The sequence below is a fragment of the Azolla caroliniana genome, unplaced genomic scaffold, assembly GCF_043228905.1.
Source record: "Azolla caroliniana isolate FFs.n. ecotype wild unplaced genomic scaffold, voAzoCaro1.0.p SCAF_15, whole genome shotgun sequence".
Lineage (NCBI taxonomy): Eukaryota > Viridiplantae > Streptophyta > Polypodiopsida > Salviniales > Salviniaceae > Azolla > Azolla caroliniana.
The window spans coordinates 17,593,172-17,665,089 of record NW_028230450.1 but is presented as its reverse complement, the minus strand read 5'-3'; the positions used below and the strand labels follow the sequence as shown (position 1 = coordinate 17,665,089).

Here is a 71,918-nt window from a genome sequence, read left to right as displayed (position 1 = left end):
CACAGGTCCGAACGTAGTCGTCGACAAAACGACGCATGTGGGGCCACCAAAAAGATCACTGCACTAGCTCCAACGTCTTAGTACTACCGAAATGTCCCGCCGTATGGGTGTCGTGACAATGTTGGACGATTTGAAGGCGACAGGAGCAATCGGGGACATATACGCGCTTTTTAAAGAATAACAAACCATCATGATATTCGAATTGTCGGTAGTCAATACTTGGTTGTTGAGACTGAGAACAGGATGCCCGAGAAGTATCAATGTGCGCTAGGATGTCTTGAGCAAAACTATCCGTCTTCAAGGTTGTACGTATGTCATCGGTAATCCGTGAATCCATCGGGGTGTGAAAAATCCGCGTCGTGTGCAATCGTGTTGGTCCCAAGATTACTTGCTTTTGATTATCAAATGTTGCGTCACCAAGACGAGGTGCAAGATATGAACGCCCTGATAGTGCATCTGCTTTTCCTTGCTGCTTCCCCGATCGATATGTGATTTTGAAGTCGAAACGCGTGAGGAATTGCGCCCACCGAGCTTGCCGTCGATTTAGTACGCGAGCGTTCTGAAAATAAGCAAGATTTTTATGATCGCTAAAGTCAATGACCTGATGTGGAGAGCCCTCTAAGAAATGCCGCCATTGTACAAATGAATCCACGATGGCTAATAACTCCTTGTCATGTATTTCGTAGTTGATTTCTGTGACATCGAATTTGTGCGAATGGAAAGCCACTGGATGCAACTCTTCTTTATCGCCTTGTTGAGAAAGGATGCTACCGAGGGCGAAATCTGATGCGTCGGCCTCCATGATGAATGGTTTGCTTGTATCCACATGAGCTAGAATCAGTGCTGATGTAAAGGCTTTCTTAAGATGCCGAAAAGTCATATCTGCTTCTATGGACCAAAGAAATGCTTGGCCCTTCTTCGTAAGTTGTGTGAGAGGTAAAATAATCTTCGAGTAATCCTGTATAAACTTACGGTAGAAGTTAGCAAAACCTAGAAAACATTGTACATCTCGTACCGACCGTGGAATTTGCCACTCTAGTACAGTTTGGATTTTAGCTGGATCCATGGCGATGCCCTTTGAGGAGATGATGTAGCCTAGAAATTCCACTTGCTTGTAGTCAAAGCTACATTTTTCTAGCTTGGCATAAAGACCATTCTCGAGGAGTCGCTTTAGTACTAATAGTACATGAGAATCGTGCTCTTCCTGGGTCTTCGAATAAATCAATAGATCATCCAGATAAATGATCAAACAGATATCCAAGAGGTCTCTGAATATATCATTTGCCATGTGTTGGAAGATTGCAGGTGCATTGGTTAGGCCAAACGGCATAACAGTATACTCGAAATGCCCATACCGCGTGCGAAAGACGGTCTTCCACTCATCTCCCGGTCGGATCCGCACGAGGTTATACGCTCCTCGTAGGTCGATTTTAGTTAAAAACTTGGCACCATTAACTCACTCTAAAAGACTTGATATAAGAGGAAGTGCATACCTATTCCGGATGGTGACTTTATTCAATCCGCGGTAATCAACGACAAGACGAAGTGAGCCATCTTTCTTCTTGACAAAGAAGATGGGTGCACCGGCCGGAGATTTCGAATGGCGGATGAACCCGCTTGCCAAGTTCTCCTCTATGTAGGCTCGAAGGACTTCTAACTCGGTGGGTGACAAGTTGTAAATTGGTCCCCATGGTGGCTCGGTTCCTGGTTGTAAATCGATGGGACAGTCATAGGGACGGTGATGAGGAAGGGTACCGGCTTTTACCTTGTCAAATACATCGGCATAAGGATGATATTTTGCTGGAAGTTGTACTGAGGAGTCCTTCTTAATAGTGCTGGAAGGATGTACTGATATTGCAAATAGGAACATTGCCTCCTTGGGTCCTTCTTCGCGTAGTTGATGGAGTGAAATGGTCGAAACTTGGTGAGTTGATTCTTGGGGTGGTCGATATCGGACTTCTCTTGTTCTCCAATCTATGGCTGGATTATGTAATTCAAACCAAGGTAATCCTAGGACAATGGGATGCTCTGGACTACTAATTATATTAAATGATATTACACACACAAAACTACCTAGGACAACTTGAATGGGTTCTGATTCTTCTACAATATTCTCGGAAGCAATGGGATGACCATCAATGACTACTACAGATGCGGGACAAGGAAGTTTTCTTAAGGATATCTGAGAAGCTTGGGCAAAATTTCGATCCATGAAACAAGAATTAGCTCCGGAATCTAAAAGTGCTAGGACGGGTACTGGGGGAGTACTTTTAGTACTAACAATGACTTGGGCTAGGAACACATTGCTAACTAGCTTGGAGGGAATGGAACCACTAATGGGCTGTACAGATCTAGGGTTGTCCAACCAAACGACTCCTATTTTGGCTGGACTCAATCGTTTAACTCTTCATCTAATTGACTAAGGATTTCAAATTTATTTGAGATACTTGGGCTATTAGTACTATGAATACTCTCAAACACTCTATTAGTACTATTAATACTATCAGACACTCCTAAGGGAAGAATTGACTCGGGTTTAGTATAGGCTACAATTTGATTTACCTGTCTTCTTGGCCTATGGGGACAATTGATTGCGATATGCCCTGGTCCATCGCAATAAAGACATAATCGATTTGCACGTCGTCGTTGCTTTTCTTCTTTCGATAACGGGCCGCGTCGACGCATGGTATTGATCTCCATCGGTGTCGAAGTATTTGCTTGAGGTATGTCTCGTGCAAACGGTCTAGCCGCGACTGCGGCGTAAGTGGGCTCCGGCCTAGCGCGTGATATCTGTAATTAACGTTCTGAACGCCGTTCGAAGAGGCAGTTGTCACATCGGACCGCTCGACTGATTGCCTCCGTAAGAGACTTTGGTTCTTCGGGGAAGGTTAGAAGTAGATCTTTGACATCATTTCGCAGGCCATAGCGAAACTGCTCCATTAGTGCTTGATCATCCCAGGGTATGTCGGAAGCGAGTAGGCGGAAATCCGCCGCGTAGGCAGAGGCTGGACGATCGCCTTGACGCAATCGCCAAATCTTGTTGATCGCCGTCCTGATGCTGTCGGTGTCTCCAAAGCAGGCTTTGAACTCACTAATAAAATCTTCAAAGTTATTAAGCAAGGGTGATTGTTTTTCTAGAAGCGGAGTGAACCATGCTAAGGCTGAGCCGCTAAGCAACGTGCCTATTAAGCCGACTCGGGATGCATCAGTGGGGTATCGGGAAGGATGCATTTGGAGGACTAATCGTACCTGATTAAGGAATCCCCTGAATTGCGATCACGTTCCATCAAATTAAGCCGCTAAGCAACGTGCCTATTAAGCCGACTCGGGATGCATCAGTGGGGTATCGGGAAGGATGCATTTGGAGGACTAATCGTACCTGATTAAGGAATCCCCTGAATTGCGATCACGTTCCATCAAATTAAGCCGCTAAGCAACGTGCCTATTAAGCCGACTCGGGATGCATCAATGGGGTATCGGGAAGGATGCATTTGGAGGACTACTTGATTAAGGAATCCCCTGAATTGTGATCGCGTTCCATCAAATTTCACAGGAAGTCCAATCTTCGGCTCTTTATGAAATCCTTGGGGACTTGATCCTTGTTGTTGCAATGCCGCTTCGAGTTGTTGCACCCGTAACGCTAACTCCCCATGCTATTGCTGAGTTTGTTGCTTTTCTAGAGCGATTTGTTGCAGATCCCCTATCAGCCGTCGGTTTTCTTGTTCCAGGGCAACAAACTTTTCTTTTAGGCACTGTAACTCGGAGAAAACGGATTGATATTCTTGGGCGCTAACAGTAGCCATAGTAGAGGGAAAAGGGTAGGAGGATGAGGGAGAACGACAAGTAGGCTGGAGGAAAGAGGAAATTTGGTTCAAACTGTCAGGAATAGTACTAAAGCAGAGATGGAATTAGTACTAAGAAGAGTAGTACTATTAGTACTAAGAGGACGGGACTACGTAAGATTCCCGAGAGAGAGGAAGTGAGAAGAGGAGAGAGAGAGATAGGATGATAACAACAACTCTTATATTATATGAAAGATAAGTACAAATCGGCTAAGAGGCTTAAGACTGGTGTTGAACCAATTTGGTTCAAAACAATGCCTTGTGCCTCCTTTTATAGTGTTTTTAGGAATAATCCTTAAGCTTCTAGAATGTTCCAGAGAGATCTAGAATATACATCAATTTTCTATGATAAAGCATAAATGAAAATAATATCCTATAAATTACAATTCATAGTCTAATGGTAAGAGCTCGACCCATGTAGCATAAGGTCATGTGTTCGAGTCTTGCCATATCATGACAGCAAAAATGTCTCATTTACAGAGGAATCTAGTGACGCATCATGAAGCAAGTGTCTTGTATCCCATCTACCAAACCATTTTTCTAAATCTTGCATCCAACCGAAACACAAAATTTTGCTTTTATGTGTCTTTTGGATCTTTTTGCTTGCTTCCCATGCAATTCTAGGAAGTCGATCTAAGGGGATTTTTTGAACCTTAAGCATGTATTCAACAACGCTTTCCATGGCCATGATCTCAATGGGAAGCAATCCCGTCTCAAGGAGGAGGAGGGTGTAGGGCGTTTGTTTCTTAACTTGTAGAAACTTTGTAAGAACATGTTTTTGGACATTTTCAAACTCTTTCCACATAGATTTAGGGATGCTACCGCCCTATAGTTCCACCCCATAGTGAAGAACCGGGGTCACCAAAGTGTCAAAAAGATATTTCTTGAGGACCCAACACTTAATATCTCCAAGATTGCATGTGTTCTCAAATGCATAATATGCTCGCTTACCCGCCTCTAAGCGGTGTGTAGCACATTCATTCCATTTATGATTTGAAGGAACTTCAAGGCCAAGATATTTGAAGCTTTCCAGACATTCATGTGGCTCATTATTGTACATAATGAATGGTTTATCTCTTTTTTGACTCTTCACAAGCATAATCTTTGTTTTAGAGCTATTGACACTTAATCTAGTATGCATGCAAAGTTTTTCCAATGCCGTCATAAGCTTTTGTGCATCTCCTGAAGTATTTGCAAAAAGCACTACATCATCCGCATATAACAAAAGCATAATCACACCATTCCCAATGGCAACATCTTCAACACATTCTTCCTTTACAAACTTGGTAACCATTTCTTCTAATTCATCAATGCATAGACCAAATAATGTTGGTGAGAGTGGGCACCATTGCTTAACATCAATAGTGCTATTGAAAAAACCTGAAAGTCTATCTCGCATACGCACACAACATATAACCTTCTCATATATTCGGGAAATTGTAAGCATATATTCACTTGGCACCTCAAGTTCTTCCATCCGCCTCCAAAGATGCTCACGAGGTACCATATCAAAAGCTTTCTTGAAGTCTACAAAGCAACAATATAAACCTTTACCTCTAAGGCGACTTTCCTCCATTAATACTCGAAGAGTGACAAGATGATCAATGGTGCTACGGTGTTTTCGAAAACCAATTTGTCCATAAGCTCTCTTACCATTTTCTTCTGCCCATACACTTATCTTTGATTCCATTATACATCCAAATAGTTTTGCCATTAATGAGCCAACCATGATAGTTTGATAATTGTTTACATTATTTACATCTCCGCCTTTAAGTAAAGGTTTGATCCAATTTGTAGGCCAATCATATGGCATACCATGTTGCAATGCATCATTAAACATATCGCATATCCATATATGTGATTCCTTTCCCGTCCATTTGAGCATTTTAACTTTTATATATTGAAGATTGCTTGCCTTTCAAGAGGCCAATTTCTTAAGTCTTATGCATATATCTTCAATTGTAAAGAAGAGAGAGAGAGAGAGAGAGAGAGAGAGAGAGAGAGAGAGAGAGAGAGAGATTAGAACAAGAAGTTATATTTGTGAAAAATAAATTACATCCAACAGTAATTAAGTTACAAAAGGTTGGTTTAAATACCAACTAGTCTAGGGTAGCTGCCCTTTCTGTTATTTACAAAACTAGCCTAGTGTGTCCGCTGCTAGTGTGAAAGCACTTCATTGGGGAAGTTGGGTTTGATTCTCAACAACTTGTTATTTGCAGCTTTAAGTTGATTTGTTATTTAGAGTTTGGAGATAGAAGTTTGTGTGATTTTTAAGTTTTAAGTTTTAAGTTTTAGGTTTTGAGCAATTGGAAGTTTAGGTTTTTTTTGAGTAATTTTATGCATCATTTTTATGGCAAATATTTGTTGTACACTTACAATTTTTTGGAGTTTTTTATGTTTGTTTCTATGTCGGGCTCCTAGTGATAGAGGTTGTCAGACAGTGGGGCTCCTTTTGACAAAGTCGGGCTCCTGATGACAGAGGCTGTTAGAAAACGAGGCTCCTTTCGACAAAGTCGGGCTCCTGGTGACAGAGGTTGTCAAACAAGGGGGTCTCCTTTCGATGGAGTCAGGCTCATGGTGACAGAGGCAATCAAACAGGGGGCCTCCTTTTGACAGAGTCAGGCTCCTGGTGACAAAGGCAGTCAAACAGGGGGCCTCCTTTTGACAGAGTCAAGCTCCTGGTGACAAAGGCAGTCAAACAGGGGGCCTCCTTTTGACATAGTCAGGCTCCTGGTGACAGAGGCTGTCAAACAATGGGGCTCCTTTTGACATAGTCGGGCTCCTGGTGACAGAGGCTGTCAGATAGCGGGGTTCCTTGTGACAGAGTCGGGCTCCTGGAGACAGAGGCTGTCAGCGTTTTATCCACATCTGACGGTGGAGATCGCACGCGCCATCAACTGTGCAACCTTCACCGTTTGTGCCCGCGATTCCCTACTTGCCCTTTTTAAGTTTTGGTGGTAGTTAGATACAATCACATACATATATGCATACATACATACATGCATGCATACATACATACATATACCGTATACGTATGTATATATGCATGTTTTTTTTTCCTAACATCTTTTATCCTTTTGCAGGGAAACAGAAACAGAGAGCTTTGAATCCATGGATGATGATAATGGTGATGAAGAAGAGTGGGTATGGTTGCATCATCTTCATCACCAAGAGAGGATGAGCTCCCTTGCAGGCTATGGCGATCACCCATCATCTTCTCCACCAAGGTATGAGTGTTATTCATCTTAGATTAGATTCCTTATTTCAAAGGTCATGCTTTGTTTTATTAGGTTTTCAGCAAAGGTCACATGCTTCTCGGGTTTGTTCTCTTCACTCAACATGAACTAGGTCACGTGCTTTCCAAAATCAGGTCATCGAGATCACGTGCTTCTTGATTTCTCCCAAAAACAGCAGATCGTTAATGTTACATGGTTTTAAGGTTATTTTATTCCTCTATTGAAAAGCATGCCATGAGGACCACCTGCTTTTAGGGCTTCAAAAACTAGGTCATAAGGACGAACTATGTTTTTATGGTTTTAAAGGCAAGTCATCAATTCATGACGAATATGTATACTTTTAAGGTTTCAATAGTAGGTTTTATATAATGTTGTGCGCTTTTAGCATTCAAGAAGCAGGTCAACAGGATATGGGGATTTACGTTTTGTGGTCCTGTAGAGTATCAAAAAGAGGGCCATCCAAGAATGGGAACATATGCTTTTAGGGTTTCAGAAAGTGGGTTTGAAGAAGCATGTTGATCTTTGCTTTTAGGTTTTCAATAGACAGGTCATCGGGACATGATGGAATATGGTTTTAATGTTTCTAAACCCAGGTCATTAGCACATGGTTGTATTATTATTTTTAAAGCTTGAAAAACATGTTGTGAGGACATGGCAAAGTATGATTCTAGGGTTTCAAAAACAATCAAGCCATCAATGTGTGCACAGTGATTTTAGGGCATACGTGTGCTTTAAAAGTTCCCTTCTTTTACTTTTTATGTTTAATTTTGCCTTCTTTTATCTTGAGTTTTTTGTTTAAACATGAGTTTCTGGAGAAACAATAGATATGTTCATTTTTTCTACATATAGAGGAGTCAAGGTTGGATTGGACACCACAACCCATATGGATAGCTCATGTTCTTCTACTTCATCTTCTCCGGTTCATGGCAAAATAAGGAAATGCTTTGCAACAGTGATGGCTGAAAAGCAAGGTTTAGCATTCGAGCATCACTCGGCCATGGAGTGGATTGAACCGCAAATCCTCTTTCTCGAACGAACCATGGCCAAAGTTCAGGACTTTGATGACGTGCACAATGCTATCAGATTGTTTGCGACTTCATCAAAGACCACGGTCTTGTTCTCATCACTTTTGATAATATAGTTATATGAGTTAGCTAGAATATGGCTTAGTGTATGAGAAATATGCTTGTTTATTTGCAAAAATTGCCTACATGTATGCTTTGTCAGAGTTGAGGGCCCTAATCTCACGAACAATTAAGGATGAAACACATTAGGAGCATTATCGTTGATCTAGCATGTATAGTTCAAAGCGGAATAAGCAATCATACTTTGTGAATTTTGCATACATGTAAGCATATTTAGGTTATTGTTTTACATGTAAGCATATAAGGTTGTTGCACATGTATATCTTATGTATCGTATGTTTGCAAGTGCAATATATATGTATGTGTTCAGGTGATTTTTACTGATTGACAGGATGCCCTGATCTTGGACCCAGCCATTTGGAATGCTGTAATGAATAACAAGAGCATGCAAGAACTTGCACATTCCCCCTGTATGTGTCATCTTTCTACTTTTTATCTTCATTTCGTGATTCGTCATCATTGGTTGTGTAAGAAATAGGAAATTCAAGAACTTGCTAAGTATTTATTGGTTCATCAAATATTACATCGTATGAAACCCTGATGAAAATATAGGAATAACATAAGCATGCATGAACTTGCATTTCAGTGGTTTAGTGTTCATTTTAATTTGTTTTCTTTGTGACTTATCATCACGGAAAAAGCAAAAAGGAACACAAAGTACTGCCTTTTAGTGAATTTCTCGCTTATAAAAGGCTAAAATTATGGAAGTACTGGACCGATCTTCAAATTTCCTTACCCCATTTAGTTTATTTTTGGTTAACATAACTAGTACATAGTCTTTTCTATAAATGTTTACTAAACAATAGCAAAAGTGTTCACAAACATCAAGAAATAACTATATGGCAAATGCTAGCCCAATTATTTTCCCTTGGATTCATGTGAATCAGTTGGTAATTTGTTAACATGTGGTTCATGTGCGTCTAGATCGGTGCAATGGTGAAGGAGAGAATTTAGATGCAAATATTGTCAATTCTACTTTGTCACCTTACGATAGCAGAACATGGATCTACAAGGTCATGAATGAGAAACTTCCAAACAATCTGCATTCTTTGCTTTCTTTTCTGGAGAGATATTGTTTCTTACGAACTGATAATGATGAGCATGATCAAACAATAAAATCCTGTATTTTATTAGTTGCCATCATTGTAATCCTCATTATCAAGAAGAGACCAAGTGGGCCACTTTCATAGCATGGTATCATGATTGATTTTGTAAATATGTGTGACCGTATGTAAAGCACACAATTCATTGTTTTACTTATGTAAAGGTAACTCGTGTTATAAAGGACTATATTCTTTCATTCAGTTAACTTCCCTCGTGTAGTCCCACATCAGGAGATTGCAGTATTAGTGAAAATATGAAAAACATTTATTTACTTTCTTAGGTAAGGCCCAATGACAGCTTCTCCCAGCGTCATACAATATTGTTGCACTTCACTGGCAAACATGTTTTCTTCTGTGTTATGCTATATAGCAAAGCATTTATTTGTCGCAAAATATTAAATTAAGTTGTATTTGTAAGATTAAATGAATGATTGTCTGTAATTTCTAAAGAGAGAAGCACCAACAATTCAGAGTGCATCATGATTATCATGAATTTGCTAGTTTTAGTTGGTTAATAAGGCACAACTATTTTCATAAACAATAGATCATGTTAACGTTTTATTATGGGGAGGGAAAAGAGTTATGTGCAGTTGGTAAATAGCTAAACAAGTATTAGTAGCCATGATGTTCATATTACAAGAGTTGAGTATTGGGCGTATGCATCTATAATAGCAACATCTGAAATAAAAATTGCTGCCCTTTGTGTAAGATTCATTATTTCAGACAACGTTTTGATGTGGAAGGTTAACGGCAATGGGGGCATTTAATGCTAGTATACATATATTAACATCTTTGAAACAAGTATTAGTAGCCATGATGTTCATTTTACAAGAGTTGAGTATTGGGCGTATGCATCTATAATAGCAACATCTGAAATAAAAATTGCTGCCCTTTGTGTAAGATTCATTATTTCAGACAACGTTTTGATGTGGAAGGTTAACGGCAATGGGGGCATTTAATGCTAGTATACATATATTAACATCTTTGAAACAAGTATTAGTAGCCATGATGTTCATTTTACAAGAGTTGAGTATTGGGCGTATGCATCTATAATAGCAACATCTGAAATAAAAATTGCTGCCCTTTGTGTAAGATTCATTATTTCAGACAACGTTTTGATGTGGAAGGTTAACGGCAATGGGGGCATTTAATGCTAGTATACATATATTAACATCTTTGAAACAAGTATTAGTAGCCATGATGTTCATTTTACAAGAGTTGAGTATTGGGCGTATGCATCTATAATAGCAACATCTGAAATAAAAATTGCTGCCCTTTGTGTAAGATTCATTATTTCAGACAACGTTTTGATGTGGAAGGTTAACGGCAATGGGGGCATTTAATGCTAGTATACATATATTAACATCTTTGAAACAAGTATTAGTAGCCATGATGTTCATATTACAAGAGTTGAGTATTGGGCGTATGCATCTATAATAGCAACATCTGAAATAAAAATTGCTGCCCTTTGTGTAAGATTCATTATTTCAGACAACGTTTTGATGTGGAAGGTTAACGGCAATGGGGGCATTTAATGCTAGTATACATATATTAACATCTTTGAAAGTTCAAAATAAGAATGAGATAAGAAAGTACATCCAGATTTGGTACAATGTTTGATAGACCAGAAAGGCAGAACGCAACCATGTGGTTTGGCTGCATTGTCCGTTTAGATTATGCTCATCATTGTTGGTCCATTGATGTTGAAGCTTCATGTAACCATCAAAGTCAGCAAATGGTTTTGGATGCATTACTATATTTATCTTCCTGGAGTTGGTTGTACAAATGAGCCATGTGGCGGATACCACATATGCTATACCCATGTAAATATAGGTAATATTTCTTCATAACTTTTTGTTTAGAATTGAATGTGCTTACTAGCTTTCCAAACACAATCAACATGATACCTTACCGTCACTACTCATACAACCTTTATTCAATTGGTATCGACTATTTTGCAAGTAGTTTTGGTACAGTAACGAGATTGATAGTTAAAAGAATATTTGTAGTTCTCCAGGTATTTAATGTATTTCATAATAATGTTTAAGAGGTGCAGTAATTCTTTCATTGCATTATCTGTTTGTGCATTTCTTTATATATTGTTGGTACATTTATTGATTGCTCAATTTGTATAATGCTTAATACTTTCTCTTAAGAGGAGTACTTGCAGCAACTGACAGATTAGATACAACCAACTTATACAGATCCGAACCATTGGTGGCCTATCAATTTGGAGAAACCCCAAATGGTGATGTTCAGACTTTACCAGATGCATTGTTCTCAAGAATGTGCTTAATGAGACATTGTCCTTTATTGATTCTTCACAGGTTGCCAAAAGTAGGATAAACGAGGCATCCATGAATTGTATGTACGTTTTTACATAAATACATCACCAATCAATTTCAAACATCCTTTATGTTTTCAGGCAAGGCTTACATGACGAGAGAGAATGTTCTCTAATCCCTCTTACATGGAGCATGATGCGCCTCCTTCCATATGGGCACATCATTGTTTTATTGATTCTTCATGGGTTGTTAAAAATAGCGGAAAATCAGCTGGATATCTATAACAGAAAATGTCCGCCAAACTCTCTAACATAGAGGGGGAATGTACCTCCATTCATATATGTGGGTTATGAATATATAACAAAGAAGTACAGCATCCATCCCCGCATGAACAAACATGCAATCCACTTCAACCATACAATGTCACCAATAATCGCCGCATGAACAAACCCCATTCTTGAATCGATGATATCTTGTCACGTCTCTCAATAATATCTCTCGCTCTTCAAGCTTCGAGATGAACTTTGCAGCATTGTGACAATCCATACATACACGAAGATTCTTTGTAATGCGAAGTGTTGCCCCCTTCGGTGTGCTTACAAGACCGAACGCTATGGCTAGTTTTTCACTATGATGAGCCAGCATATGCTCCTTTTGCTCCTCTTCTACATCATGCAATACCAGCTTTGTGTCTGGCACGTAACCCATTTCCTTCAATTGCACCATCAAGCTCTCCAACTTTGAATAAGTCACATCACGTTTCGACCTTGGGGTGACAGCTGCAAAGAACTCGTACACCTTATTGTTAACCTCAATTGAGCTACATCCTGGTTCCTTTTTAACACCCCTCTTCACCATAGTCCTTCTTATCATCTCCACATCTTTCCATTTGCCCTCAGCGGCATAGATGTTCGAAAGCAGCACATAAGGAGCTGAATTTAGAGGGTCGAGATCAACAACCTTTTTAGCCGCATGTACACCTCGTCGGGTATCCCCATGCATTCTACAAGCACTAAGGAAAGTTCTCCATATAAGAGCATTCGGTTCAAATGGCATTCTAGTTATAAGAGCCTCTGCCACGACTAACTGACCTGATCTACCAAAAAGGTCAATCATGCACCCAAAATGCTCTATCGTGGGTGTTAGTCCATAATCTGAAATCGCATCATAACAATCTCGACCGACGTCAACCAAGCCCGCATGGCTACATGCCGAAATCATGTTGATAAAGGTGACATCATCAGGTTTTACCCCATCATGAAGCATTTCAAGTAGCAAATTCAAGGATTCTTTACCATGCCCATGTTCACCATTTGCGGCTATAATAGCATTCCATGGAACAACTGAGGGCCTTTCGAGTTTTAAGAAGACGATCTCAGCATCTTCAAGAGCTGCACATTTCCCATAGAAACTAATGAGAGCTGTCCCCATAACAGCATCTAGCTCAAACCCACATTCCAGAACACATGAATGAATAGACATACCCTCAGCATACGCAGCTGAGACAGCACAAGCACTTAAAATGCTAACACAAGTGATCTCATTGGGTTTCAAACCTCGGTTTTGCATTTGTTTGAATAGCTTCAATGCTTCTCTTGGCTGACCTTGTTGAGCATAGGAACTGATCATAGCTGTCCATGACACCACACAACGATTATTCATGCCATCAAAAATGAACCGTGCACTCTCCAGACGGCCACATTTTGCATACATAGCAATGAGGGCGGTTTCGACAACCTCAGAATTGAGACCTTTGCAAATGATACACCGATGGATTGTTTCTCCTTCAACTAAGGGGGACATTTCACCCTCTGCTAAGGCGGCCATTTCAGCACAAGCAGTCAGTGCAGTGCTAAAAGTAAACTCGTTCGGGATTACTATACCTCCTTGTAACAACATGTTGTACAAATACAAAGCTTTCTTGATTTCACCATGTTGCAAATATATATTCATCATTGTCGTCCACGTGACCACATTCTTCGACAGTGTCTGCATTTTGTCAAAAACGACACAAGCACTTTCCAGTGCCTTGCATTTCCCATACATGTCGACCAGTGCGGTTCCTGATGCTTCATCATATCCAAAACCATAAGAAACCATGCTGGCATGAACAGCCTCGCCATCAGACAGGCGAAAACACGCGTGCAAGACCTTAGTGAAAGTGACCTGGTTTGGCTTGATTCCTTCTTCTGACATTTGTCCATAAAAAAGACTTAGTGCCACATCATAGTGTCCATAACTTACATTTGCGGCAATAATAGCTGTCCAAGATACCACATTCCTTTCTGGCATGTTATCAAAGACATGGTTAGCATCATCCAAAGCACCACATTTTGCATACATATCAATGAGGGCGGTGGCCAAAGCCACATGGGAGGCCATTCCAACATCAAGAATCAAGAAATGAACAACATAACCACATTCTAGACATCCCAAATTTCCACATGCCTGCAACACACAAAGAAAAGTGACACGATCGGATTCAATTCTCACCTCTTGCATCTGAAGAAAGAGATTTAGAGCATCGATGTCCTGCCCATTCTTCACATATAAGGTCATCATGATGTTCCATGATATGATATCCCTGCTTCTCATCATAGAGAAAGCACAATATGCCTCTTGTAATGATCGAAGTTCCCCATATTTGCTCATAAGAGGGTTAACACATGAAGGAATGGTTTCTACACCATACAAGATCATGTGGAAGTGAAGGTTCCATACATGGGAGAAACTTAATGTTCTTGAAGGTTCCAAGGAGGTATGGTCATAGGAAAGAAGGGGAGCCAACGAAGCTCGGGTTAATGGAGGTGAAGATTTGCATGGATGAAGACGAAGGGAATGTCGATCGTTACATTGGGAATTGTGGGCAGGAGAAGGTAGCTGCACTCGTTGGAAAAGAGGGTTGAGGGCAACACTGCTGCAGATGTCCATGAGTGGCTATGGCGACACATCCCATGAGGAGAGAGAGAGACAGAGAGACAGAGAGAGACTGGAGTCTGCTGATAGAGAGATAGACAAGAAGACATAATTCCAAATTTCCAATATTTATCCCCTCAACTTTCTAATTATTCACAAAGATGCCCCTATCGCCCCCACATATACTTTGTACAAGAGAAGAAGAAGAAGAAGAAGAAGAAGAAGAAGAAGTGTGTTATCATCTCTACAGACGAAGAAGAAGAAGAAGAAGAAGTGTGTTATCATCTCTATAGACACACACACCTTGTGTCTTACAGCTTTTACGAGAATAAACTTGAATGATCGCTAGGGCCTGAACTAAGATGGATCCAAGGTTTGGTCGTGTTGACCCCCCCCCCAACCACATGCACTAAGAAGCCCCATGAGAGTCCCTCATCTCAACGGTATTATTATCGGTCTAGCCTCCGAACTGCTTCCCCACTGTGGCTCTTATTTGTTTATGGACTAGGAATCTCACTCTTCTCCTAGGTGGCTGGTCCTAGTCATGTTGTCGCCCTACCCACCCCAATGCCCCATGAGATACCTCTTCTTGATTATATTGTTGAGACACCAAGTCATAAATTTGAGAGAACCCTAAGTTTGATCCTCGCCATAAGCTCGACCTTGTTCCATAGATCATAGTCAATCTCCTATTGACGTTACTAGTATATTTCTCCATCCTTTGGATGAAACATGATTATTAAGAGATTATTTTCTAATGTAAGCATAAAACAAGGAAATCGATGATAGATAAGTAAAGATAAAGAGAGAGAAAGAAGGGTGTCGATCCACCCCGAGCAAAGGGATCGAGACAGACATCAGCCTTGAACAGTGTCCCATACCATCGTCATGGCATTGAGTCGTACATGGTACTGGTGCTCGCTCGCGACAAGAGTTTGTTCACCACAAGATCACAATCTCGACGTAGTCGAATCATGTGTCTAATCATTAATGAGGATAGCTAAGCCTCATATTTATAGCTAGACTTAAGCCCCCCATGCAAGTTCATACTTGCCCCTTATGGGTTGTCTCAATCCCTAGGATTAAAAGTAATCCTCCCTTCTTTACACTCTCGATTAACCCTCACACATTTATTCTCATGTGTAGAATACTATGGTACAAACTAGTAACAATGATCATCTAAGGATTCACATTTGTTCTCATTTGTCACTTTGGACTTTATCAACCAAAACAATATATAAGAGATTGCAACACTAATCATGGGCAACACAGGGGATCATTTTCATTGTAAAGCAAAAAGGCCAATAAAACTTGACATAATAATTTTAAATTTCACTTATGATCTTGAGCCGGTTTGTTTATCCATGCCCTCAAGCAATCTTGTCACTAGATGTATTGTCCCATGTTTCCTAAAATGTTTTGCCATGTAAAGAATCGGGTATGATTCTTGTGTAGTAGATTAGATGTGTTTTATGTGTATGCGTGAGAGGAATTAGAGGAGAGAAGCGAGAACACAAGATAGATAGAAAAAGGAATACTCAAGAAGAAGGTGTATATTCACAAGTAGAATAACAAATACTAAATGTAGCATTACAAGGGGTCACAACCGACTTAATATGAAGTATGAGGAGGGTGCTTTATATATAGTCACCCTCTCTCTTCATTAACTAACTACAACAACCACTCTCTCTTGGGGAATGTGAAGACTGATGCGTAGAGGATGTGGGGCTCGCTTAGAAGCGTGGCGTAGCGTAGACAGAAAATAACATGAAAGTGAGGAAGGAATCACTGGGATTTTGGACGGAAGAGAGGAAAGAGTAGAAATAGATAAATAGTGATCAACAAGATATGACAAGGTAGGATATAGAACGATAATTGAAGCAATAAAAGAGATTTACAATTATTTGATGAAAGAGGACAAAATAGTTGCAAGCGTTGTTGAATTCGAACTTTGTCTCACAAGGAGACCACAATCTTCGCTTCTATCACTCTTCTCTTTCTTGATAGTAGACCACCATCTTATCTTCTATCGTTCAATGAGATAAGACTCGAACCTCCACCCTTTTTGTTGAGAGTTGAGCACCACAACCACTAACTTAGAGCTTCTCTTGTATATTGATCGTCTTTTCTTCTATCTCTATTGTGATATCTCTTACAACATAACTCTATTTGATTCTATTGATATATATAATATAGTTCTTTTGATATTGATCGATTCCTTGATCTCCTTGTGACTATACTCCCTTCTTCTTTTATAGGAAAGAGATGGTTCTACATGTGGGCCATGTGTCGCACATGCAGAGAAGCTCTTGCATGTGTGTTATATGTTGCACATGCAGAGAGGCTCTTGCATGTGTGCTATATGGAGCACATGTAGTACATTTCATGGTTTAAACCATACAATAGTATAAGACATATATTTATATGTATCATAAGTATAGGCTAAATGGTAAGGTTTGAATGTCGTAAGGTTGGGGTTGTTGGGTCAAGTCCTCTTTTGCCCATGTAATATGCTATATGTTGTGCACGCAGTATATTACATGGTTTAGACTATAAACTCTACTTCAAATAAACAACAAATATAACCTCTTGTAAATGATCAGTGTAGGCTAAATGGTAAGGTTTGGGTGTCATAAGGTGGGGGTTATTAGCTCAAGTCCTTGTCCATGTAATATAATATATATATTTTTTATTTTCCTCTACATATAATGTATAATATTATCACAGTGTGTTGTTAATATTACCTTTATAAAACATTATCAAGATATATTTTATTTACGTATTTATCTTTTTGTAGACTTTTAATGTGAAGCTTTCGTACTTCACGACAACGGCTTCGAAAAAGGTTTCCGGCTCCCTTACTGTTCATTGTTGCTATCTTCATCATAAAGGTGTAATGGTACGCCATATAATTGTTGTAGCCGAATCGGCTTACAAGGTTCTTTTCACAGATGGATCGACGGAGCTTCTCGTTTGCAGATACTAAGGCTTTCTTCGCTCTATTGGTGTGAATGTCAAGGCCTTCGAACTCACTATTGAGGGAGTGAGTTAATTTGTTGCCGTCGAAGTGATCGTCTTCATACTCCGGCATTTTCGTCTTCCCTTTGTCTAGCTTCGGACTCGGCCGAGATATGCTTTGATTGCTCGGAGGCTCTTGTGGCCCACGAAGCCTTGTCGTAGTCGGGCTTTCTTCGAACATGCGCGTGAGCCAATCTTCGGCTTCTATCTCTATTTCGGCGGATTCCAAGTCGAGCGGAATCGGGGTCGAAGTTGTCTTTGGTGCATACCAAGATGCGAACTCGTCGAAAATGACGTCTTGACTTACTCGAGATTTTCGAGTTGAGGGGTTATAACACTTGTACCCCTTTTGCTCTAGTGAGTATCCTACGAGAATACATTTCTCTGACTTCGGGTCGAGCTTTTGTCGCTTCTCATCGGGGATGTGCACGTATGCAATGGAGCCGAATATCCTAACATGTGATAGGTCCGACTTCTTTCCGAAAAACTTCTCGTGCAGAGCACACCCGATGTCGTACACCGATGCATGAGGTATACAGCCGTGTTAGCCGCTTCTGCCCAATACGATTTTGGCAGGTGATTTTCATTCATCATGGCATGTGCTACTTCGAGGATGTGTTGGTTCTTTCGTTGTCATATAATGGATATTATGTATATGGGGAATATTGTAAATATCGTCATATTATTTCTACCGGAGTGGATGTTGTAAATGTGGTATTATATTTTGTTATAGACGGATTTTGTAATATGGTTACCACTTTTTTATAGCGAGTAGTGACTCATTGTATATCGAAATTTTTTATTAATGGAAAAGTTGTTTATCTCAAGTGTTGGTCTCTGGCCCCTAAACTTGTTTTCCAAATATATATTGATTTCTCACTCATAGTGTGATTTGTGTCAGCTGTTTTTCAAAGATATGTTGTTTTTGTACATATGTTATTGTTAGGAAACGAGTGCCTCCGGATGGGAAGAGATGAGCCGAGTTGATGAGAAACTCGATTGAGGCCGAAACCGAAATCGTGTAGACAGCTAACTCGGAAGACTATACTTGTAAATAGTCTAAATATACCCTTATGGGCTACACTTGTAAATAACCCAAAAGGTGTACTAGTATAAGTACTTAGGGCAATCGTAACGTAATCATGATTATGAATTTTTGTTAAAAGGTCACTCAGAAGGTCGTTACCTCTGTAACTGTGTAACAACAAGTGAGTGAGAGTGAGAGAGTGTGTAACTCTGTAGCCGTCTGTTGACGAAGTAGAATCTCGAGGTCATTGCCTCGGAGCTTCTAGTTGTACTCCTCCTTTTAGCATAGTGATTCTGTTTGTTGGGGTTTGTGGACCCCCGTGGTTTTTCCCATTTCGGGTTTTCCACGGTAAAATCGTGTGTTTCAGTCTCTTGTGTTATTTCTATTTTTTGTACTCTATCTGAGTGCATTCTATTTTACATTCCCTGCACCCCAACATCCGAATGAGAAACCGGTTGTGGCCAGTCACGATTCTCGATAGTTATTTCATAACTATTCAGGTCGCCCAACCCTCTTAAATATGGTCTCCCAACCTGTTTAAAAAATATATCTTCTCGTAAACCATTCGCCCAACCCTCGTAAAAAACATCTCTTCTCATAAACAAGTCGCCCAACCTCTTTAAAAGCAACTCGTTATCGTAAACCAGGTTGCCCAACCTGTTTTAATATGGTCACCCAACCTATTAAACAAGTCGCCCATTCTATTTATAACTCAGGTCTCCCAACCCTCTTAAAAAACATCTATTCTCATAAACAGGTCGCCCAACCTATTTTAATATGGCCACCTAACCTATTACTCAAGTCACCCTATTGGACGAGTTAGGTCTCCCAACCCTCGTAAAAAAGATCTCTCCTCATAAATAGGTCGCCCAACCTGTTTTAATATGGTCACCCAACCTTATTAACGTGGTCACCCAACTTGATTAATATGGTCGTCCAACCTGTTTAAAAAAAACGGTCATATTAAGAAATAAATTAATCACAATTTAAGTCGCATTAATCTAGTCACCGAGCCGGTGTGCCCATACGGCAATATCCGTGCACTCGACGTAGAATGCTTTCATCCCGATGTGGGTGTAGAATTGTTTCCATTACTTTCCTTTAGTTTAATGAATTATTGTTTTTTTGAAACATCATTTGAACCTTAGGTGTGGTGGTTTGATTTGAAACATATTTCATTATTATAGTAAGTTGGTTTTGCATTTTTGTTGCAAAGTATATAATCTAAGGAAAAGGTGCACTAGAAAGAAATGTTGTATTGCCAATGTTTAGTGTGATTGATATGTAGCACATATATTGATGGATAAGCTTCAGATATTGAATCAATCATATGTTAATCTCTTCCTCGTTGATGGGAGGAATACATTAATATACATGCAAGAATCAATTGCTAGTTGCTAAAATCGCAAAACCAAATGTCGAAACCCTAAAAAAGAAAGAAGTTGATTCAGAAGAAGAAAACCTAAATGACCCCAAAATTGACCAATAAGCAAAATAAACCCTCTTCTTGTTGGGAAACAGGTCCCTCCGGATGGGAAGTGAGAAGAACCGTGTTGATGAGCAACTCGGCCTCGGCCGAATCCGGATGTGGCATACCCGGCAACGGAAGACCCAGTGAGAACCGGATGTGGAGTACCCGGCAACGGAAGACCCGGTGAGAACCGGATGTGGAGTACCCGGCAACAGAAGACCCGGTGAGAACCGGATGTGGAGTACCCGGCAAGGAAGACCCGGTGAGAACCTCTCATCGGATGGAAGGGACATATATGTAAATATGTTCCAGAGAGCCCATTGGGGCTATATTTGTAAATAGCCCGAAAGTCATATTAGTATAAATATGACCTAGAGCAAACATGATATATGGTTGGTTGTGTGATTATCGTTGCTATGATAATTCTGAGCGTAATTGTGTACACACACACACACACACACACACACACAGAGGACAAGAGAGGAAGAGGTTGTTGCCTCTGTTGTAACCACTTGGTGGCGAAGCGAGGGAGCAAGATGTCGTTGCCTCTGTGCCCCATTGTTGTAATCTTGATATAGTGATATTTTGTAGTCTGAGGGTTGCCGTGGTTTTTCCCATATTTGGGTTTTCCACGTTAACATCCAGTGCACTCTCTTCTCTATTGTTTCGTGTGTAGATACATCTCTCCACATCCCTGTTTTCTGTGATCGATCCGACGTCTTGATTGTGGCCGAGCATAGCTTAGAGAAGCGTATTCCTATCACTTCTCAATAAGAGAGGAAAAGAGATTTGAACCTTCCACCTATTAAGCAAAAGGAATAACTCTAAAACCATTACCTTTCAATATTATTTTTATTAACTATTTCATTTATTGTTCTAAAATAGTTGGGTGGTTGAGTGACCTCCAATGGTTAGGGATGGGCGACCAAGAACTCAGAGTTGGACGACCTCTGACAAGTTTTTTTTCGTGCGTTCGTTCTTATCCAAATCGGATAAGAAACCTGCACACACCTTCATCTGAGCAACCTGCATCGTCCATGACCACGATTCCCTCCCCAACCCTATTTATGATTTGGTATATAATAGACACGAGCGCCCCAACCCCAGAAACACGCATGGGTCTCAAATTACAAAGTCCAACCTATCATTGGATGACCACGATGCTAGTTATTATGGCCATTGCCAATCCAACAACTTCCAAACCTTCAATGCAAAACTTCTTAAATGTCACACCTTTCTAAAGGAAATACGATGCCTCTTTTATGGCCATTGCCCTCAATGTCATGGTCAACCGGGTCATGGATATGTATAACATCCAAACTAGTGATGCCCTCAATAAGACTATCATTTGCAAGGTGCAACCTGTTGGCCGGTCAGAGAAGGCAAATGGGAAAGCAAGGTCGGATCGGATAAATATAGAAATAGGAATAGAATTATTAGGAGGGACGGATCCGGTAGTTGTAACCGATCCGGATCCGAACCGATTCGGTTTCGGTTAACGGTTGCCTATCGAGCACCGATTGTAATCTGGCCGGATGCCTATAAAAGGATCCGATGTTTTGTAATGAAAGCGCGAAGAATTAATATAGTTTTGCTTATGCTGATTAATCTTGTCTTCGTCTGTGCTTAAGTGTAATTATCATACGCGTGTATTAACATCCTATCCCTACCACCCCTTTGGAGAAGTGTCGGATAGACACCTGTGTTGCGGCTAGTCCAGCCAAACATACAACACTATTTTGGCGACCACGATTCCTGCAGAGTGCAGAGGACAACCGGGGGATGGATGTCTAGACAAAATAACGACCACATCACCGAAAGAGGGAGACGCCACGCCGAACGGCAGCGACGACGGGAAGCCTTGCAGCAAGCCGTCGACGAGATCCGGAGCGATCGGTCATTCTCAACAACGCTTCGGCAAATCGCAGAAAACGCACTGCAGTTCCAAGTTCTACAAGCTTCCGACGAAGGCAGTAGCATAACCAGCCTCCAAGAAGCGGAGACACTACTACAGACTCTCGCTGGCGGCGACGGGGACGCAGCGGCATTTGCAACATTAGAGGCGGATTCGGATAGCGGGGAAAGCGTGGGATCCCGCTATAAAAGCAGACACGGGAACAACCCCTTTGAGTCGGATCACTCAGCAACATCGGAGCCAGAGGAGGAACTAACTCTGGAGTTCGGTGACCGGCAATCGCCGAGGAGGGAGGAGCGGATACCAACACCACCCGCGGAGGAACCGCAGGAGCGGTTATCAACACCACCCGCGGAGGAACCGCAGGAGCGGATACCAACACCACCCGCGGAGGAACCGCAGGAGCGGATACCAACACCACCTGCGGAGGAACCGCAGGAGCGGAGACCGACATCGGAGGAACCAGCGCAGGAGAATCAGTGGGACGACACGATGCCGTATCCATACCCAAAGTATCGGGATGAGCCCGACGGAGAGGCACATGTGTATGCATTCCTGCGAACATGGGAAGCCAACCACGTGTCCCAGAGACTGACGGAGGCCGAGGCCGACCGATCCAAAGTCGCCGAATTCGGCATGACATTAGAAGGACCGGCGGCCCGGTGGCACGACAAGCACTTACCAGGCAGCTTCGCCACGTTCGAGGCATTGAAAACCCAGTTTTTACGCTTGTTTCATAGACGAGTGGAACAAAGGGAATTGGTCGGACAATTCTACACCACTCGGCAGGGAGAAAACGAGACGGTCCCACAATTTATCATTCGTTTCCAGACCTTGCACAATCAATTAGCAAGAGCACCACCCGAAGAGGAGGCCAAGGCAGTCTTTTTGGCTGCGTTAAAAGACCCACTTCGAGCGATGTGTGGAATCATCGATTTCAGCACCAGCACAATGGACCAAGTCATTGATCGGGTCCTAGAAATGGACAACACGAGCCCCTTCTTGCCGATGGGGGCGTTACACCAGGCGCTTCCGAAGGAGGAGGACCTCCGGTTCCGACAAGCCCTACAATGCACAACATGCCTAAATTCGGGGCACTCGACCGTTGACTGCACCCTGCGCGCACAGTGCATGATATGCAATTCTCGCGCCCACACAACGAACCAATGCGAGTATAACCTGTTAACTCGACAAGCGGCACCGGTCCGACACATAGAACCGCGCAATCGGGACCCGGAAGAGGATCGATTCCGGAGGGACGACCGCTACCGACGAGAACGCGGCGACAGATACCCTGATAGAAGACGCGACAGCTATGACCGAGAGGAGAACCGAAGGGATAGCTACCCCCGGGACCGGTACGACCGAGAGGAGAACCGAAGGGATAGCTACCCCCGGGACCGGTATGACCGAGACGAATCCCCGGAATACGAGCGACGCAGAGAAGAAAGGCGGCCAGGGAACCGGAATTTCCGACGGAACCAAAGGCGTGGATTCTTCCGTAGAGAGGAGCGTCGGGAGGCAACAAGGAATGACAAACCAGTAGCGGCACCGGAGAACCAAAAAACCGAGGACAACCGCCGGGGAATGCCCCTTCCCCAAACATGGGAAAAAGGAGAATCCAGCAACACGCACAGGGTGTACTGTTATTACTGCCGAAAAGAAGGGCATTACAGTAATCAATGCCCAAGCAAAACAGCCGACAAGCAGCCAGCAGTCAACATGGTGACAGCCGAAGTACAGCAGGTTACCACGCGGTCGAAGGGGAAAGCCGCCGAATGGGAAGCCCAGGAAGCAATCAGAAAACAAGCGGCACAATGGATCAAAGAAGCCAACGAACAAGGTGCGGCGGAAGTAAGAAACCAAAATATGCCAAGGGAGGAGGAAATCGTACAGCCAGGAGAAAACCCGACATGGCAAGCACTACAAGATTGTCAGATCGTGCTGCCGTTGGCGCGGTTACTGCAGTTGGTGCCGCGGTTCACAGCAGACTTACAAGCCGCAGTGAGCAAACCGACGCCGACGCCAGCACCGGCATTTTTCTCCAACCCGGAGGAAGGCCCAGCGGTGGTTGATACCAGTAGCCCAGCAATCACGACAATCGTCAAAGGAAAGGAGATTCCAGGAACAATTATTGACGGAGGCTCCGGGGTGAACGTCATTAGTCGACAGACATGCGACGACCTAGGCATCCAGGAGTGGGAACCATGCCCCTTCTGGTTACGCATGGCGGATACAAGCTCAGTCCGCCCAACTGGTCTTATCCGGGACTTGGAAGTAACAATAGGAGGCCACGTATTCCGAATATCGGCCGTGGTACTAGAGCTGAATGTACAAGGCGCATATCCCCTACTGTTAGGACGACCATGGCTGCGAACGGCGCATATCAAGCAAAATTGGCAAAAGAATATGATCACGTTCCGACGAGGGAAAACAAAGGTACGGGTAGCCACGCAACCACGGGTGCTCACTAGCAAGGAGGCAACCCCTTTATATGCCGAAAGCATCAACATGTTGCAGGGCTTACCGGATGAGGAAGTTGATCGGTACCTCGAGGAACACCCACAGATCGTCCCACTTTTTGAGGTGGATATCACGGCAGCAGTAGAGCCGTACATCACAATGCCGGACGAGCCGGACAAAGTGGCGATCCAGGAACTACGCCAAGCACAGGAAGCCCTAGAAAGAGAAATGACGATATCCCAAAGGGTGAAAGCATCCCAACTCGAAGAGGTGGACCTCGGCACAACAGAACAACCCCGACCGGTAAAAGTCGCGAAGGAATTGCCAAAGGAGGAAAAACAGGCAATGGTAGCACTGTTAACGGAATTCAAGGACGTGTTCGCATGGTCATACGAAGACATGCGAGGGTTGGACCCCCAACTCTACCAGCACCAAATTCATCTAAGTACTGACGCGAAACCCATCGCTCAACGTCGGTACCGGATGAATCCAAACTATGCGGCAAAGGTGAAGGAGGAAATAGACAAGCTTCTCCGGGTCGGATTTATCCGACCAGTCAAGCAGGCAACCTGGCTAAGCCCGATAGTGGTGGTCCCGAAAAAGAACGGCAAAATCCGGGTATGTGTGGACTACAGGAAACTAAATGCCGCGACAGTGACCGACGCTTTTCCACTACCATTCACGGACGGAGTGCTAGATGCGGTGGCCGGCCACGAAGTTTACAGCTTCCTGGACGGATTCAGCGGCTACAACCAAATCCGAATGAACCCGGCCGACCAAGAAAAAACAGCGTTCGTGACGGAATGGGGAGTGTTCGTCGCGGTCGTGATGATGTTCGGATTAAAGACAGCCCCTGCAACATTTCAAAGGATAATTATGGAAATCTTCGGTGATTTTATTCCCGGTTTTATGCAGGTCTTCCTAGACGATTTCGCCGTCTACAGCCGACACGGAGAGCATTTCGATCACCTACGAATATGCTTAGAAAAGTGCCGCGAGTACCGATTAAGTCTGAACCCGGCTAAGTGCGTCTTCGGAGTCGCAAGCGGCAATTTGTTAGGCCACGTGGTGAGTCGAGAAGGAATCGCGGTAGATCCGGATAAGGTAAAAGCAATTCTCGACGCACCGGCACCGAATAGCGCAAAAGCTTTAAGCCGATTCCTTGGTCAAATAAGGTGGCATAGTCGGATGATACGGCACCTTGCCGACTTTGCGACACCATTGCATGCTGCTGTACATAGAGTACCTTTCCAATGGACAGAAACGGAGGAGGCAGCCTACCAAGCATTGAAGGTCATGCTGTCACAAGCTCCGGTGGTGCAGCCGCCGGACTGGAGTAAAAGCTTTCACGTTTTCGTCGACGCGTCGGACGTAGCAATCGGCAGCGTTTTGATGCAACTCACGGAACCGAAATGGTATCGGCCGGTGTACTACGCAAGCAGGAAACTCTCGAAAGCCGAACGGAACTACTCTACAACGGAACGAGAGGCATTAGGAATGGTGTACAGTGTCACAAAGTACAGGCACTATCTGCTCGGACGAAAGTTCTCTTTCCACGTTGACCACTCGGCACTACTCTACCTGGTCTCAAAGGCAGCCCTGACAGGAAAACTCGCACGGTGGACGCTGCTATTACAGGAATTCGAATTCGACATTTTCCACCGACCCGGGGCGCAGCATGCGGTAGCAGACTACCTGAGCAGACTAGAATCCGGAGAATCAGGGGACGGCGTACAGGACGAATTTCCCGACGCCGAGCTGTTTAAGGTCACGACGGCACCGGCAACGGAGACCACAGTAGCGGACGAAGACAAATGGTTAACCGAAATGCATCAGTTCCTGAGCACCGGAGTTCCCCCGGAAAACCTGGACCGAGACGAACGGAAGAGGATGGCAGTACGGAGCAGACATTTCTGCTTGGTAGGAGACACCCTCTATCACAAGGGGGCAGATGGCGTATGGAGGCGAGCAGTGCGGAGCGATGAAAAGGATCTGATCCTGAGGGAAGCCCACTGTGGAATTGCAGGCGGGCATTATGCCGGCGAAACAACAGCCCGGAAGATATGGCAGAGCGGACTATGGTGGCCTACTACCATGAGAGATGCCGTTAAGTATAGCAGGGAATGCGACCTGTGTCAACGACTGGGCCAACCCACGGAGCAGGCCCGGATGCCACATCACCCGGTCTTGCCATTAGAACCATTCCAAAAGTGGGGCTTGGACTTTGTCGGCCCCTTTAAGCCACCGGCAATGCGGACCGGAAATCGGTATATAATAGTGGCTACCGACTACTGCACCAAATGGGTAGAAGCAAAGGCACTACGGGACAACACGGCGGCATCCACGGCCAAATTTTTATATGAATGCATATGGTGTCAGTACGGATGCCCGATTGAGCTGATCAGTGACCAGGGAGGACATTTCCTCGGGCAGGTGGTGGAAAGTTTGACATCATTCTATGCGGTAGTACACAAACGAAGCACTCCCTACTACCCTCAAGCCAACGGATTAGCGGAATCAACAAACAAAACGCTACAGAACATCCTTAGAAAAATCGTCAATGAGAACCGGACCGACTGGGACACGAAGTTGCAGAGCGTGCTGTGGGCGTACCGAACGGTGTACAAGACTAGCATCCGGACGACCCCGTTCCGACTGGCATTCGGCTTGGAAGCAGTCATGCCAGTAGAATTCCAAATTCCTAGCTTAAGAATACAGGTTAAGGAGCGGTTAAGCGAGAAGGAATCCGAACGAATCCGGCTGAAGATGCTGTTAGAACTGGAAGAAAATCGAATAGCCAGCCTGCTACAGCTAGAACTAGAGCAAAGGAGGAGGAAAGCCTTTGTAGACCGACACCGGCGCGGTAACGAAAAGGAATTCCAGATCGGGAAACCGGTATTACTGTTCCAGACAAGAATGGGGAGCATGCCAGGGAAATTGCGATTTCGGTGGACCGGACCATTCTGGATCACAAAGGAATACAATGGGTCTTACCAGCTCGGGACGTTGTCAGGAGAAGTTGTGGGCAAATGGGCAAATGGTTTTCGCCTAAAACCGTATAAGGGGCACATGCCAGCTAACCCCTTCAAGCAAGACCCGGAAAGCCCGAATGGCGAGGAACCGACACCGACGCGTAACAACGACGAGGAACCGACAACAGTGCGCACCGACCCGAACACATCGGGGGGAACCGAACAATGATGCGGCATATGTAAAAAAAAAAAAAAAAAAAAAAAAAAAAAGAAAAATCATGGTAATGATGAAGGAGGTAGTTACAACCGTCACACGGATGCACGAGCTATTTAAAGCAGAACGTGGGGGCCGATGTACAGAATTTAAAACGCGCGTCAATTAAGGAGTCATAATGACAGACACGTAGGAGATTCGACACACACGGCAAAGAAACGCAAGCATGACACGCGGCAGCAAAGGACAGACATACTATTCATGACACAGCAGGCGCAGGCGCCAAAAATAGGCAGAAAACGTGCAGCCGTCAGAATTAAAAAGTTACATGCTAATTATGGCAGAACACGTGTAGCCGTCAAAAATTAAAGAGTGACATGCTAATTATGGCAGGGGACGCGCGAAAAAGAGGAAAAGGCGGCTCGAGGGAAACGCCACTATATAAAGGAAGAACCGGGGAAGGGTTCACTTTTTACGAATTTTCCCACAAGCAAACGCAGGCTCAAGACAGCAAGATCCGACGCGCAGAACACCTACACCCCGACCTCAGACCACAGGCAGCAGCAGACGAAGAAGAAGAGATGGCACTGTCGGACGGAGCGCGACAATGGCTGACAGAGAACGGATTAGGAGGGCTGCTGCGGGTTGCTGACGCTCCACCACACAAGGAACCAGAGCAGGCGGCAACAGCGGTGGACTTAGCAGAGGTCACTGAAGGAGCGGTACAAGCGCTCACAGGGATTTCGGAGGGAGGACTTCAGACGATAGAGCTACCCTCGAGCCAAATATTCTTCGAGTATTTCGGCGAATACTCCCTTAGCAGCAAGGCGTATCGCACACAGGGCGGAGAAAACCTGCTGTTCGGAGAGGTGGCCCGCGCCCTGATGGAGTACGGGTTCGTGAACCCTCGTCCGGCAGCCATAGCCAAATACCGGGCAGCGATCGTCATCGCGACATTCGAAGGCCTGCAGGTGGACTGGCTCCACTTCATCACCGAAGGACTGAAAGAGGCGATAAAGCACTTGGTGGAAGGGAAGAAGCCATGGGCCGGAATATCCCAATGGTTAACAGTGTTGGTCCCACCAGTGTCCCCCATCAAGCACAAGCAAAGAAGTCGGCAGGAGACTACCCCGAAGCAAACCATGAAGCGCCGACGAATACTAGAGAAACACACCCCAGGATGGACACAGGAAGAAGAAGCGCCGCGGGAAGAAGGATCATCCCGACAGCCGCGGAAAGAAGGCTCATCTCGACAACCGAGGGAAGAAGACTCCTCCCGACAGCAACGGGAGGAAGGCTCATCACGGCAGCCACAGAAACAACAACAGCAACCGACCATGAAGAAGAAAAAGGCGGAAAAGGGCAAGGAGAAGGTGGCAAAGAAGACCAGCAAGAGGCAAACCGACACCGAACCAGTAACGCTCGAATCGGAACCGGTACCAGTAAAGGAACCAATAGTGGCACCGACGGAGGACGCTGAAACAGAGGAAGACTCATCCGAACCGATGTTAATACTACCACCCAGGCAAGGAAAGGAGAAACGAGCGACAAGACCGACCCCAACAGCGGACGGAACTCAGCAAAGGGCAAAAGAACCGCCTCCAGTAACCGGAACAGAAGCGACACAGGATGAAGGTCCGTCTGCACCAGAGACGGCAGTACCGGAACCGACGGCGGCGGAGTTCGAGGAACAAAGAAAGGAACAAGCGCCGGAACAAGAGAAGAGGCCGGAGAAACAGTCGGAAAAACAGCCGGAGCTAGGCACGCCTGCTGACACCAACGAAGGCAGAACAAAGGCACAATGGCTAAGGTGGTTGTCAGGGCAGTTGTCGGGAGTAGCAGACCAGATGGAGAAAGAGGAGGAGCAAAGAGAAGAAGTGACTAGGACGATGACTAAGGATATGGTCATGCTCCGGGCACAATTAAATGAGCTGCAGGAAGAGATAGCACAGGCAAAAGAAGGCAGCCGACAAGCACAAGATGGCACCGAGCCGGTCGGGACATCAGAAAAGCAAGCCGAACCACAAACGGAGAAGGCCTTGCAAACCGGCCCTGAGACCGAGAAGTTAATAGAAACTTTGAAAGAAGAATTACAGGCTCAGGAGGCATTGAGAGATAACGAAAGAGAACAGCGGAAGTTGGCAGAAGACGACAGACGGCGAATGGAGGAAGGCCTTCGCCGAAGCAAAGCCACCAATGACCGACTACAAGAAGAAAACGGGACACTGCAAAAGGAAAAAGATAGGCTGCGCCGACGAATGGAGCAAGAAATCGAGCGGTTGCGAGAGGAACTCCGACAACAAAAGGACCGGGATGATCAGTTGCGAGCTCAGGCGAACCGACGCCTAAAACAGAAGACGGAGGAATTCGACAGACTATGTAAGGATTATAAACAGGCCACGTCGGACATCAAGAATCAGGCAGCAACGTACGACCGACAGATAGAAAAGCTGAAAGAGCAGCTCAAGGAAAACCGCTTGGAATTGTCCAAAGCAAGGGAGGAAGTATCGGTGGAGAAGACCTTGACGTCGGAACAAAGAAAAGAGATGGAAGTACTTCGGCAGAAAGTAGGGGAGCTGACAAAGAGTTGGAACGAGGAAAAAGTGAAGTCGACTTTCGAAATCAACAAATGGCGGAGTACCTGTGACAAGCAAAAAGTCGACTCGGAAGCTCAAGCTCAGTTAATGGCCGACATCATCAAACGGATAAGGAAGGAAAAACAAGCAGCTTCGGAACAGGCTAAAGCAGGGGTTGACCGAATTAAGTTCATCATGTCAAGCTGGAGTACCCGAGCTCAGGCCAGCATAAATGAAAGCACGGAGAAACTCTGGAAGGAATGGGCACAACAGGCAGCTGAACTGCAGATACTCCGAGCTGATGCAGAAAATCGGAAGAAAAACGGAGATGGGTTCTATAAAATGGACGAAGAAAGTATCGTCAACATCCGGGAAGAATTGTCGGAGGATTTCTATGCCCTAGCAGAAGAGCATCTCAAGGAAATCCGAGGGTTAGTAGAGAGGTTGGATGACGGGCAGCTCGAAACCCAACTGGAATTGGAAGGGTACGAGAAGGACCGACTGCGACAGGAAGCCGAGGGATGCACAACGCCGATCTCCATCAGTGAGGGCGAGCGATCTGCTGAAAAGAACCCAACCGACAACGCACCCCGACAAGAATTACCCGAGGAAGAACTTCCGGAGCAAGAACAGGTTGATGCCGGGGATGATGCAGAGTGGAGACAGAGAAGTACCGAATCCGGGGAAGAAAGGACACAACCAGTGGAAACCGGAGAGAGCGATACCGGGAACGGAACGGAGGTGGAGCAGGACAGACCCGGACAAGATACCGAAGAAACACCGGTACTACCGGTAGAAGCAGAGTCGGAGCAGCAAGATGCGGAAAGGCAACCAATCCAATCGGACGTCGGAGACGGCACAGGCAAAACAACACTTGAAACCTCGGAGCGGAGTTTGCCTGATAATTTGGAGGAAGACTGAAGCCGGCTGTGGGTTCGAAGTGCAATGCACTTTCCCACGGGCGTGCCATGTGTTGGCCGGTCAGAGAAGGCAAATGGGAAAGCAAGGTCGGATCGGATAAATATAGAAATAGGAATAGAATTATTAGGAGGGACGGATCCGGTAGTTGTAACCGATCCGGATCCGAACCGATTCGGTTTCGGTTAACGGTTGCCTATCGAGCACCGATTGTAATCTGGCCGGATGCCTATAAAAGGATCCGATGTTTTGTAATGAAAGCGCGAAGAATTAATATAGTTTTGCTTATGCTGATTAATCTTGTCTTCGTCTGTGCTTAAGTGTAATTATCATACGCGTGTATTAACATCCTATCCCTACCACCCCTTTGGAGAAGTGTCGGATAGACACCTGTGTTGCGGCTAGTCCAGCCAAACATACAACACAACCTATGCATGAAGGCATTCAAGAGATTCACCTCAAACTCTTTCTGACCATTTCCTCTCAAATTTCCCCTTTCACCATATTGTCCCTTGAACTTGAATAACTAACCCTCCCTTGGGGCACATCCCACTATACGTGACATGACACTACTCATAGCATGTTGGCATTAGTCTGGGGGAATGCTAAGTACTAGTTGGACACTCCCTCTCCACATCACCTTCCCCAACTCCACATGAAGATGACCTAAGAGCACCTTCTTATTGTCCCTTCAAGAGCTATCATAAAAAAATGGTAACTGTAGTTAATTTCGTGGCCTTGGCCCTTAATGTCATGGTCAACCGGGTCATGGATATGTATAGCATCCAAACTAGTGACGCCCTCAATAAGACTAGTGTTTGTAAGGTGCACCCTATGCATGAAGGCATTCAAGAGATTCACCTCAAACTCTTTTTGACCATTTCCTCCCAAATTTCCCCTTTCACTATATTGTTCCTTGAACCTGATATATAACTAACCCTCTCTTAGGGCACATCCCACTATATGTGACATGACACTGCTCATAGCATGTTGGCATTAGTCTAGGGGGGATGCTAAGTACTAATTGGACACTCCCTCTCCACATCACTTTTGTAGGATAATTTGTGGGGGGGGGTGAAGCAAATTTTCATGAGGAGAGGTAGAGAGTACACTCATGTTGTTTTAGTAGGTACAAGATTTTGGTGATAATCGGGGACAACGAGATGGTTGATGTGGACTTGAGGAAGATGATTTTTTGTTTTTTGATCGGGATGAGAAATGATGGTGTGGGGGTTGAAGCATATTATCATGAGGAGGTGAGGAAAGTTTTTTTAGACTCATTTGTTGTTGCCAGTACAGGATTTGGGTGGTAATCGGCGAGATGGTGAGATTATTGATGTAATACGATTTCCGCGGTAATCTCTGAGATGGTTGATGCGGACAATGAAGCATATTTTTAGTTTAGATAAGGATGAGTGATGATGTTGGCAGGGGTTGACGCATATTTTCATGAGGAGAGGTAGAGAGTACGCTCATGTTGTTTTTGTAGGTACAAGATTTTGGTGATAATTGGCGACAATGAGATGGTTGATGTGGACTTGAGGAAGTTGATTTCCTATTTTATTATCAGGATGAATGATGATGTTGTGGGGTTTGAAGCATATTATCATGAGGTGAGGAAAAGTTTTTTTAGACTCATTTGTTGTTGATAATACATGATTTTGGTCGTAATCAGCAGCCTAGCAAGACTATTGATGTACAAGATTTTGGTGATAATTGGCGACATCGAGATGGTTGATGTGGACTTGAGGAAGCTGATGTCCTGTTTTTCTTTCAGGATGAGTGATGATGGTGTGGGGGTTGGTTATCTAAACCAGTCTATTTTTGTGGAGGGAGAGCGATTGTATTTCATTCATTGGGACTTCCAAAAGTCTGCAAAAGAAAGAAAAAACTCTATTCACAACTTCGATCGGCAAAATGTTGCTCAATATGCTTATGGCTTGGCTGCCTTAGGTCATCAGTTATTCTCCTTGGGCCTGTCAAATATTCCCAAGGATTGATTCACACAACAGTAGAGCAGATCCTCTGATGGATATGTATCAAAATATGAGAGATGCATTGGCATCACAATATGGTGGATCTACTACTCATAATACTGTTTTTCTTGATAGCTATGGAAGGGAAACTCTTACTTTGGGATCTGGATTTTAATTATTCCTTACATGTTGGGAGTAATGGTGATGATTCACATGCATATGATGCTTGGTATAAGAAGTATATTTTGTTTTGGAAATAAATAAATAAATAAAATTGTAAGCTTCTGGGCAAACAAGCTCAAGTTGTAGCCTTCGAGTGTTTTTCGTTAATACTACTCAAGAAAATCTTTGAAGAAAAAGAAAGAAAGTATAGAAGTAGCCGTTATAGCTCTTTTCAAACTCTTCTTTCTACACACTCAAGCCTAAGTCGTCCTTTGAGCTCTATATGTTGCTCACTCTTGTATTGAGTTTATTCCATCAATAGAAAGTGGTTCTTTTCATAATACTTTAACCTCCTATAATCGTGTTGCTTAACACCACCATAGTAGCTTGAAGTCTCGAGAAGCTTGACAATATCCTTTGATAATATCCCCTACAAGGGGGTAGATAATGGAAGGATCTTGGCAAGGGGAAACAACACCAACTAAGTAATCATGAGTGGTTGGAAAATTGCTTCCTAGAGCCCCCACACATAATCAAACATTTCTATGTAATATATAGAAGTCCTCGTTTTCATGTTATTGACCATCAATTATCATAGCCTCACCTAGCATTTGAGGCTTAGCATGACATGAAGGTGTCTTCCATGAGAAAAAGAAAAGTGATGCATGTTCAAATTAGTTACACTTTCACCTAACATATGTTGTGAATGTTATAACAAGAACTATGCATCGAGAAATTGGAAGAGCTTTGTAGGAGAGACTAGGATTGTCATATTAATCCTCACATATACTTGTCACATTTTCAATTGTCTTTATTGCTTTTAGGTAGGTTCAAATTAAAATACTCATTCCAAGATAAATATCTTAACTTTTCACAAGTAGTGTTGAACCACCTTGTGATCACATCTGTTGTGTGCATTTATTTTAATTTGCTTAAAACCATGCATTATGTGTCCATATCACCTTCCATTAACCTTTTACATTTATATTATATATGTATAGATCATTATCATGCATTTAGCATATTCGAACAAACCATTTTCTAATAATCAATTCTTATAGTATTTGTATAAGTGTTATTCGAAATACAAGTCAGCATTTGATTATAAATAGTTTGGGTGTTAGGTTTTCTTACAAGTTTGCTTAATATTATATGCTCCACATTCCATCATTACAATAATTCTATGAACAACTGCTTTTGGTAGATTAAATTGTCATAGTTATGATGTCAAAAGTTCATAGGAGGACATTTGACAATTAACCCCACAAGTGGTCTTGGTATGATTTGGTTATTTGCTTATGTACTTGTATGTGTTTTATTCGAAGTACCATTCAACGTTTGATAATAAATAGTTTGTTTGGGTTTAGCGTCTTAGGTTTTATTACAAATTTGCTTAATATTATATGCCCCACATTCCATCATAATGATGATTCTCTGAAATCGTGTTTTTTACCCATTGAAGAGTCATAGTTACGACAACTTACAAGTCTTTATGAATCGTAATTTGTTTTGAAAGTCTTTTCCACAAGCATTAGAACATAAGGCAAATAGATGTGGGCCATATAAAGCATCAATTGTATAAACAATATATATCATTCACAAAAAATTGGGTAATTATGAGTAAGCGGCTCAAAACTCGGATGAACTTGGCAATTGACAATCTCTACCCTTAAAAGTTAATATGTTGTGTTTGAAGGGGATAAAACCACAAAGAACTATTAATGTAATCGAGAATATGAACATAACTATGCTCCAAGGATCACACATGCATATAGACCAATTGACTACCCAAGTAGATGAGGATGATGTTTCTCTTATTCCTTGAAAACAAACGGCATAATTTCAAATCATGGACTCACTTATAAAGCAAAAACAAATTTCAAGGTTATGATCGAAAATGAGCATTAGATATTGGAATCAAATGACCATTAAGAGATAAAGACCAATATATATGTTGCTAGATAAATTATATAGAAATGCCATATGATTGATATTGTGCCAAATAAATGGGGACATGTACTAATCTAAATAATCGAAGCCATAAAACATTGTCATAATCTCATTTGCATATTCCATATACAAATTGCATTGTTCACATTGTTTAGATACTTGGTCGCAAGGTCTCGTGACATTTGTAATGTAGAATATGCAATTGATGGTCGCTGGAGACATTTCTTAATATTGGTGGAGCCATGAAATACCCCAAAAATGTTATTGAAACAAACATTACATATCAACATGGTCCACTCCAATAAGGGCCAAGCCTAAACATCACAAGCTCAAGGAGCATTAAGAACAAGATCAATTGAATGAAGATGAAGCAAATGTAGATGAAACATACAATAACGAGGTATGGATCCTTCTATGTGGCTATTGGGGGATGGCCCAACTGCTAGAGAAAATTTATTTACAAATGTTGCAAAATAAACTCGATAATGTAGGAATTAGGATAGATAACAAGCATGCCAAATAAACTTCTCGTGTTGTGGGGATTAATGAGATGCACGATGATCAAGCTTATCGTAGGGCCATTCACCTTAACACCATGTATACACTTGAAATAAGAAAGGAAAAATCCATGACGTTAGTGTAAGTTGGAGTTGGCACACAACTCATATGAATCCAACATGAAACGTTTGAGATCATTCAAATTAGGATATGAGAACCATTGTATTGTAATACAAGAAGATGACTCTGAGGTGAATATATGTAGAATGAGTCCAGAGATGGTGTTAGGGCTAGTGCAGAGGCCGATTAGGAGGTCCTAGGATGTTCAAGTTTAGCATGGAACTTGGAGGTACGCAAGGAAGGAGTTGCGAAAACCAGGTGTGGAAAGTCGGATATGATTGGGAGGATAATAATGATGGGAAGAACCAGTACGAAGGCGGGGACACGAGAGGTGATATGAGTAAGTCGGCCGGGGCCTACTAATGTGAAACCTCCCAATAGTAGGAGTAGTAGTAGTAGTAGTTCCTACCAAATCTAGAAGTAGTTCCTGCCAAAATCTAGAGGTAGTCCTGCCAAATCTAGAACCGCTGTAGTTCCTACCAGATCTAGAGGTAGTCTTGCCAAATGTAGAAGTAATCCTGCCAAATCTAGCAGCGGCTTTAGGGGTTTAGAGAGGAAGAAGGTAAAAAGTAGTTGGCTCCCCAATTAATTGGAGGAAAAAAAGAAAAATGAAAGGAGAAGGTCTTTGGAGACATGTCGTTATAATAACCGACAAAAACTTCACACCAGGGAATTCAATAAATAAATGAATTGGGGTAGAGCAATTTTGATCATATTCTGGTGGCATATAACCGATCAGCTTGATCTAGAAGCTCACCAGCTATGGCGCCACATAATTTAGGGTTTTCTTCCTACACAAAAACAGAGGTATAAGGGGAGGGGGAAATTTTATACACATATATTGTTGTGTTTTGAAGTATACTCACATAAACACATATAGTTATTTGATTCATAAACATAAGAAGAGACCATGGATTGTTGCTTATGTGAGCAATCGGCTCACCTGTTCCGAGCCCGGAACAGCCTGTGCGCGCGTTGCTTCGAGGGTGCTAAGGAGATCATAGAGTTGTCGAGCCGATTGGATTGTGTGCTCCTGTCGGGGCCCGATGGCCGATCCTCGCAGCTCCTGCTCGAATTCGCGAGCGCGGATGATGCCGACAATGTCCGGTACCGCCCCGACAGCCATGGATTGCTAGTAGTTTCCGGAAGCGGGGCGGCAGATCATCAGTCGGCCAATAATGCGAATAACAACAGTAGTAGTAGTAGTAGTAGTAGCAAGCAGAATCATACCATAAAACCTGAGAATTTGTCTTCTTCGTCCAGGCGGACATATTCGACATCCCGCCTGCCCACACCCAGCAACTCCATCACCAAATCATTCTCTTCCACCACTACCCCAAGGACCAAGGTATATATGATGCCTCCTAGATCCCTTCAAATTTATGTTCTTTTTTTTTAAAACTTGCCTTGATCGCTTGTTAATCAGGTCTTCTTTCGCCTAATCGTCCCTCGAATCGCTAATTAATCTCCTTTATTTCCCCAATGTCGTGCTAATCTCTTGATTTCTCCTTGATTTCCTGTTAACCTCATCCTTTCTCTTGCATAAATTCTCTCCTTAATCTTGTGCTCCTGGCTACAAATGCTTTTACTAGTGGAAGTTCATGTGCCCTCAAAGTTGTCCTCTGTTCTCTGATTAATCTTTCTTTCATGGCTTCCTTATATCACATTTCATGGCCTGCTTAATCGTATTCCAATGCCTCCTTAATCAAGTCCCATCTCCTCCTTAATCACGTTTCCTTAATCGCCTCCTCAATGTGTCTTACCACTTCTTAATCATTTTTAGTTGCTCTAAAGTTTGTCTCTTGCTTGCGAATTTTCCTTTAATCAAGCAGTCTTGATAATCTTTCCAAATTGCATGATAATTAATCTCCCTCCTTCTGAATCATTTCTTAATTGCATATTAATTAATCTCCTCCTTCCTAATCTCTCCTTGATTACAAGTTAATTAGTTTCTCCTCGCTAATTTTTCCTTAACCATGTGCCAATCGACCAAACTTCTCTTGCTTGATTCCTCAATTCTTGCTAATGTTAAAATCTTTTAACTAGTAGTTAATTATGGATGGCTATCTTTCCTTAATTACTCCTTAATTATGTTTTAAGTGCCCTAAATTCCTCTTAATCGCCAAATCTCGCAAAAAATCCTTACTTGATTGCTAGTCTCTTCTAAATTGCGCGTGCAAAATCTTGTTCAAAAATGCTACTTTAATTGCATCTTAATCATGTCTCGAATACCTTGAATTATTCTTTTGACATTGCTAATCTCTCCTTAATTGCTTCGTTACAATTAAGTTAAAAACCACTTAATTAGATGCTTTGGGGTTCTAACAATAACAAGAGTGCACCATATGGGTACCTGGGCATTGATGCATCAATAAGCCCAAAGGTTGTTTGACACAATGTGGTCTATGTTCCTGATCTATCAGGCAGGCCTATCTTTCACATGCACAACCACATATGCCATTTACTAGCCAATGGTCCCATACCCATCTATGTTCGAGTCTCACCAACAACCTAACATTCTAGGATTTCATCTAAATAGCTTGATTAATGTATCATTGGTTATGTAAATGCTAATGTATATGCAACCTTGATTACGGCCCATCATGCGATCATCGATGCATATATGGACACCTATCTATGGTTTAAAATGATTTCATTCATATAAGGTAGTTGCATAATGAATGTGGCCATTCGAAACTACTAGGCATCTCTTGAATACGACCCAATTGGGTGGTTTTTCCCTTGATGTTGAACACATCACATTTTTTTATCTCAATAGACAAACGAATGTAATCTAGGTGTGTCTTTCTAAACACAATTCCTTTGGTGAAGGGAAAGTTTTAAGGCACGTGTCATATAAATCTCATGGTTTTTGTGGTCCCATATTTCAATTTGCATTAATATTACCGAAGTATCATCATATCAATGATAGATTTGATAAATTTCTTCAAAAAAGAGGTTTTGATTGGATTTATAAAATATATAGGGACTTGGTGACGCGATTAAGCGCATCAAACAACTAGAGCAAGCTGTGGTCATGGCATCAAAACAAATAAGTTACTTGAGTGGATTAGGTGATTCTTTCATAGAAGGACTCCATACAGATTTGGAACTCATTTCTGAGGAGGGGTTGTCCTTAAAAGCTCATCGTGTAATCTTGGTAAAATGACTCTTCTACCCAAGAAAATTTGTTGCCATCATTGTAAGTTGTAAAGATGTGAGTAAAGATGGAATTTATTTCTTTGTAGGCTGCACGGTCTTCGGTGTTTCGAACAATGCTAGAAATGGAAGGTAGTCCAAGTGATGTAGAAGGCAAAAGCATGAGGATTCAAATCCCGGAGACAACTTACGTGGAGCTTAAATATCTTGTAGAGTTTATGTATTATGGGACATTAAAAGCAGAGGCATTGCAAGACCATGCATTGAAGCTAATTCAAGCTGCAGATAAGTATGACATCCCACTACTCGTCGATATGTGTGAGGGTCACCTTGTGGATAACATGGGTGCCAAGAATGCCCTTGAAGTCCTTGAGGTTTCAACTCGATTGAGCTCATCCACTGATTTGAAGCAGGGAGCAATGAATACGATTCTACTCAATTATGAATCACTCATGTATTGTCGTGAATATGAAGAATTTGCGATGAAGAATCCACTTCTTGCTCTCCAAGTTTCACAATATGTTCTCGAGCAACTCAAGCCAAGAATATTGCCCAAGTATTCCCACGCTATGTGAGCATACGATCATGGATTTGTCTTCCTTGTTCATATAGTTTGTTCCTTTGGTGGTCTATTAATAAATCCAACATCAACATGTACTCTTTCGAAGGGGAAATTAACCCCACTTGTAGACCTATGCATAGTGTCAACTAATCTTTCTTATTTCAATGGATGTGGTAAAGTTCACTCGATTCATAACACTCAATTTTAATACATATGGTTATTCATACAACATTGGGTTTACATGAGGATATTTCTCTAATATTTCTCTTTATGATCACGTAATGTTAATAATTAACTTCGTCCATCAATGCTATATAGGCCAATCACATTGATAGTATACTTCATCATACGAAAGTTCCGATAAAATATTAAGAAGATTGGATTGAAAATGTTTTCATATCTAATTGAGTATCCAAAATCAAGCAAATGATAGTGATTGTTTATGGTTTGCTTATAAGTGTTGGAAATATTGATTATGGTTTGCATCATTGAAGAACATATATTCTTCTTAAAGCACAAAAACCCACAAGTATATGAATCCTTAATAATCTTTATTAACTTTGTCACCATGACAATCACAAAACAACTCTAAATTGTTGGTACCTGAATTTAAATGACAACATTTCATGAAACATCAATTAAAAAGTTTGGAGTAAGATTTCTTTCTTTTGATTATTTTGTTTCGATCATGTACTAAAATTGTTGTATGAAAATCCCTTAGATTATTTTTGTTTAATCATGTACTATATTGTTGTATGAAATTCCATTCACCCCTAGCCCATGAAGTTTATATATGATAAGCATTTGACAAATTAAACATGAAGGTTCAACATAGAACTTCACTAAACTATTCAGTGAAAGTGGAAGCCTTACTTACTCGCAGTTGAGCTAGTGAATCTTAAATGGGATAGGGACGTTAGATTTTCTTGGAATTGGAAAGGTAGATACAAAATGTAAAGTTCTCGTGTTGTTTGTATCATACATCACCTACTCTTTAGCAATGATGTGAATGTCGACAAGGATCTCCTAACCCCTAATAAGCACAAAGGAGGGGTTTGTAGTCCTATGGCAAGATAAGTACAACTTATTGAAGCCGAATATTCATCTCATGACAAGATAAAGTAAAAAGATCTCAACAATGGGTACACGCAAGGACCAAGCACGAAGTTAAAAAGACAAGTTAGAAATAATCATTTATGGGGCGACTTTATAATTGATAGAAAATGGTGTTTTGTGCAAGAAGTCTAGGAAAAGTTCTTGAACTTTGGCATATTGCTTAGAAATAATCGTTGGAGTTCTACATCGTGTGTATAATAGTTGTATGCACACATTTTATTTTAAAGATGTCTAAGTGCATTAGAATATGTTTTATCCTCTTACAGTTTCATTTGAAGGCAGTTTGGCTGCTACTTTAGTTTCCATCATGCTAATTTGGGACACCTTATTTTAAAGATGTCTAAGTGCATTAGAGTATGTTTTATCCTCTTACAGTTTCATTTGAAGGCAGTTTGGTTGCTAATTTAGTTTCCATCACGCTAATTTGGGACACCTTACTGGCATGTAAGGTCTTTCAAAACATATCTTAACTCATATATTAACTCTGTACATAGACTCAAATAGCTATTCCTTGTTGTGACACCATATGCTTTGGGTTCATTTGCGGGATTGGGGTTGATACTATAGGAATCGGCAACGGTTTAGTTTTAGCTTAATCGGTTTGGCCCAAAATGGTTTGGTTCAGCTTGAGCCATTCTAAACTGAGCTCAAACTGGTTGAGGAAGCTCAAACATGAACCAAACCGAACCCCCAACGGTTTAACAGCTCGGTTCAGGCTTGAGCGGAGCCATTGCTGACGTCTAGTTGATAGCGTAACCAATACCAATTGTCTATTAAGATTAGGAATGTATTGCCAAATTAGGGCTATATTGCCAAATTTAGACAGGACTATGCATGGTGGACCATACTTTTGAAAAGATATATCCAAGAAGACAGTCTGTTCTGTGAAAACATATAATACACAGAGCGAGAGAGAGAGAGAGAGAGAGTCAACGGCACAACCTTCCAGAGAGAGAGAGAGAGAGAGAGAGAGAGAGAGAGAGAGAGAGAGGGAGAGGGAGAGAGGTGATCTGGTGATGCGGAGGATATGGAGGCGACAACTGACGCCATCGGCTCCATCCATGGAAAGCAACGGATCAGAAGAACTCTGCTTCCTTGGTTTGGATCTCTTCTCCTCTTCAGAAGGAGGAGGAAGGAGAGAGAGTTCTTCGATCCTCAGCGACAGCACAGAGAGAGAGAGAGAGAGAGAGAGAGAGAGAGAGAGAGAGAGAGAGAGTTGAGCGATGGCGGAGGATGCAGAGCTTCTCCGCCTGGTGGAATCGACCTTCAGAGACACGGACAACAGAATACTCATGGCTTTCCGAGTCTTCAAGAGCAATGGCTTTAGCGTCTCCTCCAAACAGAGAGTGTTTACCCTCACAAGTAAATGCATCTTCCTCTTATCTCTTTCTCTCTTATTTGGTCTTATAGGCCATTTTGGCCTCTTAAAAGACGTTAATATATCTTTCTTTTCTCTCTCTCTCTCTCTCTCTCAAAGCACTTAAGATGTAATCTCTGGTTTGGTCTTATAGGCCATTTTCGCCTCTTAAAAGATGTTAATATATCTTTCTTTCTTTCTCTCTCTCTCTCTCACACACACACACACACACTCTCTCTCTCTCTATGTATATAATCATATTATAGTACATATACATAGCCAGCTGGGTTTTCTAGAGCTATAACTCCAAATCAAAATTTTTTTATTTAATTTCCTGTCAATTTTTATAAACTTCTGTTTTTCCTGCCTCAAAACAGAATGCTCTTTCTATATAAGCATTTTTCTTTCACAGATCGATATCTACATCTACATTTTGTTTTGTAGATTGCCTGAGAATTGCACATCTACATTTTGTTTAACTTTTGTGGAAGTTCTATCTGGTAGTTTTTTTGTTTTATTTGATTCCTGAACCAATTACTCTCAATATGGCCATTGTAGTTTTGTTGATTGATCTTCCAAGATGTCTCCATCTTTTTCTTGGGTTTTTTCTTCATTTTTATATCAAACAAACAAAATGCTCGTCTCCCATATAACGATATGGGCTGCGATAGAAAATTCAACTGCATTCACATGACATCAATTCGGCTGCATTTCCATCATATTCTGTCATTGTTTTGATATCAATTCAGCTGCATTCCAACGATATCATGGATCTGCCAAAAATGTGCATAAATCCATCATGGTTGTTACATTTAATGTGTATCCTATGAAAGCTTTGTTGTGTATATTGTTAAAATAGTGTGAACCTAGTTAAGTAATTGTTCAGTGTGAACATAGTTAGAATAACGTGAACCTAGTTAAGTGACTGTTGGGTTTTCAACTGAATATAAACCATTCTACATCTTTGTAATCACAAGCTCCTTTTTCCTAATCTACTCCTAAGTGATCTTGTTGTGTGAGAGTTAGCCTATGGTCCTTGTATTTTCTATAAATGGTATCAGAGCAGGTTGAGGTTACTTTCTCTATCATATTCCTCCTAATAGGCAGCATATAGAGATCTTTCTCTTTATCTCTTCCCCTCTAAGAAGACGTTGAACCTCTTCATCTATAACGACAAACAGTTTGAACAACAGAAAACTGCAGTAGACGAGATCTTTTCTATTTTCCCATTTTCATAAAGTAGATTTTGAGCCGATTCTTTCGACAACTTATACACCCGAATTAGATTTTTGGTTCTGGAGATACATCCAAAACAAAATTTGCAGCAATCTCAAAACCTAACTGCACAACTGCAACAACCGTTTTTTAGCACAGGAAAACCAGTTTCCAGCACAACACAATAACTCTTCTCTATTTCTTTCAGCCTATTTGTACGATTCTTCAATATTTTATTGCTTTGGTACATTTTGGTGAAGAAAACCACCAAATACTGAAATATCTCATCCATATTTCTTGATATAAATTTTTTTGTAATGGCTGAGGAAATTAATATTTTTGGCATGCTTAATGCTTAAGACAAGTTGGATGGTATTAACTATCCTATGTGGGCATACATGATGAGACTTGTATTGGTTACAAAGTAGTTATGGGACATTGTCATCGCATCTGATGAACGTCCAACGTCAAGTTCTTCTCCAAACGCTCTCTGCTCTTCAGGAATAGCTGACTCAAATAATGCTTCAAGCTCCATTCCTCAACAATCTACTTCGTCACAACTTAAGTGAGATGATATGGAGGCTCAAGCCCATGCTCCCATTGCATTGTCAATCAAACGTCACATTGTTCCACATATTCGATCTTGCACGACATGTGAAAGTGTTTGGGATATGTTAAAAGAACCTATATTCCCAAAGGAATGAAGCAAGAGTTATGATGTGTAAAGAATCTAACTCTCGTAGAGTTGAGTATGCGGAAGCGTGGTGCGTGTGTGAGAGTGGGTGTGTGAGCAAGAGAAGGAATTAGAGAAAATAACTAGAAAATAAGAAAATACACAGTAGGGGGATGTCAACTTATGCACTGAAGAGAAAGCTATATTAATCAACTAAAGATCATCAACTAAACACAATGGGCCAAGGGGGTTTGATATACAAGTCCCGAGCATAGTTCTAGCCATACGTCCCATTCGTGTCATACTCAAACGCCAATATTCGTATCATACTCATACGTGAAAAGGCTCCAAGTATGATTGAAATCCATACGCGGTACATAGATATATTATATATACATATGGTGTATATGGTGTACATAGTGTGTGTGTGTGTGTGAGGGGGAGAGAGAGAGAGAGAGAGAGCGTGTGTGGTCTAGAGAGAGAAGCCCTGTTTTGCATGTGTGAGGAGACAGTGATTGAGTGTATATCTAGACTCTAGAGAGAGAGAGAGAGAGAGGAGCTATGGGTTTTGTCTGTGTGAGGGAGTATGTAATATGTATATTAGATATCTAGATTTTGTAGAGAGAGAAAATCTGTCAGTTCTCGTGTGAGAGAGAGAGAGAGTGTGTATGTGTGTCAGATGTCACTTCTATTCACAAAATATTATGAATATCAAAAATTAAAAAAACCAAAAAAATGTCAAAAGAAAAAAAAAAGTCAAAAGAAAAAAAAAGTCAAACGAATATCGCGTATCATACGCGTACGTTTGCAAACGTTCGTGTACGTCCAGTAAATTGGACGTACGCGAATATTAGGAACTATGGTCCCGAGTGAACATAAATCTTGAAGTGGATCTCCTATTAGATGCGTTGCTTGCCCAATCAACATCCGCGAACCCTTCAAGTCGAAGTGGTACTCCGCACTTGTAGAAGATACTGTGATCAAGTGTTCCACTAACATATCGTACCACTCACTTAGCACAATCCATGTGAGGTGCGGGGGGTTTGCATGAACTGGCTAAGGAGCCCGACTGGATAGTTGAGGTCTGGCTCGGAGATCTAATATTCTTTGACCACATTAACACTCGACAACTACACAGATTACAATAAAGTGTGTTCACACACTTTTTCACACATCGTCCTTTTCTTCATAAGCACATGTTCACACAAGTTGAGGTTGATTCTCAACATGCCCCCTCAAGGTCAATTGTGTGTCCTCTTAAGCTTGGTTGTCTTGGTGTAGTTAAAGACCCGGCTGCAGTTGGTCGGACTACTAGACTGTGGTTTTCCCATTGTTCCTATGTACTTGATCTTGATCTAGCAAGGTCGATCTTGCTGATCCAAAATTTCGAGCTTATCAAGGGTGCCGATAGGGTTGGGTTTATCTCTAACTTAAAAAATTCCGGGCTTTGAAAATTCTTCCTCTAACTTGCTGGGTCAAGTTGGATTAGATGTGCCGGCCTTACTTTGCCGATGCCGGTCTCACTCTTCCTCTTTTATGGTGCTGATTCCCCATGTTTTCCTTCGTCTTTGTACTTGTACTCCCCCCAAGTTTAGCATATTGAGTGGTCTAAGGCCGAGATCCACTGAGAATTGCCGTAGCTTGTCGAGACCTAGCACCTTATGGAAAATATCAGACACCTGCCCGTTGGTGCCAATGTATTGGAGGTCAATGTCGCTGACCAATATGCGCTCATGGATGTAATGATAGTGCACCAGGATGTGCTTAGTCGAGGCGTGAAACACCGGATTCTTTGCGAGTTGGATGCTGCTGAGAATATCTCAGTGGACAAGTATTGGCTTGTTCACCAATTTGTTGAAGTCTTCAGCAGTCTTTTAAGCCATATACAGCTTCGTAGGCAGCTACAACTGCAGCTAACAGTCAACAACGGTTCGGTTGGTTTGAACCAAACCAAACCGTGAAACCACGGCTTAATGGTTTAAGCGGTTCGGTTCGGTTCAGGTTCAGTTTCAATAGTTAGAAACCGCGTTTTAACGTTTTTTTATTTTTTTAAAATTAATTTTTATTTATTTTTAAAACAATCTTTTCATTTTAGGAAAATCTTTAAAATTTTGAAATTTAAAAATTTTAAATTTGAATTTTGACCTTAGGTGAAAACCGTAGTTTTAACGGTTTGAAATTTTTTTAATGGTTTGGTTTAACGGTTGAACCACGAAACCGTAGTTTTAACGGTTTGGTTTAACGGTTTTGTGGTTCAGTTCAAGTTTCAAAAAATTTAAATGGTTCGCTTTTGACACTCTCAAACCGAACCGTTGCTGATTGTTAGCTGCGGCCCTACACTCCGCCTCAGTGCTCGATAGAGACACTGTTGGTTGTTTCTTGCTGCTCCAAGAGATTGCTCGACTACCGAGTGAAAACATAAATCCTGAAGTGGATCTCCTATCAGATGCATTGCTCGCCCAATCAACATCCGTGAAGCCTTCGAGTCGAACTGGTACGCCACGCTTATAGAAGATACCATAATCAAGTGTTCCACTAACATAACATAACACTCGCTTAGCACAATCCATGTGAGTATCGCGGGGGGTTTGCATGAACTGGCTAAGAAGCCCAATCAGATAGCTGAGGTTTGGTCGAGTGATAGTTAAGTAGATACGACTCCCGATTATTTGGCGATACTGTGTCAGCTCGCAGAATTTGCCAGAATCAGCAGTTAGCTTCATATTTTGATCAAGGGGTGTCGAGATGGACTTACACTCGGTCATTCCGAACTTGTAGAGTAAGTTCAACACATAGTGTTGTTGTGAGAGTAGGAACCCTTCTGGAGTTCGAATGACCTCGATGCCGAGAAAATAATGTAAGTCATTCAGATCCTCCATCTCGAACTTCTCTAAAAGCAGCTTTTTAATCTTTTGTGTCTTGGTGAGGCTTTTTCCACCGATGACAAGGTCATCGACATACAAGATTAAGAAGACGGGGTTTTTGGGATTGTTTTGGATATACAACGAGTTATCAGATTTTGACGTTTGTAAGCCAATGTCGTGAAGATATGATGTGATCTTTGAATGCCATGCTCTTGGGGCTTGCTTCAGTCCATAGGGCGGCTACTTCAATCGGCAAACTGCATGTGGATATTTGCTCGATTCGAAGCCTGGTGGTTGCATCATGTAAATTTCTTCCTCGAGCTCACCTTGGAGGAATGCATTCTTCACATCCATTTGATGCAAGTGCTACCCTCTCACTGCTACGAGTGCAATTACCATCCTCACGTTTTTGCCACCATGTTTCCTCATAGTCTACGCCATGGGTTTGAGCATACCCTTTGGCGACTAGCGGAGCCTTGAACCGATTGACCGTGCCATCCGTATTATGCTTTATATTGAACACCCAACGGCAACTAATTGACTTTTTCTTTATTTCAAAGGATGGGACTAAATCCCAAGTATCGTTGTCAAACAACGCACGCATTTCCTCCCTCATTGCCTCGATCCACCGGGGATCTTGGGCAGCTTCTTTGTAAGTCTCGGGTTCTTGGTCTGCAGTGACCTTCATCATGAATACATAGTGGTGCGCCATGTACTCATTGTACCCGAACCTTACTATTGGGTTCTTTTGTCGGTTCGATTGACGGAGTTTTCCTTTGGTCACCTTTAGGGCCTTCTTTATTTCATACTTATTGTCAACCGATCGGGGTGATTGATCTGAGTTTTCACAGATGTTGTGCCCTTGGCCTCTTGGTCAGGCATCTTGCCCTTTTTTTTCTTTCGGCGGGTGTAGCAACAAGGTGATACCACATCAGAGGTTTCTTCATGCCTGCAAGACTCTGATTGCTAGACGACACCTCAGGTCCAATCAGCTGGAGTGCAGGCAGACTCTCTGCTGGTTCTCCACTCATAATGGTCGTCAGCATCTCTTCTTCTTCACTCTCAGAATCTGCTCCAGATCTGCTTGTTTCGAACACAAGGGGGGTCACTGATGCAAGGCCATACCATGATGCCACCTCATCAAATACCACATCTCGGCTTACTCATGACTGTAGAGTGACGGGGTTAAAACACTTATAACCCTTTTGCTCAAGTGAATAACCGACGAGGATCATCTTCTCCGATTTTGGGTCAAGCTTTCTCTGCTTCTCATCAAGTACATGCACATATGCAATGCTGCCAAAAACCTTTTAAGTGTGAAAGCTCTGGCTTTGTCCCAAAATACTTCTTGTGAGGGGTGATGTCATGGGCACCCTCAGTTGTGCACCTATTGATGAGATACACAGCCGTAACTGCTGCCTCTGCCCTATAGATCTTGGGCATGTTCTTCTCTTGCAACATGGTGTGGGCTTGTTGATTTGTTGTTCTCAAAGATGAGACAACACTTAAGATGTAATGTCTTGTTTGGTCTTATAGGCCATTTTGGCCTCTTAAAAGACATTAATATATCTATCTTTTTCTTTCTTTAAATCATTTATTCATTACCACATACACATTCTAAAGTTTAATCGCAGAATTTTCATCTTCTACACAGTTACATATGTCAATAAGTTAATGCTAGATCTTAAAACAAACTTTTTGATGCAGCAAAAAGATCAGAAACCAGACAGAAGTTTGAGGTAAACCTTCAAGTGTTGAAGATCTCATCTCTTGGGTTTCAGGTATATCACCAACTATGAAAATACTGCTAAGAGAATATGAAGATTGGCTTGAGCAATGAACTTACAGCACATGGGCTTTGGAATTGATTTAGCCAGAAAAAGCATATAAACTGAAGCATCTTATCAAGATTGAAGCTGTACCAAGTGATATGGCTGGCTGTACATTCATATTGGTCATTCTCTGTCCTTTCTCCATCTTGTGTGTTAATACAACCATGTGTATATTTTTATCTTATATCTCAATTTATTTTATCTCTAGGGATTTGACAACCTGAAAAATCAAAGTGTGTCTCCACCACAATGGAGTATGCGGAGTGTTGATGACAGGTGAAGTCAGTTCCTACTGTGAGTGGTTTTATCAAAGCTGGTATTTTTCTTTATTTTTGATTGGATTTCTTTGGTATTCTATCAACAGAAATAGGTTCTTGACTTGCATTTTAAAACTATGCAAAGAAAATCTTGGCCGCTGGCCTAAGATAATCGGCTTGGATGTGGTAGAAATGGCTCTTTGGGCGCAGGTTTGAAGTTTTGCATTTTGTGAGTTCATATTTTGCTTCCAAATGCCAACCTGGGTACAAGTGTAGGGAGGGGATTGCTTCTAGTCTACTTACTAGTATCCACTTTAGTACTATGAGATGTACTCCCTTTTACATGTACAGGAAAATGCCAAGGCACTTCCACTGGCAACATCTCGTGATATTGAAATGGTTATCCCTACTGATGTCTTAAAGGAGACAACAATAACTATGGAGAGGGATCTAGTTTCAAAGGCAGAAGAAGAAGATATTGAAACGCTACTCGATCCGTATGTGCTGCCATGTCTTGATTTCTTAATGCTTCTTTGTATTTTCAGCTATATTAAGGTAATTGAAAAACGATAACTGATGATATAGGTGAATTTTCAGATATAGACATCATGTTCTAAAAAATTAAAGGTCATTGAGAAATTTCAAACATGATTCTATGCATATTAGATGTGAATAACATGGAAATCAGGATTTCCATTGTTCACTTACGGCTTTTATTTTTTGTTTAAGGAGGGAATTCCACAGGCCATTTTGGCCTCTTAAAAGACATTAATATATCTTTCTTTCTTCTTTCTTCTCATGAGATTATCTGGTACCTTTGGCAGTTTCAGTTCATCTAAGCTCAAATGCTTAACTAACAAGATTTATTGGCACTGTAGGTAGTTTTATTAATTTAGCTATATTTGTTTATTGCTCTCAAAGGTGAGACAACATTTTAAAATATATTGACTCGTTTGATCACATAGGCCATTTTGGCCTCTCAAAAGACATTAACACATGTTTCTTTCTTCCTGGGAATTAGGAGGGTACAAATAGCTGCGATTAATCCTGATTGGAAGGTTCACTAACAGTGGTGAATCATATCAAAATAACAGAACTGGATATAAAACAATTGTGTTTGCTTTGCGGTTGTTCTAGAAAGCTAATGCTTGTAGCAGATATTCTATACTGTAGCAACTGGGATGTACTGTGTGTTTCTAATCTTCATTAAACTGGCATTTCTAAATTCACAGGTATCTTATGGGCATTGATAAAGCAGAAGCATTGTCTGAGAGGTTGAAGCAAGAGCTTGTTGCATTAGAAGCTGCAAATGTTCATTTTATTTTAGAGAGCCAGCCACTTGTGGACGAGGTATGGTTCTGATCATATATTTGCATCTTATTTATTTATTTATTATTTAGAACACAAGTTATGTGCAGGTTTTGTACCAGCTAACTATGGTTTCTTCCAACGTTGATGATCTTGATGAATGGCTTCGGATGTTCAATGTGAAGCTGACACATATGCGTGAAGATATTCAATCGGTGTGTAAAAAGAGGACTCTCATTTATCATAGGCCAACTTTAGTATACTTTGTAGATGTTGAGGATAGCTTTGTGAATAGATAAAATTGAGGATCCTAAATTATTGTCCCAGATTGAAATGAGACACAATAAATTGGAGATGGTGGAAGTTAATAACACTGCACTTGTTGAGGAATTGAACAACCTGTTGGAGCTGTTAAGGATACCAAATGAGGCAAGCCATCTTGTAGCTCAATTGATGTCTATTCTCTCAAACACTTAATTAATAAATGGATTCATTTCTATTCAGTATTTGTCATCATTGACTGTGGGATCATTCGAGGAGGCTCGTATGCCACAAAACGTGGAGGCATGTGAATGGTTGACACAAACATTACGTTCTCTGGAGTCGCCCCATTTGGAGAACGGCTATATGAACATGCGGGCAGTAAGTACAGTTGTATTTACTTTTTCCAGAGATATTTCATAAAGTTTCTCTCCAATCAATGACTATCCTGAATTTTCTCTCCAAGGTCTTAAAGGAAGACTGTTTCTTCTTCATTGAATCGATCAGCCATTATTATAAAACTTGTGTACCTTAGCGTTGCTGTGATATCTTTTATGGAAAAAAACTTAATATCCCTGCCTTCATTGCCTGACCTGAATCCTGAGTTGGAACTCTTGGTCTGTGCTTTTGAATGTATATAAATGTTCATGTGTTGCGTTAATCACAGGTAAAAGAAAAACGGGCCGAACTGGAGATAATAAAGTCAACATTTGTAAAGAGGGCATCGGAGTTCCTACAAAATTATTTTTCCAGTCTAGTAGATTTCATGATCAATGACAAAACCTATTTTTCTATGGTGCTGGATTGGAGCTTGTTATTTTCATGCATTACATGCACCTACTAAACTATATCCTCCAAAACGTTTTTATAGACGGGACAACTCAAAAGGCCAGATCATGCAGATTTAAGATTTAAATGTCGCACATATGCCAGGATGCTTCAACATTTAAAGGTGTGCTACCATATGATTTAGTTTAATAATTTTGCAGCTATTTACTATCATTCAGCAATTTACTCTTTTTTTTGTTCTGTTAGAATCTTGATAAAAGCTCTTTGATGCCATTACGGAGGGCATATTGCCATTCCTTAAATTTTCTACTGAGACGTGAGGTGTGAAATACTTTCTTTATATAAGCAAGAGAATATGAACGCCAACATGATATTTTAAGCTTAATGAATTCAAAATTTAGACACTGACTTAGTTTCTCCCTTCAGAAATTTTCTTTATTTATTTAGTCTTGTTTTGTGTACTATCAGGCCAGAGAATTTGGGAAGGAATTAAGAGCAAGCACCAAGGTAAACCGAAATTTAAATCCAGGGGGAACATGGTTAGAAGGACAAGGAGCTGGCAGTGTGGATACTCCGACAGCCTCAGAGGCCTATGCTAAAATGCTTCGAATATTCATACCTTTGTTGGTTGATGAGGTTATTTTCGTTTGAAAACTTATTAAGATAATGTTTCATCTTTTATATGGCATTTTCTTCTGCTGTTCACCTTTGGTTTATGTTGCAATCTTGAGAACTTACTATGTCGTGGAGTTTATAAACAGTTCATTAAAGCTTTGTGGCCAGGTTTAATCCTGCTGCATTGGAGTATAGAAAACAAATGCATCATGTTTTAATCCCCACATATCTCAAAATATAATCTTCAATATATGACAGATTCAAAGATGTAACAGACCTTTGTTTATGAACAATAGATCCAGGAAAGGTTGAAATGTGTTATTTCTGCTGAAGAAAAGCTGAGAAAATTGTGTGCTCGCAAGAAATAGGAAATTGTCCATTTTGGTATCTGATCCTGAGCTAATTTTTTGTTCTCCTAAAGCACATGTAAAAAGAACGAACCTGCACACCTTAATGGGTGAAAAGCAATCGGCTGAAATGTGGAGTTCTTACAGGTAGATCCAAGAGTGATTGAAGAATAAAACCAAAATGCATCTTCAACAGAACTGAAATCCTAAAATGCACACATTAAATATAACTACAAATTTAATTTTTAGTTACTATTTAAGACATAAATCCAGATGCTGGAGACCTGAAATAGGACTGAAAGCCTCAGTTGCAATCGGGCAGTGCCTGAAGGCTGGTTCTAAGCGAAACCTGGTTCTTACTAGTGCTGAGATCTTGACACATTTAAAAATCTTGCTATGTTACTTTTATGTTTACGGAGTAATATTTATTTTATTTTGATTTGTTGGTCTCAAAGACGAGACAACACTTAAGATGTAATCTCGTGTTTGGTCTTATAGGCCATTTTGGCCTCTTAAAAGACGTTAATATATCTATCTTTCTTTCTTTCTATCATTTACATCTGGCTGACATTTTATTTACTTTTATTTCTCATTGAGATCTTCATTTAGTTTGTCCAGCAGATAGTGGAGAAGTTGAACCATAGTTTTTTGCATTTTTTGTCTGCAAGAAAGTTTATTGAGTGACTCATTTTTTTGTCAATAGAGCACATTCTTTGCATCTTTCATGTGCTTTGATGTCTTGCCTCTTGTGCCACCTGAATCAATTGATAGAAGGATGTCTGACGAAGATGACAAAAATAGTCCAGGTGTATCTACTAATGGTTGTAAGTGTGATATCACTTCTGGTTCAAATCAGTTTGATGAATGGGTGTTTTAATTGCTCATAAATACTTTTTTTGTACAGCTGGAAAGGACTCATCAGACCTTGATTCCCTTAATAAAGCTCTGGACGAACTCCTGGATGGCATTCAGGTAAGTTTTAGTTCAGATTTCAGGAGGATCGTAGATTTTAATCACATGACGCATTTTAAACTGTCATAAGAGATTCATTTTAGGAGGACTTTTTTGCGGTAGTAGAATGGGCGTACAAATCAGACCCTTTAAGATGCATCTCCATGCAAGGGGCAACAGAACGCTTTCTGTCCAGCCAGAAAGCTGATTCTGCTGGTTTTGTTCGGCGTCTCTTGATCGATTTGCAAACTAGGATCACAAAATTCTTTAACAGAGTATGATTGCTGCTTAAATAACTTTGGAAACTTCACTGTCTCTAAAGGTGTTCTATTGATAAAAGCGTGGACATCATATATATGACTCTAATTTTCACATTTTCTTGTCTCTATAGTTGGTTGATGACATGTGCAATAATATTGAAAGGCATGGTAATCTTAAGCAGATTGGTGTGTTCACATACATCGCAAGGTATAAAATACAGGAATGATTTCTTTTCCAAGGACGTTCTTGAAGAATACATTTTCTAGATGCAAGTATAAACATGATGTATCCGTATTTCTTTCCTTTTTGCCTAAGCAGATTACACACAATTGACCTGCCTTATACTTTATATTTTACAACCTTGTTTTGTATTGAGCAGGGCTAACTTTCACATTTAACATTTTTGGTAGGTTTGCGGACTTGGCACGAAACTTGGAAAATCTAGTTCAGGGTAATGCAAGAGCTATGGTTGATGCAGCCTATAAAAAGCTGGTAAGCATTTTATTTGTGCCTTCTTTCATGGGATCTGAGGATCAAATGGCTATATTTTCATGCTGTCAATGATCAGCAGTGTGTGAAAGAGTACACAAGGTTGCTTCTGGTTATGTAGTGGTTAGAGTAACCATCGTGGCATGGAAGTTATATACACTGCTCCATCTTGGATCACTCACCTGTCTGTGTAGAATATCTACATTTTCCCCAAAAGCTCATCAAATTTCCCAAGTGTTCAGTACCCCCAACCAGAAGGTTGTGGGATATTGGATGTATGTCAGGAATTTTCGCTTTATTCATTTGTTCTCCAGGATGAGAGTGGTTTCAGAAGTATAAGCCATTCCGCAGAAGGGAGTTTAGAGACTGGTAAGGAGGCAGTGACAGTACCACCCCCAGCAGCTGATTCACTACCCAGGTCACCATCCATGGTGAAGTTCATATTGTTCCATGGTTCCTTAGTTGAAGATCCCGGTGTCTTCATCAAGCAGTTCAAGTGCTTCCAGAAATACAAGCTGGGAGCAAACACTGGTGAGGTGAAGAAGAAGGCAGCCTTCGGGTTGGTCCTCATCGGCGAAGCAGCTAAGTGGAGAGCATGTTTGGATGATGCACAGTTCCCCACATTTGAGGATCTCAAGACAGTTTTCCTGAGACAGTTTCAGGAAGATACAGACCAGCAGGTGATGGTTGGTTCACTACAGATAATGACGATGAGATTAGGCGAACCAGTGAGGGATTTTATTGTCCGCTTTACTCTCCCGCAACAGTGGATCAAAACAGCATTTAGACCAACTGATGCCTTCCTCAACAGAATATTTTTAAAGTGATGCCCATGAATTTACGCACCGTGCTCAACTCACAAGGACTTCATCACCATGGCACAGCGAATAGCCGGCTACCACGAGATTGGTGCCAGGGGTTTTGGAGTTGGAATGGTGGCCACATCAATGGATGGTAGCCTCACAAGATCATCCACCAGTTTTCGGCAGGACCTATGCTGTCCTCGATGTAAACATCCCGGTCATTTAGCTACAGAATGTGGACTAAACAACCAATGGTGCACTATCTGTCAGATGAACAAACATTCCACACATGTCATTACGATGGTAGGAACAAACCGGTTGCTTAGGTAGCAGTTGTCTCAATTGCTTCAGGACAATCCCCGGATACAGAACACACCAACCAGCCCAAAGGAAGTTATCCTGACAATAAAGGTAGCCCCAATTACAAACAAAGAGGAAATTCAGACGGCAAGCCATGGAGAGACTACAAAGATGGTGGGGATAAGCGCTGCTTCATTTGCGACGAAAAAGGCCATAAGAAAACCAATTGCCCATACCGAGCAGAAATTCTGAAGGAGAAGGGAAAAAGCACACAACCAGCAGTAAACATGGTCCAAGTCAAATTAATGGAAGGTGAAGATACTGTAGAGGTGTTTGTCGCCACCCATAGTCAAACCAAGCACAATGAATGGGAAGTAGAGAAGAACGTCCATGAGGAAGTAAGAGGGTTGCTATTGCAAGAGAATATCACCAATAAAACGGTAACCCCTGAACATACCGCCCCAGCCCTCACACATGAACCCAAAAGTCCAACTGGAGAAACAAACATATGGGAGGCATTATGAAAAAAGAAAATTACATTTCGTGTGGACGAGCTGGTAGCCCTAGTACCTCTATTCCACTAACGACAGCAAAAGAGCACAAAGCTTGACAGTCTCCACCAGTGACCAAGATCCGGATACCTCGCTGAAGGTTACGATGACGAAACCATACAGATAGATGCTCATATCAAGGGACAGTTGGTGAGCAGTATTGTGGCCGATATCGGCTGAGGCGTGAATATCATTATGGAGCACTTATGCAAGAAACTTGGGTTATCTGGCTGGGAACCCGCACCACTACTCTGTATGGCAGACCAGAGACTAGTTCGCCCCCTCGGCATGTTACCATGTGTTCCAATATACATCGGTGGAGTGTTCATCAACATCGCCTTACTGGTTGTCCACATGGATGATGTGAACTCATCCTTGGATGAAGAAGGTCAAATTAGAACAAAAGTGGGATCAGCCATATCTAAAAATTCGGCAAAGGACTAAAAAGATCCAGATTCCAGTTAATCGCACCCAACTCTCTAGGCAGCATAGGCCACAAGTCACGGAAGGATTGCACATCTTCCGGTCTGGAGGATGATGAAGCGGAGGACATTCTCAATTCAATCCCAAACTTGGTAAACCTGTTCGAAATGGACATTTTGCGGCTGGCTGAACACTATAAGTCCAATCCACTCCCAGATAGCATTCAGGAGGTTGTCTGCGCCGAAGACAACTTCCAAAAGGAACTTAAACACTCAGGAAGGTGACCTAGAGGATCTGATCTTGAGCACAACAGATGATCCCAAGATCATGAAAATTGGTACCGGATTACCCGTGGCATTCAAAGAGAAACTGACTGCAATCTTACAAGAATACAAGGATGTATTTGCTTGGAGCTACGATGAGATGAAGGGCATCGATCCAAAGTTCTACCAGCATCACATCCAACTCCAAGAAGATGCCAAGCCAGTTAAACAACAATGATATAGGATAACTCAAACTATGCACTGCAGATAAAAGAGGAAATCGACAAACATTTGAAAGTGGGATTCATTAAACCAATCGACAAAGCTACCTGGCTATCCATGATCATTGTAGTACCAAAGAAAAATGGCAAACTCCGTATATGAGTGGACTATCGCAGGCTCAACGCAGCCACAATCAGTGATCCATTCCCATTACCCTTCACAGATATGATCTTGGATACAGTGGCGGGACGGCTACAACCAAGTAAGGATGGCAGAGAACCAAGAGAAGACAGCTTTTGTAACAAAATGGGGGGGTTTTGTGGCAGTTGTCATGAATGTTCGAATTGAAGAACGCGCTAGCCACTTTCCAAAGGATGGTAATGGAAATCATTGAGAACTTCATACTGAATTTCATGCAAGTGTTCTTGGATGACTTCGTGCTCTTCAGCACACACCTTGAACACATCGAATATTTGACAAAATGCTTACAGAAGTGTCACACGACAAGGTTGAGCCTTAATCCGGCCAAATGCGCATTCGCAGTACAGAGCGGCATGCTACTCGGGTATGTCGTTTCCAAAGAAGGTATCGCAATCAACCCAAGCAAAGTCCAAGCTATCATGGATGCGAAAGCCCCAAGAAACACAAAGGAACTCATGAGGTTCCTCAGACAGAATCTTTGGCATAGTCGGGTGTTATGCTTTCTTGTGGATTTAGCTACTCTATTGCACGCTGCGGTACATGCCACTCTCTTTAGTTGGACGAAAGTTGAAGACCTGGCATATCGCAAGCTTAAGATCATCTGGGCAAAAGCACCAGTAGTACAACCTCCCAATTGGACCAAACCTTTTCACATTTTTGTTGATGCATTAGACATTGCCATCGGGAGTATTCACATGCAGGAACATGGACTGAGGTAGTTTCACCCACTTTACTACGCTAGCTGCCATCTTTCCAAAGCAGAACGTAACTACAACACCACGAAAAGGGAAGCACTTGCTTAGCATGATCTGTTCGATGTAGAAGGTTCGTCATTATTTACTGGGTAATAAGTTCACCTTTCATGTTGATCATTTGGCACTACTTTACCTAGTAAAGAAACAATCAGTGACGGGGAGACTAGCACGATGGATGCTATTGCTCCAAGAATCTGTCTCTGACATAGTGCACACTCCTGGCCCCCAGCACGCCGTAGCTGATTATTTAGGCAGAATCGAAGATGGCTAACCTCCAATCAGGGTCGTAGGTGACTTTCTAGATGCTATTCAAAGTATGCATCGAAATCCCACAGGTGCGTAACAAATCCCAATGAATGGTTAGCTGACATGGTGCGGTTTTGTGCCATGAACACATTCTGTGCTGAACTGAGTAAAGATCAAAAGAAAAGATTAGCATTGCTGAACTGAGTAATGGGTGACGCACTATATCAGCTGGTTACGGATGGAATGTTCTGTCGTTGCTTCCAACACTCTGAGCAAATGAACTACATATTGGAGGCCCATCAAGGCATATCGGGAGGTCATTTTTCTGGAAAATATGGCAGACTGATTTATGGTGGCCCACAGTCAGCAAGGATGCAGCCAAGTAGGGATCGGCAACGGTTCGGTTTAGGCTTAGCCGGTTTGGCTTGGATCTCAAACCGGCTAAGCCTAAACCGTTTACGGGATCTCAAACCTAAGCCGAAACCGGTTCACAAACCGGTTTAGGCTAAACCGGTTTAGAAACCTCCCTCTCTCTCTCTCTCTCTCTCTCAGATGATCCACTATATACTATATACTATATACTATAGTATACATTCTACAAGCTCTCCCACTCTCTCTCACGTCTGTGGTCTCGACTATGTAGTTCCTCTCTCTCCTCTCTCTCTCTCTCCCCTCTGTGTAGTCTCTCTCTCTCTCTCTCCTTATATGTTGTCTCCCTCCCTCTCTCTCTCTCTCCTCGTCTCTGTAGTCTTTCTCTCTCTCTCTCTCTCTCTCTCTCTCTCTCTCCTTATATGTTGTCTCCCTCCCTCTGTCTCTCTCTCCTCGTCTGTGTAGGTCTCCCTCCCTCACTCTCTCTCTCCCATCGTCTGTTTAGTCTCCCTCGCTCGCTCTCTCTCTCTCTCTTTCCCCTTGTCTGTTGTCTCTCTCCCCCTCTCTCTAAAGTTTATAAACGGCTTAAACGGTTGAGCCGGTTTGGCGAGGCTCAAGCCAAGCCGAGCCGAGATCAAACCGTTAAGGCAAGTTCAAGCCTAAACCAAGCCGAGCCGAGCCGAGCCGAGCCTCTAAGCCGTTTTCAAGCCAGCTAAGTCAAACGGTTTAGGCTTGAGCCGAGCCATTGCCTATCCCTACAGCCAAGGTGGCAAAAGAATGTGACGAATGGGTTGAAGCAAAAGATTGACAAGACAACAGAGGTCAAAAGCTTAGCCTGTTTCCTGTACGAGAATATTATGACGCTATTTGGATGTCCAGTGGAGTTGGTCAGCGATCAAGGATCTCAGTTCATCAATGAGGTCATACAAAATCTCACCTCTACACACCTGATCATTCACAAGAAATGAACAATGCATTGTCCACAGGCAAATGGTTTAGCAAATTCAACAAACAAAACTTGCAGAGAATACTGAAGAAAATTGTGAACGAGCATCGGACGGATTGGCACATGTGACTGCAATCGGCGTTATGGGCAGCTCGCTAGATTACAAAGAAAGCAGTAGTACCTATGGAATTCATCGAACCAAGCCTACGCATTGCAGTAAAAGAACGGCTAGATGAACATGAAAGCGTTTTGAGCGAGGAAAGAAATACTCCTCCAGCTTGATGAGCAACGGTGTTACGACAGTTAAGTGAGCTGCAAAGTGAGGTACGACAAGCACGAAGGGCAGGATGGGTATATCACCATCGGAAAAAGAGGGAAAAGGATCTCATTCCTGGAGCAGCAGTATTGGTTTTTCCATCACGATCAGGATTACTCCTCAGCAAATTAAATATTTGGTGGACCAGACCATTCTGGATTCTCAAAGTATACAATGATGGTACGTTTCCTTTAGGTACATTGCAAGGACAATATGTGCCCAAACTAGTGAATGGATTCAGACTCCAGCTGTATCATGGAGTTATGCCGGATAATCTATTCCAGATGTTGATCAAAGAAAACAAAATTCCAAATATTTTACCCAAAGAGGGCGTCTTATCCCAGCTTATCACACCGTCATATGTGGTTTCAGTTATTCTGGACCCAAGGGGCTCTTGCATGTTCAAACAACATGAATCTAAGAACACAATGCATCATTCGCAATTCTGATTTCAAAACATGAAAAAAATATTTAGTTTTCGAAAAAACACATGTGTGGCGAATTCAACACGAGTTCAAGAAAATAACCCGAGACAAGGACAAAAAGCAATGTTAGTCAAAAGAAAGGCAGAGCTGGCGACGCATCAAGAGAAGGATATGGTGGATTACGTGACTATTGGTGTCCCAAACTTGGAGAAATGTCAAGAGCTAATGACTGATCCGTTCAAGACAGAATTTTCTAACTCCATCGAACATTGTTCCAGTAAAATTCAAGGAGAATCCAACAGCTTACTAGCTGCTTCACGTTCTATGGGAAAGGAGCATCAGCTTATATGTTTGTCTGCTCACCCGCTGCCATCGGGTCCGGGCTCGGGTAGTCTTGGCGGGTGGGTTCCAAGCTGGATCTCAGCTAGTTCCTTCAAAGCATAGACGTAACTTCCACTAGGATTAGCACATTGGGTTCACTCACTTTCATGGAAATCTGTCCACCGAGTGTGCCAAGTGTTAAGGCCTTAAGACACCCTTACGTATTATTTTGTATTTTCATCTATTATTAGTATATTTTCCTAACCGCCTTTCGAACAGGTGTGACTGTTCACACAGCAGTTGTCTCTATAACTGTCTCTAGGCGAATAGAACCAAAAAGGGGGGGGGGGATGATAACAGAGAACCTGTATTTTATTTCTGAATGATTGAAGCAGATTGTCTGTGTTTTGTGATTTACTGTTGCAATGCGATCATGTTATCTGGCACTGGACATTGCAGTCCCTAGGTGGATAACAATGTGAATTGAAAGATTAGTTCTTAGAGTTCAATGTTTGCAAGATTTGAGCAAAATACTTGACTGTATTTCCTTAACTCCCACTGTCCACGGTCTGAATTTACTTCCACTCTGCTTTGATTTATATCTGGCCAGCACCTTAAGTGTAATTGAGACTAAAATATAGATTTGCTGCCAGAAGAACTAAAAGTAAATTTAACGTCAAGGCAAATGAAACAAGGATTGGCTGTAACAGTAGAATGTTATCATTTTGCATCAACCTCAATTTGATTTGCTGTAGTTTTGTTAAGTGCAGGTGAGGACCATGTTTAGTGTTTTTGAAAAAGTAGCTCAAATGGATCCGAAGCATTCAGATATTGTACTCCTAGAAAATTATGCAGCATTTCAGACCAGGTTGGTGTGGCTATCTGAACATAAGGTCATGCATGACATGCTCTCAATGAGTAATATTAATTAATAACAATTATATGTTCTTCTGCAGTATCTATGGACTAGCAAATGTAGTTCCTATATTGGGTGAATTCTATCAAAATGCGGGTGATAACCGTGTGCAAGCTGGAACCAGATACATAAATTCCATCATTAATGATGTAATTCTGTCTTATTTGTAAAATCGATAACCTTTTACAGAGTCTCCGTTGTTTCTCATTGGTGTCATTGAATGGCATGTTTGCAACAGCAATTCGAAAAGCTTTTCCAGTTTGGTCAGAAATTGGAAAGCCTTCTGTACACAGTACAACCAGAAGAGGTTTTTGATATTGGGATTAGTTTTATGCCTTATGCGCAAAAATCAGATAAATTATGTTATTTAGTTTTGACTATTTATAAAAACAATCCTCGCATTCTAATGTTACAGACAGAAAGAAAGCTATGCATTTGGATATGAATATGTGCTTGTGATTGCATATCATGCAGATCATTTTTTCAAATCTTAACATAACAGAAGTGGTAGTAGATAATGGCTGCAAACACTGTTCACTCTCCATTCTTTGTATTCAGCATTTCGTGAATATATGATTATGATTGCCAACCTTGCATTTTCCCATGCAGATCATTTTTTCAAATATTAACATAAAAGAAGTGGTAGTAAATAATGCCTGCAAACACTGTTATCTGTCCATCCTTTGTATTGCCTATTTGAAACTTTAAACATCACTTCCACTGTTTAATTGGGGGATTCTCTAGGTGTGTCTCTATGCTGGATCCTCTATACTTGACATGACGACATTGGTGGAATCTGAGGTATGGAATCATGTTTTATTCTTTTTTCAAACATTTATCTTTTATTCTGTTTCCAGTTCTATAGCATATAGCTTTAAATTTGAATATATTTCTTCCCCCCAGGTTGAAAAGAGGTTGTCTGCAATGTACAAAAAAATACAAAGGCAAATAACATCTGATGAATTGCTACCCTCCTTGTGGGAGAAGTGCAAGGTATGTAATAATATTGGAAGCATACATTTTCATTGAATACATTTGAATATATGTGTTATTTTGGTGATATTTGCTGTTGGGTGAGTGCTTTTGTAGGTAGATTTTCTAGATAAGTATGAAGGGTTGGAAGCTGTTCTTGCGAAGTGTTATCCAAATGAAGCATTAAGTCCATCATCAGCCGAAATGGCTGTGCTTTTAAAGAGGGTCAGGTTGTAGAAGTGGTTTTGCTTGTCTATAGAAAGCTTTATTTGTAGATTAATTGAACCTCTACGGCCCCATCTTGTCTCATTTTTTTCTTATACATCCCAGTCTTATAGATGATGAGATGAAGATGCCCACATTATATATCATTCAGTTTCTTTACTACCCTTATCTAATATTTGTTTTCTGATAAACCATTTCCAAATAGTGTATTTCTAGAATAAATTGGACTCCCCTATAGATTTCTCCAAATTTTAATCAAATATTGTTGTATAATTGTGTTTTTCAATGTTTAAGGTGGCCAATTCCGGTCTGTAATGATGGTCACTCTGTATGACAAAATCAAATCTCAATTGTCATTTGGAATTATGCAAATTAGTATTTTGCACCCAAATATTGGTTTTACCATAAAGACTAGCTATGGGCCCAACTCGGTCAATCAGTTGTTTCTTTGCCTTGGATTTGAACCGAACCATGTATAGAAAATAAAACCTAAAAAAATTGTTAAAACTGAACTGTTTAGGGAAAAGTTAAAACCGAATGTAACCAAATAATCACAAACTTAAATCTAACCATTTAAGTCAAATTAAAATTTTTTAAATAAATTAAATAGGTATCTAAGTTAAATTAGTTAAATCAATAATAAAACATTAACTAAATTATTAAATTGCTACAATATTAAGGAAATAAAAAAGCTAACCAACAAAAAATCTGGTTGAGGCCTATCCCTCGGGTTCCCCTCAAAAGAAAAGAAAGAAAATCCCTTAAGAGTTTCAATTGCTAATATAATTTATTTATTTACTTAATTGTTATTATAGTTGCTATTATTATTAATATTATCCCATTTATGTTTTATCTATATTTTATTTATTTACTTAATTTTATTAATTTTTAGTATTATTCTCTGAATATTTTGTTTGTTTGTTTATTTATTTATCTATTTAATTTATTTTTCTATAATGTTGTTATTATCTTTTTGTTAAAGTTTAATTACTATTATTATAATATTTATTTAAGTGTCGGGTGAGGTTATGTGTCGTAGTGGAGATGGCAGCTATAAAGCTAGTTGCAATGTGAATGTGGTGGTGGAGTGTCAACAACGGGTAAGGAGGAGCATTTGCATTCGGGACACGAATGTTCTATCAAATAGGGGACCTTTGACTAGAGGCGAAAACTCCCCTTTTCTTTAATTATGAATATAGCCTTGGGAGATGTACAAATGTAATTAGAAAATTGCGTTTTTGGTTGTCATTCGATGGACAGGATGTTGGCTTCAACCAAAATAGCAAGTTCGACTCCGGTTGTTTGAAAAGTTATGACTCGATGCAATTTTTCCCACAGGGTTTAGGGTTTAGGGTTGTGATGCTCAAGGTGGAGTCCTTGTGTTGATGAAATGAGCTTCTGGAAAAGATGGTTCGGCGATCCATTATTCATCGATTTTGTCAAAATTTTGTAACTTTGATTCTCGAACTCAAAACTCCAAGCTGAAAAATCCAACACCTTGTTTGGCCACGAAAATTTTAAACATGGATTTGCAAAATATATTGGAATATATTTGTATTAAAACTATAAGCAACACTAAAGTCTTAAAAATGAGCAAGTACAATGAGTGAATTCTCGACTCCATTACATGGAGTGGAAAAGAAGACAAAAATAAAGGTAAGTACATAGGAGTAAATGGAGAAGAAAAGATCACAGGTAGAGCTTCAAGATGAGATCCTTGAGTTTTGGTGCAACGTTCTAATGAACAACCACCACATCACCTGTTGTCGTTGTTTGTCTTATACGCCCTCTTGATTCACAACCTTGAGCTCTCCTCACCCTTTACCCTTTAATAGGATTCATTGGCCAAATTTGATTTTTGAAGACGTTAATATTTCTTTCTTTCTTTTTCACCAATAAAATTAGTGGGTGCTTTTTTATTTTAATTTGGCATGCTCCTCGCTCTTTTTTTTCCAATTGCATGATCTACTTTTTCTCTAGCACCTAAAGCTAGCAAAAATAAACCTCAAACCCTTGATCTCCCAATCATAACGCAAGATCTCACCAATTGAACTAAACCTTTTTGTCATATTTTGGGATCCAACTCACAACAACTTAATATGGACCGTGCTTAATTCCTTCTTTGTGCTCCCTACATCACAACGACAATCAATAGTCAACTTGGCGGGTTTGTCGCTATCAATAGACAGCTTAATGGGTTGCTCACGACAATGGAATAGGTCACGTTGCTACATTGGTGACATAGACCTGCTACACGATATATGTTGCTTTGCAACAAGTCACGCTACTACAATGTAGACCCTACAAGGCTAGCATTGGTGCGGGCGTCCCCAAGTAGGCAACATCCCGCTATTATTGGAGTGCAATAATAATAATATATGCATATATGTACATATAAGAAAAACACAAATAAATTCATTTATTTATTTTTTGAATAAGAATAAATAAAACATTGTGTTATGACTATTGCAATAATGGCAAAACCCTGAACAAGTATTAAACACGAGACAAAAACAACACATAAAATCACACATATTGACAAACTAAACATCTAATGTTCGTAGGAGAGAAAAGAAAAGAAAAATTAACATAATTGAGAAAAAAGAGAGAGAAATGGAGAACCTTGAAATTCTCAATTGCTTGTTCTTGGATCACGAAAACACATTTTGTTAATTGCTCCAAAACAACAAGCCAAAACAAGAAAATGTTAATCTCGTTCTAATACCAACTATTGGAATCTCAATTAATGTTAAGAAAAATGAAGATCGGAAATAAGGAAGAATGGGGATCTTGGACAGGGGAGTGAGAAGGCATGAGGAAGTTGAAGATTCACGCTCATTTTAAGAAGGCTCCTCGTCGAGTGTTCACTCGTCAAGTATTCACTCGTAAAGCTTTGGGGGCTCATTGAGTGCTCACTTGCCGCCCCCTTTCTTCGTCGAGTTTCACATGACTTCCTTTTCTCATCGAGCTTTTGACTCAACAACCTTTCCCTCCTGACGAACTTTTGACTTGTCGAACACAATTAGGGTTCGAGATGCAATTATTGCAACGACCCGAACAATGATTAATGCGTGAATAATATACATGTCAACTTATGATACAAAATAGGGTTATACAATGGTTAGGCTTAATACCACAATTTCTATGGTTTTTACAAGAATGAATCACATGATTAATCACAAAAGGCTATGAAACAACACAAAGGGCGAAAATAATCCGGTGAAGGCGAATCTAGTGGGCTCCAAACCCGACTACATTCGATGGCTACATTGCATTAAATCGGGGTAGCTCTATTGCAATTACAACCTGCCTTCTGCAACCGGCCACTGAGTTAGAACCTTCTTAACCTGAACCGCCATCACACACAACATTCCCTATCATGAAGAAGACAACCAAGCCACTAAATAGACAACCATCGAAATGTCGAAGAAACCTTTGTCGAAAAACACAACTAGCTCAATTGGACATTAACAGAGAAACAATGGAGGTACACAATATGTGGGAGAGACTGAGAGAGCAGAAGACTCAATTCAAAATAATAATACGCTCTGTACATAGAAATGTGCTCATAGAGCACTTTTATACAAGTCCTTAAAAGGACTGATGGAAGTACTGACAAGTACTTCAATGCTCATGAAAGAGCCTCTGATACTAACTCCCAAAAATATAACTATCTATTAAACTAGAAGTGTAGGCCTCTAACGGCCTATCGGCTCCCCGCGGATCCGGCTCTCCGATCCGATTCGGGCCTAACCGATCGGTCTTCATCCAATCTGGCTATCGGCTATCCGGCCCATGTTGAGCTTGTTTTTCAACACTCCCCCTCAAGCTCAACTTGAGGTTCCTTCTACTCTACTGGTTCAGTCTTTTGGCTCATCCTAGCGTCTTCATGCCTTGCTCGTGCTCCTAGTCTAGTCCAGCCCCAAATTCCACGACCCCTTTGGTCCAACGCTCCTCGACCCATCCGGTTCCACGCATTTGGTCAACCCCTTCGATTGGTTTGTCTGCTCGTCAGACCCTTCTCAGCTCCCTCGTTGTGACGACATTGGCGCTCCTTGGCCCGTCTACTTCTTTGTTTTGGTGTCGACTTTGGCGGCCCTCTCTTCCGCTTGGCCTTTGTGTAATTCGGTTCGTCCGAATCAAACCTGTTGAGATATCAAGCTCAACTAAGTTTAGTCATTTAGTCAACCACATAACTTAGAAGTTACCTAGATAGAATCTAGTTAGTTTGTTGACCTTAAAGCCTTAAATAGGACCTTGTACTTAAGTGGGATACATTCTAGATCCTCCACTCCCAAGTACATTTAATATAGGATTTACACCTTGTAACTATATTCTCCTCACACATGTGCACCCTTGCACATAAGATCTATATATACCTCATTGTGGACTGTATTTTTGTATTTGATGATGTCTTTTTAATATAAGTAAGAGTTCCATGAGCTACACTTGTTAATCATCCCCCATTTATTGTTCATAAGTGTAACTTCCTCTCTCTCTTCCTCTCTCTCTCTCTCTCTCACACACACACAATCACGTAATCGTCCGTTGCTTAATCACATACGTGATTAACTATTCGCATAATTAAATACTAATTAGCCCTTAGTTAATTACCTAATTATTAACATGGTATCAAAGCGTGTGGTTTAGCATATCCCCTAATCCCACCCATCTCATAGTGATTGTGTGTTTGAGACGCCATTGAAAAATCTAGCTATCCGCTACCATAGTGCCGCTATGTAGCAGGTGTACATGACACTACATCAAGAAAAGCCAAAAAGGAAGACACTAAATCAGCATGAACACACAAATGGGTAGCTCGCTCCCTAGTGAAAAGCTAGACTGGAGCAATTTCTCATCTTGGGAGTACAAGATGAGCCAATACCTAGCCAACCAAGGGTATTGGAACTACATCGACGACACCTCCTAATCCCACCCATCTCATAGTGATTGTGTGTTTGAGACGCCATTGAAAAATCTGGCTATCCGCTACCATAGTGCTGCTATGTAGCAGATGTACATGACACTACATCAAGAAAAGCCAAAAAGGAAGACACTAAATCAACATGAACACACAAATGGGTAGCTCGCTCCCTAGTGAAAAGCTAGACTGGAGCAATTTCTCATCTTGGGAGTACAAGATGAGCCAATACCTAGCCAGCCAAGGGTATTGGAACTACATCGACGACACCCTCAAAAACAAACCCAACATCACAAACGCCAACTACCCAACATGGGAGCAAAGGGCGAGTCAGGTGATGTACTGTTTGGCAACATGTGTCCACGATCACATGCTCTGTCACATTCGAGATGCCAAGACGCCTAAAGAAGCATGGCTAAATTTGGGAAGAATCTTCGTTGCCAACACGACCGCCCGCAAGCTTCAACTTCGACAAGAGTTGAAAACCATTCAACAAAAAGGTATGTCCGTGTCGGACTACACCGACAAGATGAAGAGCATTTGCAACTCACTTAGCTCCATCAACATAAACATTGAAGAGGACAAAATGGTGCAAGTGTGTGTGGTCAAGCTCACACAATGGTTCGATCCGATAAGGACAACAATCTTGGCGAGAGAAAACCCTCCTTCGTTCTTCGAACTTCAATCAATGTTATTGGTTGAAGAGAACCACATCCGAACTAAGAGCAAGACGTCGGAAGGACAAATGTTCTTCTCGAATTCGGATGGTGATCGAGGACGAGGCCGTTGTGGTAGAAGAGGTTGATTCAACCCAACTCATGAAGGGAACTCAAACCTTCGACAAAAAGTCGGAAGCAAGGTTGTTAGGTACGTTAGATATGGTACAGATACCATATGTATATAATGTATTAATACGCGTATAGTACTTCCCAATTTAAAAATACGTTAAATATGTTTTTTAATATGTTAAATACTTCTAGAATTTGAAAATTATTTACCTTTCTAAAAAATATTTGTAATATTGTAAAAAGCATCTATGTTTACACAATTTTGTGATGTACATTATAGTTCTACATCCTAAAATGCATATATTAAGACATTTGAACATTTCACATCCTAAAATACTTATAATATGGATGTTGACATTCACTTATTCTATAAATCAGTGTAAGTGTGTATCATGATGTTCTATTTCAAATTGTAATTATTTACGATTATGCCTTCATAGATTGAGGAATCGTCTACGATTATCACACTCAGGATAGGTTTCTCTCTTCTTCATCATCATCTTCTATCTTTTGTGATTATCACAGTTAGAGTTAGGATATGTTTCTGTCTTCTTCTTCTTCTTCTTCATCGTCATCTCTTCTATTCTTCTTTCTTCCTTCTTTTTGCTTCATTTTCACTAAATTCTTTTTTTTTTCTTTTGCTTTTTGTTGGGGTTTTACTTACATTTTTTTATAAATACGTATTATACCTATTTTTTCAAATGTACGTTAAATACCGTATTGGACAAATGTACATGATATTTGACTGAACAACATTGAGGTATAGTTCGTACTATACAAATTATGAGGTAATATACGTATTTAAACGTTTGTAAAAAGTAGCGTGCGGAAGCAAGTATAAAGACAGAACAGAAGGGAGAACACTCAGGTTTGATGGAGAGCTTGAGCTTACATAGTATACGCGGGAGAGACCGAGAGAGATTGAGAGAAGACACCAAAAAAGGAGAATATATTTGAAAGACAAAAAACTATACATATATGTGTACAATGAACACTTTGTACAAGCCCTAGAAGGACTGACTGGAGTACTGACAGTACTTCAATGCTCATCAAGAGCTCCTACACTAACTCCCAAATATATTCCTCACGGAATATCTTTCCTAACGGCCTAACCGATCGGTCCCAGCCGATCCGGTCCTCGGCTTCCTCAGCCGATCCGGCCGATGTTGAGCTTGTCTCTCAACACTCCCCCTCAAGCTCAACTTGAGGCTCTTCGGGATCTTCACAGCTCCGATTCTTCCTGGCTTCACACATCGCTCGCGCTCCTCGACCTGTTCGACTCTGCGCGCTTCGACCCTTACGGTCGGCTTGTCTGCTCATGTGACCCTTATCAGCTCTTCTGCTGTTGTAGTGTCGACACTTCTTTTGTTGCCTTTTCTTCCGCTTGGGCCTCGGTTGATTTAACATGTCTGAATCAAACATCCGAACCGACTCGGCTACTTCCGATCGGTTTTCGCTCTCGTCCGAGTTGGCTGTCTCCAACTCGTCTTCGGTCTTCTCGCCGTCGATTGCGTCATCTCCCCCATGCGTGGTTGGCTTCGGCTCTCTCCTTCGGCTGCTCCCCTTCTGTCCGCTTTCGGACTTTTCCGTGGATCCGCCCTCGGCTTCTTCAGCCGATCCGAACTCGAACGCGACAACCGAGTCAACCGACTCAGACTCGGTGCCGCGGTCTTCACTCCTTTCCTGCTGCCTTGCTTGGTCATTCGGGACTATTCTCCCCCTCAAGTTTGGCACGTCGAGGTGATGCAACCCGAGCGCACCTGAGAATTGCTGCAACTTGTCCAGACCAAGCGGCTTTGTGAAGATGTTGGCAGTCTGCCGATCCGTCGGCACGTACTGAAGTTTGACTTCACCGGAAAGGACACGCTCATGGACGAAATGGTAGTGCACCTCAATGTGCTTGGTCCGTGCGTGGAAAACGGGGTTCTTCGCGAGCTGGATGCTGCTGAGGTTGTCGCAGTAGATCGTCGTAGGATCTGACTCCTCCGCTTGCAGGTCCTTAAGTAGCCGCTTCAACCATATGGCTTTGCATGTCGCGACAGCCGCTCCTTGGTACTCAGCTTCGGTGCTCGACAGTGCAACTATCGGCTGCTTTTTACTGCTCCACGCGATCGCGACACTCCCGAGGGAGAACGCGTATCCGGACGTGGACCGGCGATCGGCGGTGTTGCCAACCCAATCAGCATTGGTGTAGCCGACTAACTGCGCGGCTGCACCGGTCCGATATAGCAGTCCTCGGTCCTTAGTGCCACTTACGTACTGCAGTATGCGTTGCGCACACTGAAGGTGCTCCTCGGTAGGTCGCGCCATGAACTGACTGATCACCCCGACCGGATAACTGAGGTCGGGTCGGGTGATGGTCAAGTATATGAGGCTTCCGACAATTTGTCGGAACCTCGTCGGGTCGCATACCTTTCCCGTATCGGGATGAAGCTTGACGGTTTTGTCCAGAGGAGTCAAGACGGACTTACAGTCGGCCATCCCGAATTTGAAGAGCATACTCAGCACGTAATGACGTTGGTTGATCAATATGCCTTCGGGGGTACGGATCACTTTGATCCCGAGGAAGTAATGAAGGTCCCCCAGATCCTTCATGTCGAACGATGCCGCAAGCTGGAGCTTCACGCGGTCGATTTCACCTAGGTCGGCGCCGGTGATGACCAAGTCATCGACATATAGTAGAATACTAACCGGTCCGAGTCGACCTTTCCGGATGAACAGGGAAGAGTCCGATTTTGACGTGACAAAGCCCATCCGACGCAGTTGTTGCGTGATCTTCACGTTCCAGACACGCGGGGCTTGCTTCAGTCCGTAAAGGGACTTCTTCAGTCGGCATACTGCCGAGGAGTTCGTCCCGGAGTGAAATCCGGGGGGCTGTACCATGTACACTTGTTCCTCAAGGTCACCTTGCAGGAACACATTCTTTACATCCATTTGATGTAGGTGCCACCCCTTGGCCGAGGCTACTGCGAGCAAAACACAGACGGTCGTCATTTTCGCGACCGGTGCAAATGTCTCATCGTAGTCGATGCCGTGTTTCTGCGCATAGCCCTTTGCCACTAGCTGAGCCTTGTACCGGTTGTCCGAGCCATCGGTGTTGTACTTGACTTTGTACACCCACCTACACCCGATCGGTTTTACCCCTCTTGGTGCGTGAACGAGGTCCCAGGTCTCGTTCTCCGCCAATACGTGCATCTCTTCCTCCATCGCGGCACGCCAATTCGCGTCTTTAGCCGCTTCTGCGTGGCTCTCCGGCTCACGCACTTCCGCTACAAGGGTCATGTATGCATAATGATGCGCCATGTACTCGTTGTATCCGAATCGCAAAACAGGATTCTTCTGGCGGGTAGATCGGCGTAATCTCACATTAGCCGATGTCGAGGCCTTCTCGGTCGACGCGGTCTTCATCTTTAAAGACCTGTCACCGGTTCCCTCGGAGTCGGACTCGCGTCGGTCTGACTCGTTCCTTTCCGTGCCGGAATCCGACACCTTCTTCTTCCCTTTCTCTTTGCGCGTAAGCCGTCTCCTCGGCTTCCTGCGCAGGGAATGCACGGCCGAGTCTCCACTACTCGCCGGCTCTTCATCGGATTGGTCGTACCGACTCAGTCGTTCAATCGGTCCACTTAACCGGAGTGAAATCGGACTCTCTTCGCGGGTCTCGATTTCGGGCTCATCCGGAGGCATCTCGGCCTCGCTGACCTCATTGTCAGAGCTCGGATTGGAGTCGAGGTTCGTAGTCGGGGGCAGGTACCAGGACGCAGACTCGTCAAACACAATGTCGCGGCTGACACGCGCTTGTTTGGTGCGAGGGTTATAGCACTTATAACCCTTCTGTTCGTCCGAGTAACCGACCAAGATGCATTTCTCGGCCTTTGCGTCCAGCTTCCTCCTTTTCTCCTTCGGTATATGCACATACGCAATGCTACCGAACACCCTCAAGTGTCGTAAGTTCGGCTTCGTTCCGAAATATAGCTTGTGTGCCGACACTTTGTCTCCGATTCGGTTCTGGATGTATACCGCGGTCCTTACCGCCTCGGCCCAATAGAACTTGGGCAAGCTCTTCTCCTCCAGCATTGCCCGTGCCGCTTCCAC

The 71,918-nt window shown here is 41.9% G+C and overlaps 4 protein-coding genes across 4 annotated transcripts; 3 read left to right on the top strand and 1 right to left on the bottom strand.

Annotated features, from left to right (window-relative positions):
* The first annotated feature begins 6,894 nt into the window (after nt 1-6,894).
* LOC147854874 (uncharacterized) lies at nt 6,895-9,532 on the top strand. The gene is made up of 4 exons (XM_087331739.1): nt 6,895-7,069; nt 7,928-8,189; nt 8,555-8,633; nt 9,148-9,532. The coding sequence occupies exons 1-4, from the start codon at nt 6,954-6,956 to the stop codon at nt 9,411-9,413; spliced, it is 723 nt and encodes a 240-aa protein (XP_087187865.1). The 5' UTR covers nt 6,895-6,953; the 3' UTR covers nt 9,414-9,532.
* A 1,782-nt stretch (nt 9,533-11,314) lies between these two features.
* On the bottom strand, nt 11,315-14,317 carry LOC147854873 (pentatricopeptide repeat-containing protein At4g33990-like). Its single transcript, XM_087331080.1, has 2 exons — nt 14,105-14,317; nt 11,315-13,896 (listed from the first exon to the last, which is right to left on the bottom strand). The coding sequence occupies exons 1-2, from the start codon at nt 14,181-14,183 to the stop codon at nt 12,035-12,037; spliced, it is 1,941 nt and encodes a 646-aa protein (XP_087187206.1). The 5' UTR covers nt 14,184-14,317; the 3' UTR covers nt 11,315-12,034.
* Nucleotides 14,318-36,647: 22,330 nt separating this feature from the next.
* LOC147854872 (BTB/POZ domain-containing protein At1g01640-like) lies at nt 36,648-39,693 on the top strand. The gene is made up of 3 exons (XM_087331720.1): nt 36,648-37,155; nt 38,794-38,967; nt 39,056-39,693. The coding sequence occupies exons 1-3, from the start codon at nt 36,718-36,720 to the stop codon at nt 39,539-39,541; spliced, it is 1,098 nt and encodes a 365-aa protein (XP_087187846.1). The 5' UTR covers nt 36,648-36,717; the 3' UTR covers nt 39,542-39,693.
* A 1,981-nt stretch (nt 39,694-41,674) lies between these two features.
* On the top strand, nt 41,675-62,390 carry LOC147854871 (exocyst complex component SEC3A-like). The gene is made up of 25 exons (XM_087330996.1): nt 41,675-42,006; nt 48,461-48,534; nt 48,627-48,707; nt 48,794-48,861; nt 48,950-49,052; nt 49,194-49,339; nt 50,075-50,192; nt 50,261-50,365; nt 50,478-50,579; nt 50,655-50,792; nt 51,079-51,207; nt 51,283-51,363; nt 51,447-51,521; nt 51,669-51,836; nt 52,866-52,992; nt 53,067-53,134; nt 53,218-53,388; nt 53,505-53,581; nt 53,785-53,866; nt 60,775-60,872; nt 60,961-61,069; nt 61,159-61,359; nt 61,665-61,721; nt 61,824-61,913; nt 62,010-62,390. Exons 1-25 carry the CDS (start codon nt 41,868-41,870, stop codon nt 62,127-62,129), a joined length of 2,727 nt encoding a protein of 908 aa, XP_087187122.1. The 5' UTR covers nt 41,675-41,867; the 3' UTR covers nt 62,130-62,390.
* Nucleotides 62,391-71,918: the final 9,528 nt, after the last annotated feature.

What these genes read in the sequence shown, in the direction of transcription:
- LOC147854874 (XM_087331739.1), top strand. Translation starts at nt 6,954, where the DNA reads ATGGATGATGATAATGGTGATGAAGAAGAGTGGGTATGGTTGCATCAT. An exon ending in CCATCATCTTCTCCACCAAG is followed by an intron (nt 7,070 to 7,927) that starts GTATGAGTGTTA and finishes TTCTACATATAG; the next exon opens with AGGAGTCAAGGTTGGATTGG. An exon ending in CGACTTCATCAAAGACCACG is followed by an intron (nt 8,190 to 8,554) that starts GTCTTGTTCTCA and finishes ACTGATTGACAG; the next exon opens with GATGCCCTGATCTTGGACCC.
- LOC147854873 (XM_087331080.1), bottom strand. Translation starts at nt 14,183, where the DNA reads ATGGAACATCATGATGACCTTATATGTGAAGAATGGGCAGGACATCGA. An exon ending in TCTTTCTTCAGATGCAAGAG is followed by an intron (nt 13,897 to 14,104) that starts GTGAGAATTGAA and finishes ATAACATGCCAG; the next exon opens with AAAGGAATGTGGTATCTTGG.
- LOC147854872 (XM_087331720.1), top strand. Translation starts at nt 36,718, where the DNA reads ATGGATTGTTGCTTATGTGAGCAATCGGCTCACCTGTTCCGAGCCCGG. An exon ending in CCACTACCCCAAGGACCAAG is followed by an intron (nt 37,156 to 38,793) that starts GTATATATGATG and finishes TAAAATATATAG; the next exon opens with GGACTTGGTGACGCGATTAA. An exon ending in AAGCTCATCGTGTAATCTTG is followed by an intron (nt 38,968 to 39,055) that starts GTAAAATGACTC and finishes ATTTCTTTGTAG; the next exon opens with GCTGCACGGTCTTCGGTGTT.
- LOC147854871 (XM_087330996.1), top strand. Translation starts at nt 41,868, where the DNA reads ATGGCGGAGGATGCAGAGCTTCTCCGCCTGGTGGAATCGACCTTCAGA. An exon ending in GAGAGTGTTTACCCTCACAA is followed by an intron (nt 42,007 to 48,460) that starts GTAAATGCATCT and finishes TTTTTGATGCAG; the next exon opens with CAAAAAGATCAGAAACCAGA. An exon ending in TAAATTCCATCATTAATGAT is followed by an intron (nt 61,070 to 61,158) that starts GTAATTCTGTCT and finishes TGTTTGCAACAG; the next exon opens with CAATTCGAAAAGCTTTTCCA.